The 72089-nt window shown below is 35.2% G+C and overlaps 6 protein-coding genes across 8 annotated transcripts; all 6 read right to left on the bottom strand.

Annotated features, from left to right (window-relative positions):
• Positions 1 to 19637: 19637 nt before the first annotated feature.
• Positions 19638 to 21783, bottom strand: LOC109149110 (protein NUCLEAR FUSION DEFECTIVE 4-like). 2 transcript variants are annotated; one of them, XM_019296767.1, is made up of 2 exons: positions 20710 to 21783; positions 19638 to 20640 (listed from the first exon to the last, which is right to left on the bottom strand). In XM_019296767.1, exons 1-2 carry the CDS (start codon positions 21600 to 21602, stop codon positions 19845 to 19847), a joined length of 1689 nt encoding a protein of 562 aa, XP_019152312.1. In that variant the 5' UTR covers positions 21603 to 21783; the 3' UTR covers positions 19638 to 19844. The 2 variants fall into 2 exon arrangements, with proteins under 2 accessions (XP_019152312.1, XP_019152304.1); XM_019296759.1 differs by having other exon boundaries at positions 19638 to 21783.
• Positions 21784 to 24694: 2911 nt separating this feature from the next.
• On the bottom strand, positions 24695 to 26941 carry LOC109149097. 2 transcript variants are annotated; one of them, XM_019296749.1, is made up of 3 exons: positions 26834 to 26941; positions 24958 to 26697; positions 24695 to 24888 (listed from the first exon to the last, which is right to left on the bottom strand). In XM_019296749.1, exons 2-3 carry the CDS (start codon positions 26677 to 26679, stop codon positions 24871 to 24873), a joined length of 1740 nt encoding a protein of 579 aa, XP_019152294.1. In that variant the 5' UTR covers positions 26680 to 26697; positions 26834 to 26941; the 3' UTR covers positions 24695 to 24870. The 2 variants fall into 2 exon arrangements, with proteins under 2 accessions (XP_019152294.1, XP_019152286.1); XM_019296741.1 differs by having other exon boundaries at positions 24695 to 26697.
• A 7448-nt stretch (positions 26942 to 34389) lies between these two features.
• On the bottom strand, positions 34390 to 36302 carry LOC109149125. The gene has a single exon (XM_019296778.1). The coding sequence runs from the start codon at positions 36161 to 36163 to the stop codon at positions 34481 to 34483; it is 1683 nt and encodes a 560-aa protein (XP_019152323.1). The 5' UTR covers positions 36164 to 36302; the 3' UTR covers positions 34390 to 34480.
• Positions 36303 to 37778: 1476 nt separating this feature from the next.
• Positions 37779 to 39729, bottom strand: LOC109149152. Its single transcript, XM_019296814.1, has 4 exons — positions 39621 to 39729; positions 39463 to 39540; positions 39240 to 39338; positions 37779 to 38083 (listed from the first exon to the last, which is right to left on the bottom strand). The coding sequence occupies exons 1-4, from the start codon at positions 39621 to 39623 to the stop codon at positions 38003 to 38005; spliced, it is 261 nt and encodes an 86-aa protein (XP_019152359.1). The 5' UTR covers positions 39624 to 39729; the 3' UTR covers positions 37779 to 38002.
• A 3712-nt stretch (positions 39730 to 43441) lies between these two features.
• On the bottom strand, positions 43442 to 49018 carry LOC109149143 (dual specificity phosphatase Cdc25). Its single transcript, XM_019296802.1, has 3 exons — positions 48890 to 49018; positions 48646 to 48784; positions 43442 to 43908 (listed from the first exon to the last, which is right to left on the bottom strand). Exons 1-3 carry the CDS (start codon positions 48970 to 48972, stop codon positions 43711 to 43713), a joined length of 420 nt encoding a protein of 139 aa, XP_019152347.1. The 5' UTR covers positions 48973 to 49018; the 3' UTR covers positions 43442 to 43710.
• A 1373-nt stretch (positions 49019 to 50391) lies between these two features.
• LOC109149136 (7-deoxyloganetic acid glucosyltransferase-like) lies at positions 50392 to 54148 on the bottom strand. The gene is made up of 2 exons (XM_019296789.1): positions 53580 to 54148; positions 50392 to 51564 (listed from the first exon to the last, which is right to left on the bottom strand). The coding sequence occupies exons 1-2, from the start codon at positions 54070 to 54072 to the stop codon at positions 50636 to 50638; spliced, it is 1422 nt and encodes a 473-aa protein (XP_019152334.1). The 5' UTR covers positions 54073 to 54148; the 3' UTR covers positions 50392 to 50635.
• Between the last annotated feature and the right edge of the window lie 17941 nt (positions 54149 to 72089).

Raw genomic sequence — 72089 nt, 5'->3', positions numbered from 1 at the left:
TCGCACCCTTTTGCAAAAAGTAACTCTGTTATTCAGTGTCATTTTGTATACACTGCAGTTTCAGTTGAACACAACTACAGTTTCATTTCGATATAACTATAGTTTCATTCGATATTTATAGACTCAAATATGTGAAAATGTTATTTAATTTTATTTTATATACACTATAGTTTCATTAAAACACAACTACATGATCATTTTGATATAATTACAGCTTCATTGTACAATATACACTCAAATATGTGAAATGTTATTCAGTTTCAGTTTATATACACTGCAGTTTCATTTCACTATAACTACAGTATCATTTTAATATAACTGCAGTGTCGGTTTGGATATACTGTAGTGTCAGTTGGTGTTTAATATACCAAACAAACGGACTCCGTTAACTCTAACGACGGGCCGTTTCTTTACTTAAAGAAACGGCGTCGTTTTTGACCGCGGTGCACATGCACCGCGGTCTATAATATAACGACTGCCTCTACGCCCGACCGCGAGTGTGGTTTGAGGTGTGGCGAGTGACTGTTTACTGGGTTTTGTGCTTAGGTGTGCGGCCGGTTGGGGGTGGTTTGGCAAGACATGTGGGTGGTGTAAAATTCTTGGGCACTCTCGTTCACTCATTCTTTGTGATTTTCAGCCTTAGAAATACTATAAATATGGGCAAATTATATCGTGCACCGCGGTGCATAATCGATTATGCACCGCGCATCAAAACGACGTCGTTTTATTTAATGAAAAGAAACGGAATTCGTTTCGCACCGTTCCGTAAAAAAATAACTCTATTCTTCATTTTCATTTTGTATACACTGCAGTTTCAGTTCAACACAACTACAGTTTCATTTTGATATAACTACAGTTTCATTCAATATTTATACACTCAAATATGTGAAAATGTTATTTAAATTTATTTTATATACACTATAGTTTCATTAAAATACAACTACATGATCATTTCATATAATTACAGCTTCATTGTACAAAATACACTCAAATATATGAAATGTTGTTCAGTTTCATTTTATATATACTGCAGTTTCATTTCACCACAACTACAGTATCATTTTGATGTAACTGCAGTTTCATTTGATAATATAAAAATAATACGTGAGGCAGTGTCAGTTTAGATACATTGTAGTGTCACTCCGTTAACACTAACAGAGTGTTGTTTCTTTACTTAAAGAAACGACGCCATTTTGATGCGCGATGCATATTCGATTATGCACCGCGATCCACGATATAACGACTGATAAATATGGGTTTGGGGTTAGTTTTCTTCAAATATGAAACTTAACTTCATTAGTCCATTGTTTTTTTTTTTTTTTTTTTTTTTTTGGGTGGGGTGGGGGGGGGGGGGGGGGGGTGTAATTTACGTAATTTGTCCAAAAGTTGTAATAGTCTCAATTAGCTAGGGTTGGGGTTTGGGCAATTGACTATATTATTTATTGTTTATATTTATTAATTATTTGGAGTTCGATTGTAATGTTCTAAAGTTTCTAGGGTCATATTTGGCAACATAGTTAACTCATCAGTTAATTTTGATTTGTTTGACCACTATTAGCTGTTTAAATTGTTAAACAGCAAATATGAGTGTTTGGTTAATTAATTTTTTTTAAACAATTTATTATTCTAAAATGCTAAAATTCAAAAGGATGTTTAAAACAACTTTTTGAGAAAGTCATTTTTACATATAATCAGCTATCAATTAATAGTTAATTTATCAAAAATCTTTTTACAATCAGCTAATATTATCAACTATCAAACCCATTAATTAACCCAACCAACTAACAACTATTTACCAAACACCTCAAGATCTAATTAATATTATACAGTAATTCCTCCGCATTTAGGGTGGTTCCAATTTATTAAAAAACCATCAAATCAAATCTTGAATCATATATAGTTTGATACACAAGACTCTTAAGCAAATGGTAGCGGACAAGCAAAGTCGCCCACCTTAGCTATCGTTATTGTTAGTGGTTACATGGACCGCAATCATGTGTGGGTTGGACAAGGAGAGTGAGTGACCCTCCAAGAGGAAAATCATACAAAGCCACTAGTGTATAAAAGTAATACTAATGTTTTGGTGTGGAATATATACACCAATAAACAAGGATATTAATTTTTTTAAAACTCACTAATAACAACTTGCATTGGAGTAATTGGTAATCAAATACTAATGTAATTATTAAAAGGTCGATGTTTTAATTTTTTAAATGACATATTATGTTAAAGAGTTTTGGCTTAATTTTTTTTTTTTTTTAAATAAGATTGAATCTGAATTAGTTTCATAGTGGGGTTACGAGATGTTACATGTATAAAGTATATAAAAGAAAAAAAGAGAAAAAAAAAAAAAAGGAAATATTTAGTAGAAGAAAAACGCCTACTACATGAATAATAATACAGTGTAACTTTCATACACATACCATTTTTCTTGTTTGATTTTTCAAAACAAACCAGCATATATATAATGATAAGTAAGAACTAAGAATGACATAATTTAATGATTGAAAAATATATATAAATATCTTTTATGTTCAGTGATTAATGGTGATGAATTCAAGACACAGTCCGTTGAATTTTACAAGATCCAATGGAAGGATATAGCAACATGACCCCAGTTTGGATCTCAATCAAACCAAGGATTCGATTTGGTGATGAGAGAAGGCAAGCTGCCAAGCAGACAACATAAAAAAGTCAAAGTTTTCGCTGTCTTTTACCATCCAATAGTTATTGCGCGTGGTACGTGGTTCACACAACCATATAGATGGACCACGATCTAAAAGCGACGTCATTTTTTTTTTTTTTTTTTACGCGACTCACTGCAATATATATTTTTTTATAACTTATAATATATATTATTTTAAGACCGATCCTGAGCATGTCTAACATGTGCGACCGCACAGAGCCCCCAATTTTTGAGGGCCCCATATTTAAAAAAATATATATGTATATATAGTATATTTGGACAATTTGTTAAGGTAAACTTGAGCCCAATTGACAATTACTTTAAAAACTCAAAAGAAACGTGTGTGTGTGTGTGTGTGTGTGTGTGTGTGTGTGTGTGTGTGTGTGTGTGTGTGTGTGTGTGTGTGTGTGTGTGTGTGTGTGTGTGTGTGTGAGAGATTTGTACTCAATGTGCGTGAGTGTTGTGCTTAATGTGTCTGAGATTTGTACTTAATGTGCGTGAATGTGTAAAATGCAGCAGAAAATATTGATGTCAGCTTATTCTCCATCCCCAGTAGCCATTGCCCCCTCCCTGATGATGATGATGCGGAGGAGGGCTATGTTGGTTAAGAATTATGGGAATAATACAACAGAAATTCAAACTTAGCTGGTTTGCAAATTTTGCTGTGCGTGCGTCATCTATATAAACATTCAACTGCACTGAAGGTAGCTGATAATCCAGAATCCATGGCCAAATTGAAGGAAGAAGTAACAAGAAGCTTTGGCCTTAATGTGCGTGAGTTTTCTGTTCTGCTTCCTTCTGAGCTCGTAATTCTGAACTACTCACGCATATTAAGCACAAATCTCACGCACATTAAACACAATACTCAGGCACATTAAGTACAAAACTCACGCATATTAACATTACGCACATTAGGTACAAATCTCAGGCACATTAAGCACAACACTCACGCACATTAATCCACCGCACAACCGCACGGGAAGCCACAAATGCACCTGAACCCTTCCATATATATATATATATATATATATATATATATATATATATATATATATATATATATATATATATATATATATATATATATATATATATATATATATGATAGTACTAATTCCACGTAATGCGGTCAAAGTAAACAACACGACCAAGTTAAAGCAAGTAAAGTCTTTTATTGATCGTGAAGAAGGACCTAATACAATCTAAAATGGCTATTCCGAGGGCCGACTGACTGCAGTCGGACAGCTCTGTAAATAGCCTATCAATCGTTCAAAAAGTCCCTCACACTGTTGCCACCGTGGGTATTTATAGCCGCTAGGCTGGAAACACCATTCTGGCCGGCCGACATGTAACCCACGTAGCAACCACGTGTCTCCACCCCGCGAGCCCTGCCAGTCAGCGCGTAACGTTACCACGTGCTTCTTCTCAGCTCTCTCATCCAAGGGCCATCGATCGGATGTTGAAGACGTCGGTCGGGAGATACACCGGTCGGGTCCGGCCGGGTTCCTTCAGGAATATCCGACCTGTAAACCTGCATAAACAACGTGACAATAAAACACGTGGCGTACCGGTCGGGGTATTCCCTACCAATATATATATATATATATATATATATATATATATATATATATATATATATATATATATATATATATATATATATATATATATACTAATCTCTTCATTCCCTTCCCTACATTTTGATGGTTTTCAATTCCTAAATCTCAATTGACAAGTATCATTGTTGATTAACAATTAGCATCTTCAATCGAAACCTTCTACTAATTAGCAATTTCCATTATTTTTATTTTTTAATTCAATTTTCAAATCTCAATTAGCAACTCTTAAGAGAGATGAACAATGTGGTGATATTGATGGAAATAAATTGTATATTGAGCTAAAATTGTTTAGAGAGGTTTTATCGTAAGAAAAGTTAGGGGCAATGAATATATTGAATTTATTGAAACATATGGGTTATTTACCAAATGTTACTATTGTACGTCGAATATTATTGACTATCCCAATTACTATTGCCTCTATAAAAAGGAATTTTTCAAATTTGAAATTGTTGAAATCATACTTACGATCAAGTGTGTTGCAAGAGAGACTCAATGGAATAGCTCTAATCTCTATTGAAAATGAGCTTTTGGAAGAAGTCGATATCAAAAGTTTGGTAGATAATTTTGCGTCTAAATGTGCACAGCGCATGTCAATTTTTAAATCAAATTTTAGATGTATTTTTTATACAATATTTATATTTTGATACATCGTTTTGAACAACTATTATTTATATATAGAAATTACTTAAAAAGAGGACTCCAAATTAAGATATTGCACATGACCTCAATTTTTATTGGAACATCCCTGATTATTCTAAAGCATAATGCGCATTATTCTATCTCATAAAGTATATTATCTTACCTCAAAAATTTCATTAATCTAACACATAAAATGCATTAATCTAACATATAAAATACATATATTATTCTAACATATAAAGTACATTATTCTAACATATAAAGTATATTATTCTAACTCATAAAATATAATAACGTCGTTTTAAACCGTGTTCCTGCACCACAATCGCATGCTTGCAACTTGTGGATAATTGCATTGTTTTTCCACTCATTTGGCAGCTTCTAAAGAAGATATGACAGGCTTTAGACAAAAAGATCAAAGATTTAAGGATAACGTTTGACTTTAATGTATTATGATAAGTCATGGAGGATTCGATAAACTCTTTATGGGTTGCTGCTAGATATGTTAGACAGCCCTAATCCCGAAGCTGGTCCAGTTTCAACAATTATTGTAACGAGAACGTAACGTACTTCAATTGGTTGCAATGCATTTTCGATTGAGACTATTTCAGATTTAATTTTAAGTGATATGATTAAAAATTCAATATAATACCGCGTTATTTGTAATCTTATTTTAATCGTTAACAAATTAATAATTAATTGAAAGAGCTTCACTACTCAAACTTATAACAACATGAGACATGAATTGATGTGCCATGTTGACCGAACCAAGTCCCACAACCACAAGGCCCCATCATTAATATAATGTGTGTTGGGTCGACATAGTCCAATTTTTAAAAATAATTGGTTGACCCGATTCCATCCGTTTAATTTATTAAATTTGTAAATTAATAATGAGAAAAATGCATATTTTGTTCTTTAATTTAGTCGTTGAAGAGGAAAATTTTAATGAAGAAGGTTGTCAATTCAAGTAAAATTTTAATAGAATTTAATAATTTTGATTCTTTTTGAAATTAAAATTGTAATATTTTTTTAAGAGTTATGGGTATATTATGACGATAAAAAGTTATAGACTAAAATAGCTAGCAAGAAATAATTGAGGGGTTAAAATGCATTTTTTTTCATTAATAATATTTTGAACTTTGTTTACATATAAATTATAATTAAAGCTATAAATTTTAATCATATATATATATATATATATATATATATATATATATATATATATATATATATATATATAGAGAGAGAGAGAGAGAGAGAGAGAGAGAGAGAGAGAGTTAGGATCATATGAGCAGTGGCGGACCCAGGAATCTACTTCAGTGGGGGCGAAAAATTAAACCTAATGAGATATATTTTTTAAAAATGAAACACTTAGAGACCGAGTCATAAATATTGTTGACTAGAGATAAAAAATCAAAATATATCAAGACAAAAAAATATTTAAAACAAAATATAAAACATAATTAATTACATAAAATAATTTGAATGAAAACACATTATAAATCACTCATCTTACTATTAATATTAAAAAAAAAAAAAAAAGAGAAGAAGTCTCAATAATACAAATAAAAAAAAATTCAATTAGAATTCTCATTATTAATATTAAAAGATGTCAAGAACAAAAGTTCACTCATCAATATTAAAAATGACAAAAATGAAGGCAAACCAAATAAAATGAAAACAAAAATACAACCTGTAGGATTCAAACTCTAGCTATCTAGACTCTTATTACACAATTCAAGGGATTAGAACTGCCATCTAAGCTGAACTAACTGTTGGTTTAATTTTAGTATATATAATATATATAGTATATATATGTGGTGGGTGAGTGGGGGCAGCTGCCCCCACTGCCCCCACACTAGGTCCGCCACTGCATATGAGAACATGTGCTTAGGTGAGAACGTGAGAACACATCATGTACATCCATCTAATATTTTTTAATGGTCTAGATTAGATTAAGTGTGTGCGAACGCGCATTAAATGTGTGCAAACACACTCAATCGCGTTTGCACACATTTAATGCGCGTTCGCACACATTTAATGCGCGTTCGCACACACTTAATCTAATCTAGACCATTAAAAAATATTAGATGTATGCACATGATGTGTTCTCACGTTCTCACCTATGCCCATGTTCTCACTGGAACTCTACCATATATATATATATATATATATATATATATATATATATATATATATATATATATATATATATATATATATATATATTGAAAGGTTCCAGTGCGGTTGAATGCTTCCTGTGCGGTTGATTAATGTGTGTGAGATTTGTACTCAATGTGCGTGAGTCTTGTGCTTAATGTGTCTGAGATTTGTACTTAATGTGCGTGAGTGTGTTAAATGTGCGTGAGTTTTGTACTTGAGGTGTGTGAGTCTTGTGCCTAAGGTGCGTGAGTAGTGTGTTTAATGTGCGTGAGTGTGTTCTTCATCCACTGCTGTCCACTGCTGCATTTTCTTCTTGTTTTTGTTTCGAAGTGGTGGAGGAATGGATGTTGTCTTGTTTTGTTTTGCATACTGAGGGGCCTTTTGAGTTTTCTTACCACCCTCCTCAGTCTCCTTTGTTTCAGCCTCATTCACAATGTCTTTTATGCTCTCGCAGATTGAAACATTTTCGCTCTTATTAGTAGGTTCGCTGCCACTAGGGATGTCAATTTAGCCCGAACCCGATGGGCCAACCCGAAAAAAACTGAAACCGACAGGGCTATGGCCCGAACGGGCTAGCCCGATAAAACACATTAGCCCGAAACCGATTAGCCCGATGCTCGATAGGGCTAGCCCGACAACCCGAACTATTGAAAACTATTCTTTATTATAGAAGTGATGTGAAATCTAACATATATGGAATAATTATTATACTTTTAAATATATATATATATATATATATATATTAAATTAAAACTTAAATTTTTAGTTTTTTAAAATTTAAATCAACATTAATCTAATATTTTAATTAAAAATTGATGAGGACGGAATTCTTCGTCCCCGCCAAATTCTCCGCGGGAACGTAAATAGGGACTATTTTTAATTTTTGGTTGAGGACGGAGATGGGGAGTATACTTCTCGCCCCGCCCCATTCCGTCCCGCCCCGCCTCGTTGTCATCCCTACTCTAAATATGGGTACTCACTTTCAGTTTCTAATTTTAGTTCAGATGGTTCAACCCGCCCGATTAGCCCGACAACCCGAAGTTTAGGGTTAGGACCAAACCGAACCCGAGAATAAAATATTAATAAACCGATTAGCCCAACAGGGCTAGCCCGAAACCGAGTGGGCTGGCCCGATTGACATCCCTAGCTGCCACCACCCTTCTTTCTCAATCTTTTCTCTCTCTCCTGTACAGATAAAACATAAAATCAGAACAACCATATGTGCGTTTACATATGTCCATCCATTCACACACAATCAGAAAAGCTTCACCAACCTTCTCTTTCTGTTCTGCTTACTTCTGAGCTCGTAATTCTGAACTCAACTCACGCACATTAAGCACGAACCTCACGCACATTAAGCACAATACTCATGCACATTAAATACAAAACTCACGCACATTAAGTACAAATCTCAGCCACATTAAACACAAGACTCACGCACATTAAGTATAAAACTCACGCACATTAATCAACCGCACGGGAAGCCACCAAATGCACCTGATCCCTTATATATATATATATATATATATATATATATATATATATATATATATATATATATATATATAGGCGGGTTCAGGTGCGGCGGTGTCTTACGGTGCGGTTATTTCTTACGGTGCGGCAACACTAATAGTTTACCAAATATGCACCATCAACGTTAGGAAATACACCACACAAAACAGAGTAAACAGAGCCCTGCATCACCAAACACACACCATTAGGTGTGAGTAAAAACACCATACACTGTTCGGAAATACACCATTGGGGGTGGTGAGTTATATGGTGTGTTTTTTTGAGTATGTGGTGTATTTTGTGATGTTTTATTACATTTCATTGGGGTGTGTTTTTATTACACTGTTGGTGCATATTGTTAACACTGTTGGTGTATTCTGGAATTTGACCGCACCGCCGCACCGTAAGATCCCGCCGCATATGAGCGCTCTTCTATATATATATATATATTTCTTAGATGACGAGAGAAACTTGCATCCATTACTCAAAAGTGTACACTGCGTAAACCCCACATTATGACCTTTTGCCAGACCACAAGGAGGTAAATCAGTCTAGATTATTATCCGGCAAATTATTCTGTAGACACGGGTTCACCTGAGTCTACCTTGCAAGGTGGACTTGGTCCAAAAATACACAATTTATATACTGAATGTTCACAATTTATATACTGAATGTTCGCAATTTTTATATACTAAATGTTCACAATTTTACATACAGAATGTTCACAATTTACATATTGAATGTTCACAATTTACATACTGAATGTTCAGTATGTAAATTGTGAACATTCAATATATATAAATTGTGTATTTTGACCCGCGCAAAGTGGACCCTGGTCTATGGCATATATAACTGTCGAGATTATCCATAGCTAACCAAGTTAAACCCACTCTGAGTCAAATTTGAAGCATTGTGATTACCAAGCCAATAGTCTGACCAATTTGATTAGAGTTGCCTCCATCGTCATTATAAATTTGTACAATTGTCAAATTATATGTCATTTGACATTTATAAAGTTAAATATTATTCTTTAGAACTCAGAAACTTAAAATTTTGAGAATCACAGCAAGTTTAATTTAGAAATTAAAATTAAATAATTAATATAACTTACAAGTTATAACAAATTAATATAAAGTACTATATTAAGAATATTTAATTTTATTGAGATAAATGTAATACTCTTTATAAGAGGTTTTGGAATTAATTTTTCTTATATGTAAAAAAAAAAAAATCAATCTATTATATTTTAGTACAATATTTCTTATATAGTACAACTTCATCAAAATATATATAATACGCTTACATAATATATCATCAAACTTTTCATATATATCTGCGCACGTAATTGTATAATGTATGAATGTATGTATCATTGAATTATTTCGATCATATTTTTACTGGTTGTGATGAATTCCTACCTACCAAATAGTACGTGTTTATGAAATGTCTCCATCTCCAGCATGCAATTCCATTACTATATATTATTCTCTCAATTCCTATCACTATTTCGTCTAAATTTCGAATATATTCGAGTGTCAATTATAGCGTGTTACTCCCATACCATCAACAACTAAAAGCAGTACATTTGTATTCTTTATGGAGACTCCTCAAATGCCTCCAAACCCAGTAAGAGAAGTTGAACCACAGAAATCCTTGTGCCGTAAAAATTTAAAGTTTGTGTTTACAACTCGCTTTATCTTAGTAAGAAATGTTATTATTGTTCATAAAATAAATAGATTAGATTCCAATCATACAAATCCTTTTGTCCAATTTTATTCTAGCTCCTTTCCACATTTCCTTTTTGGCTTCACCTTTTAGTGTGCAATATAATTTTCACCATACAATTCTGGTAGGTGAGTAATCACATACATATGGTGCTATCATCAATACGTCATTGAGTCATTCTTACATGTTGATGCTGAAGTTCACTTGTGAGATCACCATCAGTCCATTTCATCTTTTTTTTTTTTTTTTTTTGAATAAAAGATGATAAATAAAATTTATGCAGTATAATATATATATTTTTTGAGTACTACTGACTCTATTATATTGTAGTATCTGTTCATTTATACGATCAGTCAACATTGTCTCCACTAAGGCTCGATCTGATGACCTCCCATATGGGAGAGTCACTACATGTCATGAGCAGAAGGTATTTGGCAAATTATAATAGAGTTTAATTAAACAGTTATTATATATATAGTTTGAAATTAGATTTTTATGAGTTTTTTTAATCCTTTGAATGGTGTTCACCTTATTATTATATGTACCAAATTCAACTAGATTTGAATCCATACCACATGTCTCCAACTCAATCTGGGTTACGTTCTCAGATTGATATGATGATGGGCAAGCATTGACAGAAATAGTGTCACACCTACTTGTCCTTGGCATTATGCAATATAATGGAGGGGTCCAAAAGAAAGAAAAAGACACATTTTCAAATAATAATAATAATAATAATAATGATAATAATAATAATAATAACAACAACAACATTCAAAAAACTACTTTTCTGCAAATCATTTGTTAAATTTTAATAAAACTTTATTTGTTTTTTCCTATTGTAAATTAAACATATCTTCGCCTGAACAGATATAATGATATATAGTAAAATTGTGACTTGTGAGAGAGAACAAGAGATACATAGAAAACCATCAATCCTTTATTATTCATCATTCTCTTAACTATAAATATATGTATAAAGGATAAGAGGTATTATCATAATATAAATCCTCTAGTAATGTCCATATATTTTTTTTGAAATCATGTACACATATATTTATTCACAACCCAATTCCCCTTTTTTGACACATTTTCAAAATTCTAAAAATATATTCAGAAATTTCAAAAAGTTATTTTTCCACTAATTTTTTTTTTTTAAAGGTAAAAACGCATTTTTTTTCTCCATTCATTTAAAACTTTTTTTAAAAATGGTCCTGAGATTGATGAGGGGAGAATTGAACATGGCAGAAAAAGTGTCATATGTAGTTGTCCTTTGCAATGCAAATAATGCAAAGGAGGACCCGAAAGAAAGAAAAGGACACAATCATATGTCGGCCTCGCCTCGTATTAATCCTGCGATAACATACATTACATAGCGTTTGGTTGGAAGCAAAGAATTAGGAAAAAAAAATAAATTGTAATTCAGTGAGAAAAGAATAAAGTGAAAATAAAGTAGAAATTTAAATTACGTTATTGCTAGAAAGGAATAGAATTATTGAGAATGAGAAAGAAAGAAATTGTATAAAAATTAAAATGCCCTTGTGCAATAATAATAATACTAATAACAATAGAGAGGGTATAAATTACAATTCAACAAAACAAGAAATCTGTAATTTGATGAAATTGTAATTTCCTCCAACCAAACACCATATTAGTCTTTACACACGCGAACCTTCCCACTAAACAACAATTTAAGGGCTTTGAGTTTTAAATTCCAACTTGGAAGTCATTGGAATTATATATCTGTCTGGAAAAAAGCTTATTTGTATGAGTATTTTAATCTTATTATTTATTTATGACAATTTAATTCTTGTTACGTATATTTTAATGTATATATCAAGATTGACATTATTCTACCTATATATTAAACATATTCACTGATGAAAGATAACTATATAACTTGGTTATATTAAAACTCTGTATCCTTGTTACATCCGAATTCATTCTTTTTCGGTGGCGGCAGTGTGAGAATTATGTCTAAAGTGGGCAGATTGTTTGTGCGCACCGACATTTGGCCATGTCCGCTGAACCATTGAGTCACCATGATTTATATTCTCACAAATGTTTTGTCGGGTCGGAGTGTGGAGACCCTTAGGGTTGGGAATTCAACCTTTTGGGAGAATGAATATTATCATTTACCGTTTCTATGGACTCTTTGTATTCTTATAAATAGTTTGTTCTTATATATATTGTATAATTAAAAATTATTCAATAACAACATATTCTTTTAAAATTATTATTCTTCCTAAATTTATTGTTCTCATCTCGTATTAAAGTTACCTCTTCTAATTATTTATTCTAGCTTGTTCTTATCGATTAGATGAATTTATTATTTTTTTGGTTGATGAGGAAACCGACAATCACTATTTGAATTAAATTAAATAGTGTCCGTGGGTTTCTCTTTTGAATTGTGTAGCAGATAAACTCCACTTCTATGTATAGTTCATAAATTATAAATGAAATATAAATCACACTAGAAAGATGAAGGATTTATGTCACGAGATGAATTATTGATGAGTGAAATGATGGTGACCATCTTTGGAGTGGTAAATTTGAATTGCAGGATGTCTTGTTTGTGCATGTGCTTCCCATTGCATTAATATTATATCGACTAACCGGGGAATGCATGTGCAAGACTTTCCCACCATGAGCCATGCCTTTTCTATATTTTCCAGAAAGATATATAAGGTTATCATTATAGGTCCATATGAACATAAGTTTTGTGATGCAAATTTGTTTTTGACAGTTACGTTACGAAAAAAAAAAAAAAAAAAGTGAGAGAGAAAAAAATTATAAGTGGTAATCTTGAGTTAAGTTGTAGTGGGTTTGAATTCTCTTTGTTGAGAGGATCAATTTTGTATATTTATATACTCAAAATGGATAATGAGTTAATAAGAAATTGATTATCAAAATATATGAAGTTGGAAAATTTGAGCTTTTAAAAGCTTTGAAGTAAGTAGTCTTAGCTTTGTCCTATATTGGAAATAAAGTAACTTTGGACTAATATAAACGTATTTCAACTTTTTAAGGGGTTTAAAATGTATTGCTAAAGGGCTCTCTTGGTGTGTACAAGTGCCTTAATGTTTGTGCACCATGTTTTTTTTTTTTTTTTTTTTTTTTTGTCTCTGTACATTTTAATTTTTAAGGGTTCGAAATGTGTTGTTTAAAGGTTCTCTTTTAAGTGTGCGTCGAAGGCGGGGGTGAGGGTGCAAAATCATGGACCCAAAATGAGCACTGCAAGCTTAGCTTGAACTTGTGTGCACCTTTGTCTTGATGTTTGTCCAAATCAAGGTTGAAAAAATCGCTAGGCGGACCTCTTTTTTTTTTTAAATAAATAAAAATATTTTTTTTAAAAAAAAAAATTATTTAAGACTTTGTAATTATAAACTATTTAATACTTTAATAGTTAGTATTAAAATATTAAATATTAACCTAAAAAATATTTAGAATTGTAAATTGTATAAAGATTTAAAAAATCAACAGCAGAATACAAAGTCACAACTCACAACGTATTAATATTACAGCACGTTTGGTTCACGGAATGAATTTTGAGGTAATAGGAATGCTATTCCATAAGGAATAGAATAGGCAAGGAATAGAATATGAATTGTATTCTATTGTTTGGTTCGCGGAAGGAATAGACTTTAGGAATTATATTACAGTGTTTGGTTGATTTAAGGAATAGAAATGAAATATGTTTTAAAAGACATAAATACCCTTATAAAAATATGTGATGTTGGCGATGGTGGTGGTGGTGGTGGCGGTGGTGGTGATGGTGGTGGTGGCGGTGGTCGTGGTGGTTCTAGGGTGGTAGTGGTGGTGGTGGCGGTGCAGTGGTGGGGGCGACGGTGGTGGTGGTGGTGGCGGCGGTGGTGGTGATGGTGGTGGTGGTGGTGCTGGGGTGGTAGTGGTGCTGGTGGCGGTGGCAGTGGTGGGGGCGACGATAGTGGTGGTGACGGTGGTGGTGGTGGTGGGGGGGGGGGGGTGGTGGTGGGGCGGCGACGGTTGTGGCGGCAGCGGTGGCGGTGGTGGTGCTGGGGTGGTAGTGGTGGTGGGGGCGGCGACGATTGTGGCGATGGTGGTGGTGGTGTCGGCGGCGGCGGTGGTGGTGGGGGCGGCGACGATTGTGGCGATGGTGGTGGCGGTGTCGGTGGCGGCGGTGATGGTGGTGGCGACGACGGTGGTGAAATAGGATAAATTTATATATAGGATAAAAAAAATTAGGTTAAAGAAAAGGGTAAAAAAGAAAATAGATTCTAAAATCTATTACTGAGGGTTCAGTAATAGGCTAATACCAGGGGGGGGCCCTAGTAATAGCTATTACCTTATTTGAGGTAATAGGCTATTACCAGGAATAATATTCCTGGTAATAGAAATGGTTACCAAATAAAGGAATAGGCCTATTACTGGGAATGCTATGCCATTCCCGGCCTATTCTGTGAACCAAACGGGCCATTAGAGTACCTGATTTTAAATAATTTTGTACTCCGTATTACATTTTTTGAGTTTGCGATCGATTTAGACAATTTAGAGTTATTTTACTAAAAACGGTGTTGGTTTGAGCGAAATAAGTCATTAAAAAAATAATAATAACTAACCACAACTTAAACTTCGGCTTAGGCCACCTAGACAATAGCCTAGGCCGCCTAGTCCGCGGCGACCTAGTCGACGCCTAGGTCGCCTAGGCGACCAATCGCCTAGAACGGCGATTCCGTTAAATTTCTAGACAGACGGTCGCCACCTAGACACAATTTTTACAACCTTGTTATTATGTGGTTTGCACATAAGTAGTGGCATGACTAGCTATGTAATGATAAGAAATGAGTTTAAAATAAATGAATGTGACAAGTACGTCCATGCTAAAGGCACGGTATATGGTTGTCTTTCTATATTTAATTTATACATTGACGATATACTTATGGTTAGTAGTAATGATCAAATAATCAAGTTTTTTTTTTTTTTTTTTTTTTTTTTTAAGAAGTGCTAAATTCTATATTTGAAAAGAAAGAAGTTTGTTTGGTAGAATTAACCCTAGGGATTAAAATTATAAGAAAATCAAGTTTTGGGTTTTTTTTTTTTTTTTTTTTTTTTGGAGTACTATTGTTTCTACTTTCTTAACCTATTGAAACACAAAACAAATCAATACCACCTCCAATGAGACTCAATCTCATAACCTCCCATATAGAAGAGTTATTACGTACCATCTAAGCACAAGATGCTTGACAGTCTTGTGTTAGGTTAATCTCATTATATTGATAAAATTAGAGTCTTATGCAAAATCAATGGGCTAGGACGCCATTATATACAATTGTACATTTATCTAAAATTGTGAAAATAATATTTCTCAGATCAAGTAGAATATTGATACATTCAGGTTGTTGTTGTTGTTGTTGTTGTTATTATAGTGGAATCATGGGTAGTTATAATACAATAGTGGATTAGTGGGTGATTTTATGGTCCTGTATATATACCTATTATTATTATTATATTTTTTTTTGGTGAGATTAGCCTATAAAATACGGGGGAAAAAACTACCATACTCTAACCGTACTTGCCCCAAAGGCGTTTGCCTCTAGAAGTTGAATAATGGTGTCTGGAGGCGAATCTAGAATCGACGTCCTCCAACCGTTGTTTCCCCAATATATCAATCGTTATGCCTTGGACCCGTGTCCAGCATGCTTGCTGGACACGGGTAACAGTGCCGTTAGGCACTGTTATCTCCTTTTTTTTTTTTTCTTTTTTTTTTTTTTTAATTTCAGATCACTTTGTTATAGAAGTATATGTTCATAATTTTATTACTATATGTTAATAACTATACATTCATAACTCCATAACTGTACGTTCATAACTCTATAACTGTACATTCATAACTCTATAACTGTACATTCATAACGTCATAACTGTACATTCATAACTCAATAATTGTACATTCATAATTTTCGAAGCTCTATGTTCACAATTTTAGAGCTCTATGTTCATAATTTTATCACTATATGTTCATAATTGTAAGTTCATAATGTTAGAGCTCTTTGTTCATAATTCGATCAATAACTGTACATTCATAATTCCATAACTGTAGATTCATAATCTCATAACTGTATATTCATAACTCCATAACTGTAGATTCATAACTCTATAACTGTACATTCATAATCTTCGAAGCTCTATATTCACAATTTTAAAGCTCCATGGTCATAATTTTATCACTATATATGTTCATAATTGTAAGTTCATAATGTTAGAGCTCTGTGTTCATAATTTCATAATTGCATAACTGTACATTCATAACGGCATAACTGTACATTCATAACGGCATAACTGTACATTCATAATCAAAAAAAAAAAAATAACGCCATTAACGGCAAAACACGCGCGATTTTTTTTTTTTTAACTAAATGACGCGTTTTTTTTTAAAAAACGACGTCGTTTTGGGCCCGTGTCCACAATTCAATGTGGACACGGGTCCAGAGCATAATTTGCCCCAATATATACCTACCTATGTATATTGATAAAATTAGAGTCTTGTGCAAAATCAATGGGCTAGGATGCCATTATATACAATTGTACATTTATCTAAAATTGCGAAAAGAATATTTCTCAGATCAAGTAGAATATTGATACACTCAGGCTGTTGCTGCAGTAGTTATTATTATTATTATTATTATTATTATTATTATTATTATTATTATTAGTTTATAGTAGAATCATGAGTAGTTATAATACAGTAGTGAGTAGTTTTATGATCTTGTATATATACCTATCTTTCTTTTTTTTCTTTTTGGGTGAGATTGGCCCGTAAAACACGGGGAGAAAAACTACCATACTCTAACCATACTTGCCCCAAAGGCGTATGCCTTTAGAAGTGGAATAATGGTGTCTGGAGGTGAATCTAGAATCGATGTCCCCCAACTTGTTGTTTGCCCAATATATACCTACCTATGTATATGAAGAAAGACAGTAAAGGATATTATAAAATTTAGAGTTAATATTTTAAAATCATGTAATTATATATGATACCGTTATCTTATTTATTTATTTTAATTTTTAAATTTATTAAAATATATGAAAATATGTTAAGGATATTATAGTGTGTATAAAAGATAACCCTAAACCAAACATGATTATATTACATACCCTAATTTTAACCAAACACTGGAATCTAACATTCCCAATAATCTAACATTCCCAGCAATCTAACATTCCCTAAGGTAATCTGACATTCCGTGAACCAAACGACCCCTTAGAAATATAGTCATTTAAAATTGGGCTGCTATTCGAAGCACGATTATAAAATTTAATTTTTGATTCAAAAAAGAGCAAACTATACAACCTCAAGGAGCTATGGTAAGTTACCCCCACTTTCGTCCTGAAGATGGAGGCAGCCATAACTGCCCCTCCTTCGTCGAATCCGTTAACGGCCTAGTTTCATATTCCGACAATTGATGGAATGTGTATTATTTCAGCACATGATACTAGTTCGATTTTCTTTCCTTTTTTTAGAAACAAAAAAAAAGATAATAACAAATGCACATATTGGAAAGAGGATCGACAATTTGTCAATTTATTATAGGAAATTCACACTGCCAAACCGAGAAACAAAGTTATCGGTTTTCCCAACATGATTAATCTTATTGAACGTTGGGTCGTGTGGGGTACCCTGACTTGAGGAGGATCTAGATTCTAGAGCACTATTTGTTGCCACCTCCATACGGGTAGTCCAGTGAGGATCATCCACTTGCTGCAACTACCATGTACCAGCTTCACTATAGGACATTAGGACTACCCTTAAGTTTCTACAGTTATGACCTCTTTTTAAGTCACGAGAGAATTCAGAATTAGAATTAATTTCACTTTTGGTCCCATGACTTTTGAGTTCTTATCATTTTTGGTGCACAACTTTAAATTTTTTTAATTTTGGTGCTTAACTTTGTTATTTTTATCAGTTTTGATCCTTTCAGCCAAATTGACGGTAAAATATTTCCGTATTTTATATTTTAGGGGCAAAATTGTCATCCCATGGAAAGATCTTCAATATTTAAATAAAAGAAAAATCATATTAAGAGGAAAAAAAGAGTTTGCCAATGGTTGAAACTATAAATCGCATAGATCTGTCTGATTTCTGCCCGTCTTTCCCATTATTCTCATCATCAAACACCTATAGATATAATTTTACAGTGATTTTGTTTAGATATTAAAGATGTTTCCTTGGGGTGACGATTTTACCCCTAACAATATAAAATACAGCAACATTTCGCTGTCAATTTGGTCGAAAGGACCAAAACTGATAAAAATAACAAAGTTAGGCACCAAAATTAAAAATTTTTAAAGTTGTGCACTAAAAGTGATAGAACATCAAAAGTCGTGTGACCAAAAGTGAAATTAATTCTTCAGAATTATTATTTGAAGGTGTATATAAAATAAATTTTATTTTATGATTTTAATCAACGAAAAAAGATAAATTAACTTAAATTATTTATAATTAATTAATTTAAATTAAAATAATTAATAAATAATTTTAGATTAGAACTCAAAATTTAATTGTGTGATTATCAAGTCAACAACCTAATAAATTTAACGGGAGTATTTCACAGTTATCACTTCTTAGTTCTTATCATCATGATGTGAGAACCCTAGCTGGTATCTGTCTGCTAGCTAGCATCTGCATCTGCAGCCGATTTGTGTGGAGCTTCATCACTCACAGCTGTTCCCTGATTCTGATCTGAGAATCCTCAGAATTTGTTAGTATTAGGCTTTGGACGCTCACCATTACCAAAAAGATACTGCAAACTCCTTTTCTTTATATCTCATTCCATTCCATTCTAATTTTAGATCCTTCAATTCCCCGGGTCTTGAGCATATTAAAATTAAAATTAATTGGACAATTCCAGTTGAGTTAATTTTGACATTAAAACTACAAAATTACAAATTCAATTTCCAGGAATTCCTTATTAGCCTTAATGGTTTGAGCTTGCTAATTATAGGTCATTCTTAATTAACCAGCTTGGTTAGAATGAGTGGCCGTACACTCTTGTCTTTTAAAAGAGGTTGAGAATTCAAACTCCGAAAAAATCAATCTGGCTAGCACTTTATTCTATAATTGGGCTAACTCAGTGTAAACTAGGATTAATCTAAATACGGAATTAAAAGTACCTCTTATAGTTAGGGACGGTTTAGAACACTTCGTGATTTGACAAAAAAAAAATTATAAGCAATTCTTTATCACAATCAGAAAAAGATATACACACACCTTTAAATAGTGACAGTGAATTTTTGTGTTCTTCACTCAACAAAAATAATAATAATTGAACTAGAACCATTCAGCTGTCATATCTAGTTATTTATATTCAAGGTATCCTCCAGCTTGCATGATCAAACTGGTTAATAGAACCAACCTAATTGACGTCTTAATCATAATGTAATTGGGATTTACTATCTAATTAAGCTTAATATACCCGGATGGCCGGAAACAATGTATAACATATTTTCCGACACCTATGTTACTGGTCAGCATGCGCCGGTGGCTTCGTCGACGGATTTGCCGCCGCCGCAGTCTCCACCGCCGCACCACCGCCTTGCTCTCTGAACTTCTTATATATGTCCCCTTTGTAGAACTTTCTTGTTCTAAGCACCAAAATGGCAGAAACAATGACGCTAACAAACGTAGCCCCCGTGATTATCAGAAACGCCAGTTTGTAACACTCCACGCCTATACACGTCAGATCTTCCCCGTCTTTCCTCTCCAGACCCTTAGCTCTAAGCTGCCTCGTCGCCTCCCTGTCGTACAAATGTCCGGCGACTCTCACGTTAAGCAAGTACGCGCCGACGGGGCTGGCCCCGCCGCCGAAGTTGTAGAGCGTGGAGTAGTACTTGAGCCCGAAGATTTCAGATATGATGGCGAAGATTAGCGGCCATTGCGCCCCGAAGCAGAACCCCATTAGCACGGAGGCAACGTAGAGGGAATTAGGGACGCCGAAGGCGATGAGGAGGTGGCCGGCGCAGGAGAGGAGGAGGACGATTGTGAGCATGAGGGGACGCGGGAATTTGTATTTGGCTAAGAAGATTTCCGAGAAAAACCCCGACGCGACTCGGCCCAGATAGTTCCATATACTTACCAGTGACACAAACGTGGTAATACTCTCCGATGGGTACCCCAAGGCTCTGCCGATTTGCCCCAAGTTATCAATGGCCGTCAACGTCCCCCCAACCCCAAACGTCGTCGCGGTAAAAAGAGCGATCATGTCGATACTGAATAGCGCTTGCAATATCGTGTAGTCCTCCCCTCTCGGCGGCGGGTTGAACACATTGCTAAAACATGGAGTTTCCGCCGCCGCCGCCGCAGGCGGCGGCGGCGGCGGCTCTGCGGACGGTGGTGGGTTTTCAATTTTGACTTGAGGGACCTCTTTCACTTTTAGCTCTCTTTGTTTGGCTGCCCAGATATTGAGCTCTTCTTTGATGACAATAAAGAGTGGCGCAAAGAGTAAAGCCACCACAACCGTGGCGCTCCCGGCGTATAACGGCCTAGTGAAGGTGATTCGATTTTGTACGATGATTATGATCATGAGAAAGCCTGCTAAGCCCAGGGACACGAAGAGGAGCTTGTAGAAGATCTTGACCTCGTTTGTTTGCCGGACGACCTTCATGATCCGGACGGTTCTGAGAAAAACGCAGGAAACGACGGCGGGTAACCATCCGATGAGCAAGATGAGAGCTTTCCCATCTTTACCGTAGAAAGCATGGAAAAGTTGGGTGACGATTGCGCCGCTAAGACCCACAAATCCCTTCAACAGCCCCAGAACAATCCCCCTGCTTTCTGGGAAATTCTTAACGCAAGTAACCAAAGCTCCGGTGTTCGCAAATGTCTGGGAATTTGCTCCGATACATATGTATAAACACATCTGCCATAGCTTAGGCTTGGCTATGTGCCCAGTCACGGCCAGCCATATCATGAAGTAGCCGAAGAAGTTCATGATTGCTCCCATGAACAGAACCACCCACGGCGGGGTAACCTCGTTGATCAAACCCGACACAATCCCAACGTTAGCTCCCAGATCTTTGAAGAAGCTGAGCAAGTTTAACGTTGTTTGGCTATACCCTAGAGAGTGTTTGACGTCTCCCGAGTAGAGGCCGAATATGTAGGTCGATCCCGCCATGGCCATGATGAGAAGGGAGGCAAACACCATGAACCACCGGCCGGCGATGACATGTAGGCCGAAGCTCCCCATGCCTCTCCATCCATTCATCTCAGCAACCACCATGATTTTCAATTTTCAAGAAACTTTGAATTGAAGTTGGATAAGTTCTGAGACCACTGGGAAGTGTTTGTATGGATGAATATTGTACAAGTGGTATGTATATATAGGACTGTGGGGTTTATTTTTGCAGGGTGGAATGAAGTGGACTTGACAATTGAGTGATTATATTGACCACACTTTTTAGGAGGGTGGACTTGAGTCCTCAATTATATGCCATTACTTGGAAGGTATAATGAGCTAAATCTTCATATCATATATAAATGCAGATTAAAATGTAAGCTGAACCTAAACAAGTTAGGGTGAGTAATCAATGCATAAGGTAGGGGAAAGTGGGTACTAAGTATCATCACAGGATGTAAAAAGAAATCTGGTTTCCACCGGCCAATCTTGGACGTTGTCGTGCGATATTCTTTCTCAGAATGTTAGGTACAGCAGAACCAAACAAATTAAGTTAAAAGATTGTTGCCCGCAGGGCTAGTTCAAGTGGCATACCACCTGATTTAAAGTCATTATTTCGGCATGACATCTATCTTACGGTTCCTTAGGCTAGAGTTTGGGCATTTGAGCGTTTGGGCTCCAATCTGAACTCTCCAAGTTGGCGGAAATGTGGAGATGGACCTTTAAGCGATTTACCTCTGACTTTTGGGCAGAGGTTAAGTTTGGGCCCTTGGGCTCCCAAGTTGACAGAAGCGTGGAAATGGATCCCTTAGCTACTTGAGCAACTCGTGATTTACCTTCTCCAGCTACTCTTGGACAAGAGTATTGTTGTATTGTGGCAATGCCGTGGAGAACACAATGGCCTAAAGTCATCATTTCGGCAGTACATCTATCTTAGGGCTCCTTAGAGCAACATTATCAGTTGAGAAGAATGTGAGGAGAATGTAAGAGTGATTAGGAAAGAGAATGTGGAAGGGGAGGGGAAAAAAAGAGAGGAAAATTGAATTTAAAATTAAAAAAAAATAATATTTTATGATTGTCCGGCGCGCCCGCTAGGCGCTGTCACCATTGGTGTAAATATTGGTGGGTCCCACCAATTCTGAATTATTCCAACCCCTAGCAGGAGAGTTTTTTTTTCTTTTTTTTAATTATTTTCTTCTCACACTAGCTTTGCTCCTTGTTTTGGAAGAATTCATTCTAAAAAAAAATTGGAATAATCCATTATAATGGATGCTCGTTAGAGTTTGGGTCAATTGATGGAGATGTGGTCCTGTGGAGATGGATCCCTAGGCGATTTATCTCTGACTCTGGGGCAAAGGTAAAGTTTGGGGCCTTGGGCTCTAATCTAGCCATCTGGGCTTCCAAGTTGGTAGAAGTGTGAAAATAGATCACTTAGCTACTTAAGCAACCCGCGATTTACTACCTTGTTGTGTTGTGGGGCAAATTATACCGTGCACCAAGGCGCACAATGCATTGTGCGCCCTGGCCCAAAACGACGTCGTTTTGTACCTTTTTTGTGTGTCTGCTGTTAGGGTGTGTTTGGAAACCTGGAAAATGAGTTCTGGAAATCATTTTCCAAGTTTCCACTGTTTGGATGTGCCTGGAAAATCAAGTCAACGGAAATCATTTTTCGTTGACTTTGGAAAATATGCTTGTTTTGGAGGAAAATGACTTCCCCTTTTTTTTGAGGGGAAGTCATTTTCCAACTTTTACACCAACATCACACCACCACCAACATCATCAACACCATACCACCACCACCTCACTACCACCATCACCACCACTACTGCCGCCGCCACCACCACTATACCGCCGCCACAACACCACCACCACTACCACCACCAACACCATACCACCGCAACGACTACCACCATAAACACCATACCACCGCAACCACCACCACCACGACCATACCACCGCAACCACCACCGCCGCCACCACCACCATACCACCGCAACCACTGTCGCCGCAGCCACCACCATACCACCGCAACCACTGTCGCTGCCGCCACCACCATACCACCGCAACCACTGTCGCCGCCGCCACCACCACCACCACCACCATACCACCACAACCACTGTCGCCGCCGCCACCACCACCACCATACCACCGCCACCACACCATCACCACCACTGCCACCACCGTCATACCACCACCAGTTATTATTATTATTATTATTATTATTATTATTATTATTATTATTATTATATAACAAATAACACCACTACCACTACACCACCACCACCACCATAATATTTTTGATATATTATTAGTTATTTTTTATTATATTTAAAATTATTATTATATTATTATACATGTTGTAATATTCTAAATAAAATAATTAAAATGTTTAATTATATAATTTTACTCATTTTCCAGAAAATGAACCAAACACAGAAAAACAGTTTTCCAGAATGCAACCAAACACGGGAAAGGAAAATGTTTTCTGGAAAATGACTCATTTTCCATAAAACATTTTTCAGAAGTCATTTTCCTGCTTTCCAAACGGACCCTAACTCCTTAAAAAAAATCATGTTTTGAATTTACAGAATTGTATAATAGAAAACACATAATTTTATACTTGAAACACACAAAATTTTATACCTGAAAACACGGAATTTTTATAACTGAAAATCCCCATGTTTCGAATGTACAAAATTATATAATAGAAAACACATAATTTTATACCTGAAAACACAGAATTTTATAACTGAAAATTCCCATGTTTCGAATGTATAGAATTATATAATAAAAAACCCAGAATTTTATACCTGAAAACACATAATTTTATACCTAAAAATACATAATCTTTTTTAAAAGTCTAAAAATCCTTGTTTCGAATGTACAGAATTTTATATCTCAAAACACAGAATTTTATAACTGAAAACACAGAATTTTATAACTGAATATACATACATTTTTGTCGTGTTAATTCTCCACACAACTTAACAAAATGACGTCGTTTTGAGAAATGCGGGGGCATACATTGCTATGTGCCCCTGGTGCACGGTATAACGATTGGTGCTGTGGCAATGCCGTGGAGAAATAGGATGTGGCCATGGCAATGGCCTTTTTCCCATAGTTTGTAATGAATAGTCTTTATCAGACTAGATTCAGCAGTTAGTGCTAAAAACCTGCAGTGGCCGGGCTGGGCAATCTTTGATTATGAATCTATGATCTTGTTTTATTAAGCCAGAAACTAACAGATAGTATACAGTGGATCCAAAGTGGTAATAAATATACTAAAATGAGCAGAAACATCATTGCTTCAAGTCCTACATATTACATAGTATAATTGAATCTAAAGCTCATAAAACATATGTATGACCCTTTTTCAATCTTCTCTTCTACCACCGTTCTTGCAAAACCTATGTGAATAATGAGCTGAAGAAGGAGGCATTGGAGCATTCATGCCCGTGATCGTGGTGGACTCGGGTTCTACTACCGGAGGATCTGCTTGCTCTCTGAATCTCTTGTATATATCACTTCTGTAGAATTTTCTTGTTCTAGCTACCAGAATTAACGAAACGATGCATCCCACGAACGAGGATGCAGCGATTATTAGAAAAGCGAGCTTGAAACACTCCACCCCGGTGCACGATAAGTCCTCCCCGGGCTGTCTGATTATTCCCTGATCTTCCATCTGTTTCGTGCCCTCCTTATCATACAGAACACCAGCCACTCTCACATTGAATATGTAAGCTCCAACCGGGCTCGCTGCCCCACCGAAGTTGAGCAATGTCGAGTAGTGCTTGAGGCCGAATAGTTCTGATATGATTGAAAATATCAACGGCCACAGCGCCCCAAAGCACAGCCCGATCAGCACCGAGGCTGCATAGAGAGAATTGGGAACCCCGAATGCGATTAGAAGGTGGCCACCGCAGGAGAGGAGGAGTACTAATGTGAGCATTAGGGGTCTTGGGAACTTGTACTTGGCCAAGAAAATCTCGGAGGCAAAACCCGAGGCCACTCTCCCAAGATAGCCCCATATGCTCACTAGTGACACAAATGTGGTGATGCTTTTGTCCGGATAGCCCAACGACTTCCCAATCTGGCCTAGGTTGTCTATAGCTGTTAAGGTCCCTCCCGCTCCCGTGATCGTGACAGTGAACAAAATCAACATATCAACACTCAAAACCGCCTGCAAAATCGTGTAATCCTCGCCCCTCTCGGGCGGGCTAAACACGCTCTGATACCACAACACCGTCATCGTTGCCTCTATCGCCTCGTTCTTTCGTGTATCCCTATCCCTATCCCTATCCCCTACTTCTCTAATGCTCAATGTGAGAGGATCACCCAACATTTCCTTCTTTCTCTTCCATACCATCATCTCCTCTCTTATAACCAGAATCATAGGAGAAAACAGGAAAACAACAATAATCGAAACGCAAATCACGTAGTCTAGCCGGTTAAATGTAACCCTATTTTGCACAATAATGATAGCCATAAGAACCCCTGCCAGACCAAACGACACAAACAAAAGATTATAGAACACCTTAAGCTCATTTGCCTGTCCAATATTAACCTTCATGACTCGAACAGTTCTTAGGAACACACCGGAAACCACGGCCGGAAGCCACGCAATAAGCAAGATCAAAGATTTCCCGTCATCTCCATACAAAGCATGGTATATCTGTGAGATAATCGCCCCACTAAGCCCAACATAACCCTTCAAGAGACCGATTACAATCCCCCTAGATTCTGGGAAATTCTTGACACATGTGACTAAGGCTCCAGTGTTAGCAAAAGTCTGAGAATTTGCGCCGACACAAATGCACAAACACATCCACCAAACCTGGGGATTCGCTATGTGGCCGGAAACGGCCAGCCATATAAAAAAGTAGCCGGAAAAATTCATGGCCGCACCTAGGAGCAAGACGACCCATGGTGGGGTTACCTCGTTAATTAGCCCGGAAATTATTCCGATATTCGCTCCCAATTCCTTGAAGAAACTAATCAAGTTTAAGGTTGTCTGGTCGTAGCCTAAGGTTTTCTTAATGTCCTCGGAGTAAAGCCCAAATATGTAGGTTCCACCGGAGACCGACAGGATGAGTAGGCAACTAAACACCATGAACCACCGGCCGGCGATTATGCGACGGCCGAATCTGCCCATGGCCCTCCAACCACCTTCGTCTATACACATGGTCGGTATGTTCCAAATCTGTACAATCCAAAAAACATAAATTATACTAAAACAAGAAACGGGTTTCGAGATTCAGTAATTATAGTAAAAAACAGAAATGGGTTCCAAGATTCAGTAAACAGATTCCATGTCTAGAGGCAAATGAAAAACAGACCTCTAAGCTCTAGCGGGAATCTGGGTGACGATTCTTCACACGAGTTCTTGAGTTGAATGGTAGAGATGTAACTAAGAGTTGAAAAAGGGAACGATCATTTCTAACACGTGTCTTTGACTTATATTAGGTAGATAAAAATTCATTAATTAAAAGGTTCTCTTCAGTTATCAAATTGGATAAAGTATAAGTTGGTGTAAGAAGCTGATTTTTATTTGTTCATATAAAAATAGTACTCCGTATTATGTTTTTTGAGATGATTTATTTAAATAAAATTAAGGCAAAAAATTGTGTTAAAAGATCCGTGAGACGGGTCGGATCAAGATGAAATGTAATATTTAGTATTGCATTTGTTAGTATAAATATCACATTTACATATTGACTCGACCCGTTTCACGAATAAAAATCCGTGAGACGGGATCACATAAAGTGTGATTTTAAAATTAATAGACAAGACACTCTTCATATACATCATAATTTTGTTAGTGGAAAAAGAAAAGAACAAAAAAAAAAGTCTAAATTTTATCAAGATCATATCAACCAGAGAATATCACACTGTAAAGAATGGAAATTGAATATAGAGTAAATACCTAAAATGGTCCCTCGACTATAGCTAAATTTACAAATTGGTTATCGACTTTCAATTTTAACTAATTACGTCCTTAACTTTGCAATTTTGACACGATTTGGTCCTCCATCTATTTGATTATTTGTTGACCGTGATCGACGATCTCCAGAAGAACCTTCAGCTCTCGTCGGAGCACGTGGAGGCCTCCAGGATGATGTTGCACCGGTTCGGAAACACGTCGTCTTCTTCGCTCTGGTACGAACTCAACTACATTGAATCCAAAGGGAGGATGAAGAAAGGCAACCGGATTTGGTAGATTGCTTTCGGCAGTGGATTCAAATGTAACCGTGCGGTCTGGAAATGCAACCGGAACCTTAAAAACCCGACGATGGACCATGAAATTACATATATATCATCAAAAATCACAGTCAACAAACGATCAAACAGACAGAGGACCAAATTGTGTTAAAATTGCAAAGTTAATGACTTAATTGGTTGAAATTGAAAGTTGAGGACCAATTTGTGAATTTAGCTATAGTCGATGGACTATTTTGGGTATTTACTCATGAATATATGTAGTATGCATGCATGTGTAGCTCAACTGGTTATAGAGGTGAAAGTTTGGAAGAATGATCAGGGATTGAGCCTCACCAGCCACAGTGTGGGAGCACTCTCTCAAGCCTCTGTGGTTCATATTCAGTTGAGTTACCATGATTTACATCTTCCCAGATGCTCTATCGGGTTGAGGTTCAACTTTTTGGAAGAATGAATATATGTAGTATTATTCTTTGAAATGGTAAATTTGTACTCTATCAATTCTAAAATATTCTATCCTAATAAGATTGTCCCTTTTTCCTATCATTTATAATTTTATTATGTAAAATACCTTTAAAACCTACTAGATTTATATAAACACAATTAGAAAAATTTTCAAAACATGTATTATGGTTTTTTTTATATATAAAAAAAGATGAAAGAAATACATCACTTGATTATGTATCTTACAAAATGGATAATTTTTTTTGGATGGATAGAATTTATATTTTTTTTAATATTTTACATACCGCATTTGGTAGAATTTATACAATTTTAATAGTAACATTTTTTTGAATACTTTTGACTCTGATACTCAATCAATTAAAGCACAAAAAATCAATGAGTCCACTGGGATTCAAACTTATAACCTTCAATTTGGGAGAAACACAATTATGCTACTTGACCACAAGATCTTTGGCTTATGTTGGACAAATTATATCATGAAATAGGGTTTACCTTGCATTAATGTAAACCATGATCCAAAAATAACATTCAGATTCTGTATCTATAATTGACACATTCTGTACCTGCGGTTGATAGTTTCTATACATATAGTTATCATATTATGTGTCAGCAATTATCAAGTTAGATTCTACATCTATAATTGACACATTTTGTACCTACGGTTGATAATTTCTGTATATGTAGTTATCATATTATGTATCAATAACAATTAAGTTATTTGTTTAAATGTACATAAACTATTAACTGTAAATATATAATGTATTAATTAAAGATACATAATTTTGTATCAAGTTTACAATGCAATATGAATCATATCATGGTATAACAATTACTTATGTTGGGAACAATTATTATTGTGTGGATCATGGTCCACACAAGTTGTGTGGGTCATATTTTATTTACTGTAAAATAATGTACATTCAATACAAAAATAATGTACATTATAATCGGGGGATGTACATTATTTTTATTCTGAGTGTATATTATATTGTATAATGTATATTCTGTACAAAACTAATATACATTTAATATATTAAAAATGTACTTTTTGTTATGATCCACATAACATTATTATATGTATCATGGTTCACCCAATAATTTGCCTGTTGGGGATGTACGACCAGAATTAATTAGGCTTATGTTGGAGAGCGAGCTGAGGGTTGGACAATTGGACCATATTGCATGCCTAAATAAATAAGTAACGGTGGACTCTTACGTGGAGGTTTAATGTGATAAGCTGTCCGAAATATAATGCGCCACACTTATCCACAAGTTCTGCATGTTTTACCTTCAACAAAAGTACTCTTTTTATTTAAATTAATTTATTTTTTTTATGATTCTTCATCGGTTAAGGTTATAAAGTTAGATTTATTTAATTCACAATTCATAATTCACAATTTCTTCATCACTCAAAATATAATATATATATATATATATATATATATATATATATATATATATATATATATATATACACATATAGACTTTCAATCGAACATGTCACACATAATTTTTTCAAAGTGGTTTATAAACTATTACAATAAAGCATGATTTATCTAGTACACACCCTCAAATAATGATTATAAATTTTCATCGTCACAAAAAAAAAATAAAAAAATATTGAGTTAGTCATATTTTTTTAAACACAAATATTAGTATAATATGAAAAAAAAATGTAAAAGTACTTAAATTCTTTTGAAGCTATTTAGATAATGGGTTATTAATTATTAGGTAAACTTTGATTTGTTTGACCAATAAAACTAGTAATGCACAAAGCATTCATGAAGTTTGTGAGGGCTGATAGGAAGGAGAAGATATGAGATCACGCAATCGAAGTGATTTTCATACAAGGATTTACCGCACTCGTGTTGATAACGTGTTGTAAACTTTGATTTTTTTTGTGTGATAATCGATAAAAACATTATTGCATAAAAAGAAGATTAGTTAAAAAAAAAAAAAAAAAAAAAAAAAAAAAAAACTTAACCAAAATTTGTTTTTTTATTTATTATAAAATGCATAAAAATCAAATATTTTTTAAAGTTATTGATTTATAATCTTTGATGCTTAACTTTGAATGTTATGTATTTAGCCGGACTAATTATTTGAACAAAGTTTATGTTAAATTTTATATTATATATTTTTAAAAATATATTTTAACATATTCGTAGTATATGTTTAACAATTATGCCAACTCTTAATAAGTAAGTTAAAAATAATAAATAGTTAACGGAATATTTCGTTATTAAAGTTTATACTAACGGAATTTAGGTTATTTAAGGGAAGAAAATAATATAATAGAGGGTAAATAAGAAAAATTATTAAAAAAATACTAAAATCAAAATAATATGAACCATTCATTTTAAAAAACAATACTCCCAACATTTTTTTGTTTCAGTTAAGGACTTATAATTATTGGCTCTTATTAGAATTGTATGTAGATTGTAGATAGATATGTAATAATTCTTTATAATAGCTTTAAGAAATTAAATAAAATAAACTAATATAAATCAATAGACTTATTATAAATTTTATACGGAGTAATATAAAGCCCTACCTGTATAATATAAATTAATTTATAGAATTAACATTTAACAATCGTTATACCCTACACCATGGCGCACATAGCACTGCGCGCCGCGCGCTTCCCAAAACAACGTCGTTTTGAGAGGCGCGGTAGGAAGTTGCTGGGATTATGTGTATTTGTTCACACAGTTATGTGTATTTGTTCATACAGTTATGTGTATTGGTTCATACAGTTATGTGTATTGGTTCATACAGTTATGTACATTTTTTATACAATTATGTACATTCTTTTTATACAATTATGTACATCCGAATCAGAAAATTTGTGTGTATTATGTTAATAGTTGATGTGTATTATGTTAAAAGTTTATGTTTATTATGTATTATGTTAGATTATGTGTATTATCTTTTAAAAAGAGTATGTATATTTTGTTATATAATTATGTACATTCATGTATACAATTATGTGTATTCTAGTATAACATTATGTACATTCTTGAACAGCGATTTTTTTTTAAAGAAAGAACTACTGCCATTCACTGGGGCGGGAAATTTCAAAAAAAAAAAAAAAAAAAAAAAATTAAAACGACATCGTTTTGCATCTGGGCACATAGTGCAACGCGCGCCGTGGTGTAGGATATAAATTGCCAACATTTAATAATTTAATAAAAATATTATAATGGACTAACTCGACCTATTTACTTATTAATATGGGTCACTGAGTTGGACCAGAACACACATAATAAATTTATTGTAGACACTTAATTTTTTGATCAGGATTAACAATGTCAATTGTTATACCATGGATCAAAGTTCATATTGCATTGTGAACTTTTATATAAAAATTATGTACATTCAGTTAACATATTTTGTACCAACAATTAACAATTTCTGTACATGTAAACAAATAACTTGATCTTTTCAAAAAAAAAAAATAATAACTTGATAATTGTTGACACATAATATGATAGTTATAGGTACAGAAACTATCAACTGCATATACAGAATGTGTCAACTATAGATACAGAATCTGATTTGATAATTGCTGACACATAATATGGTAGCTACAGGTACAAAAACTAGAATCTGACTTGATAATTGCTGGCACATAATATGGTAGCTACATGTACATAAACTATTAAGTGCATGTACATAATGTGTCAACTATAGATATAAAATCTGAAAGTTATTTTTAGACTAGGGTCTACAACGCAAGGTAAGATAGACCTTGGTCCATGGTATAATTTACCTAACAATACATGGTGGACCATGATCCATGATATAACAATTGATTTGCTATATACTACGGCTCTGTTTGGCAAACCTAGCTGAAAAGCTATAAGCTAGGAGCTGAAAGCTGAAAATGAGCTGAAAGTTGAAAAACTATAAGTTCGGAACTGAAAAGTGAAGAGCTGTTAAACTAGTTGTTATGGTTGAAAGTGTTTGGTAAAATTAGCTTTTTGATAAGCTGATAAATGTAAAAAGACTAAAAAGGACATCTTCATAAAATTTAAATTAGTTTGTTTACATATTAAAATTTAACATTTTATCTTTTAAAAAAATTAACATTTTGAAATAAAACTATTAACATAATCATGATCTAGCATCTCATAATGAAGTAACAATATTGTTGCAAATCTCAAAATAATAATAATAATAATAATAATAATAATAATAATAATAATATTTGTGGTGAAAATTGCGGATAAAGGAGAAGAGAAAAGGATTTGAATTGAGAAGGGTAAATTATGTCATTTCTTTAAAATAATAAGGATAAAGATGAAAAAAAAAGTTAGGAAGCTAGGAGCTTATTTTGAAACGCTACCTAAGGTAGGGTTCCAAAATAAGCTCTTACTTTAAGTTAGGAACTTATTTTGGGAACATTACCAAACAGAGCTTATAGCTTATTAGTAGCTTAAAATAAGCTATAAGCTCCTAAATAAGCTCTGCTAAACAGAGCCATTGTAAAAGAGTTAATAGTACTCAAAAAAAGGAGTGAGCAAGATGAGGGGCATACAAAATCATTTATTAAAGGAAAAATCGCACTTTTGGCCTCTCAATTAGTACTCAATTTGCAATGTTATCCTTACTTTTCAATTTGGACAGATTTAGTCCCTTAATTAGTGCGACGGTAATCAATTTAGTCCTTCTGTGATTTAATCACCCTAAACTCCATTTAGACCATGAGTATTATTGGAATTTCACATAGCCGAAATTGTAAAAATAAAAAGTTTATGCTATGCTTTTATTTTTTATTTTTTTTATTAAAGAAAAGACCCCACTCAAAAGTCAACGCTACCCCCTCCCCCCTCCCTTCTCCCTCTTCTCCTTCTTCATCTTAGCTTCACACTCGGAATTCGGAAATCAGTATATCGCCATTTTTTTTAAAGATATGGGCATGTGAGCTTTGGTGGGTTTTGACAGAAATAATCGAAAGTTACTTCATTTCTTTGATTTGTTATTAACCTCGGACTAGGAGGTTTTGTTTTTGTTTTTATAATATGGGGAACGGTGTTGGTAAACTGAGCGTTTGTTTCACAGGCGGCGGTGCCGCCATGGAAGCGCGGCGGCCAAAGGATTTCCAAGTGGTGATATCGGACCCATTGGATTATTTGGATCATTCTTTCTGCTATGCTCCCGAAGTGGCGCGGCTGTCGTCATCTAACGTTCACTCGGAGGAAACGACAACGTTCCGGTCAATATCCGGCGCCTCTGTTAGTGCGAACACCTCAACGCCGCTCTCCACCGCCTTCGTCGACATCTATTCGTACAATAGCATCGATCGCTCTTCTACTTTCGAGAGTTCCACCTCCTTTGCTTCCATCCCTCTGCAACCAATCCCCAGAAACTCAATCCACTCCGGCCCGCTGCCAGGCTCCGGCTTCATACACAGCTCTGGTTCGATAGAGCGTGACTTCATGTCCGGTTAGATTGAGTGGGGATACTTGTCGGGACTCCTCGATCGGGGGATCTTTTCCGGTCCTGAGTCCTCTCAAGAAGGGTTCTTCCTATCAGTTCCAACAGAGCTTCTCGCATGGAGGTTTTGCGCTCCGATCTAGATCACGAAAAGGGAAATTGATTTGAGTTCTCCAACAATCCATCTCTAAAACCATAACTAGGGGCAAAACTCAATAGTAGCTCCGATTAAAGGGTTGGTTTCAATCAAAGAACCCGATTGGGTCGTTGGGTCTAAGAAGCAGAACGAGTTAACAATTAGTAGTGTCAATCTGAGCAGCGAGTGCAGCTTGGAAGATGATGCCTCGCTAAAAAGCCAAAATCTTCAATGGGCTCAGGGAAAAGGATGTTTATGTATGTTGGCGATAGTCGAGCTGTATTGGCTCAGAAGAAGGAGCTTGATCTTTGGAGGAAATGGCAGATCGGGTGGAGGAAGAGAAGAAATGAGGTTGATATAATCAATGCTAAGTGAAATTCCTATAATACCCATGTTGTAAACGGAGTTTAGGATGATTAACTAATAAACAGAAGGACTAAATTGACTAACGTCTGGCACGGTGGAGGTTCCGTAGCGTGTCATGAGCACTGGGCTAAGAGGCGATTGAACAAGACTAATTGAGGGACCAAATCTGTCCAAATTGAAAAATAAGGATAACATTGCAAATAGGACACTAATTGATGAATGAAAAGTGCGATTTTCTCTTTATTAAAATTAAAATCATATATAGAATTTCCAAGGAAGTGTACGTACACTTTGAGTAACACGCATATGAAATATGAATGCTTAGTATTACAATAATATAATCCAGCATTTTATATTTGCCTTAAGTAGCTGCAGACTCATCTTTAGCTTCCTCTTTGAATCTTTTGTATATATCACCTCTGTAAAACTCCCGAGTCCTCATCACCAAAACAAGCGAAACCAAGCACCCAACAAACGTCGCCGCCGTGATGATCAGAAACGCCGGTTTATAACACTCCACGCCCACGCACGTCAAGTCCTCTCCGGCCTTCCTGGTGACCCCCTTCTCCGCCATTTGCCTCACCGCTTCCTTGTCATACAAATGCCCCGCCACTCTAACGTTCAGTATATACAGCCCCACAGGGCTGGCTCCGGCGCCGAGATTATACAGCGTGGAGTAGTACTTGAGCCCGAAGAGCTCAGAAATGATGGCTAAAATCAGCGGCCATTGCGCGCCGAAGCAGAACCCCATTAGCATGGAGGAGAAGTAGAGGGAGTTGGGGACGCCGAAGGCGATGAGGACGTGGCCGAGGCAGGAGAGGAGAAGAACGCCGGCGAGCATGAGAGGGCGGGGACACCCGTGCCTGGCCAAGAAGATCTCCGAGGCGAAGCCGGAGGAGACCCGGCCTAAATAGTTCCATATGCTCACTAGTGACACGAATGTGGCTATGCTGGAAGAAGGATACCCTAAGGCCTTACCGATTTGCCCTAAGTTATCAATGGCGGTCAACGTCCCACCGACCCCAAACGTCGTCGCCGTGAAAAGAACCAACATGTCGACGCTAAAAAGCGCTTGTAGGATCGTATGGTCTTCTCCTCTCTCCGGCGGCCTAAACACATTATTAAACCAAGAATCCGAGTTTTCTTGGTGGGTTTTTGTTTCTGCCTCTCCAGGCTCTGCTAATTCAATCGCCGGAGCCTTTTCTTTGCTTCTCCACACTTTATATTCCCCTCTAACCACAAGAACAATCGGAGAAAACACCAAAAGTAGTACTATAGTAGCACTTATAGCATACCCAAATTTGCTGAAGCTGAGTTTCTGCTGGAGAATGATTATAACCATGAGAAACCCGGCGAGGCCAAGCGACAAAAAGAGGAGATTGTGGAAGAATTTAAGGTGGTTTTCTTGAGGAACCGGGTTCATGATCCTAATATTTCGGAGAAAAACAAAGGTGACAACCACGGGAAGCCAGGCAATGAGGAGAATCAGAGACCGTGGATCATCTCCGCCGTAGAAAGCGTGGTAGAGCTGCGTGATGACGGCGCCGCTCAGCCCAATCGCGCCTTTAAGATGGCCCAATACGATCCCGCGGCCCTCCGGGAAATTCTTGACGCAGGTCACCGTCGCGCCGGTGTTAGCAAACGACTGAGAATTTGCTCCGGCGCATAGGTAGAAACACATTTGCCAGAGCTTGGGCTTAGCGATGCGCCCCGACACGGCCAACCACATCATGAAGTAGCCGAAGAAGTTGAAGATTATGCCGAGGGAGAGGACGAACCAGACGGGGGCGACCTCGTTGATTAGCCCTGAGATGATGGCTAGGTTGCCGCCTAAATCCTTAAAGAAGCTTAGCAGGTTTAAGGTTGTCTGGTCGTAGCCCAGTGAGGATTTGATCTCCCCTGAGTATATTCCGAACAGATAACTCGCACCCGCCATGGATAGGATGAGCAGTGAAGCGAATGCCATGAATAGCCGGGAGCGGAGGACGTGGAGGCTAAAGCTTCCCGTGGCGGCCATCCAACCGCTAGTCTCAGCCACCGCCATTATTTCTTCCGTTCACACTTTTTTTTTCCGAGTAGCTTCATAAAGACAAACAATAGGACAAAGATATATAAGGGATAAAAAACTAATTAAATTGTAAATATGAAAGAATGATATAATTGTTAATAGCATTAGTCTTAAACAATATTGCTAGTTGCATAGATGCGACATCTAGGAATCTGGAGTCCGGCAACAGTTTAATCATGCAATAGCAATTTTAACCTGCATGGGCAGCTCAACTGGTGGTTATAGAGGTGAAAGTTTGGAAGAATGATCGGGGATCGAGTCTCACCAGCAGCAGTGTGGGAGCAATCTCAAAGTAAGGGGAGTTCATTGAGCAGTTCAGTAACCATGATTTACATCTTGCTCATGAACTTCCAAAAATTTTTTTTTTCCCATGTGGGTCATAATACAAGTGTTTACATCAAAATAAAAAATTAGGAGTGAAAAAATGAAGTACATGTAATATTTTATATTTCAGAAAGACTAAAATTGTGCGGACCATGGTCTATACAGTGTTATGTGAACTATAACAAAAAGTACATTTTTAATATATTAAAAGTACATAATTTATATACTGAATGTACATTATACAAAATAATGTATTTTTTCTAAATATAATATACATTTTTAATATATTAAAAGTACATTATTTATGTAATAAATGTACATTATTTGTATGGTCCACATAATAATGATTGCTAAAATTAAGCCTTGCACCAGATCAGACCAAACCCATGTGGTCTGAATGAGAAAAAAAAAAAAAACATATTTCTTTTAAACGAATTCTATAGTTGGAGCCTTGCGAATGGATTAATCAAAACTTAGTGTGGTTATATATTTGAAAACGCCTAGTGCTTTTATCAGTTTTCACCCAACAATCTTCCCTCCGCCGGGTGTTAGACTTGGCCTTGCCGCCTCCGCCCAACAGGTTACTTAGCATAGATAACTCCCTCCCCAAAGAAAAGTGATTTTAGTACGAAAGAGACACCATAGTCAGTATGCAACACTAGTTTATTTTGAAAATCATGGGTACACTACTCATAATTGATCATATATATTCTGGTACAATCAACCTTGGGCAATAATCCAACTTTTTCAGAACATTAGGTACTCGTCAGACTGCTAGTGATGGGTCCTTTGCTGGGGATAATGCTCTTCATTTGCAAAACATCAGTGCCTACTGTATTTGTCTTGAAGAGTTCATCTACTCAGGATAAGCATGATCAAGGTACAGACTAGAGAGTGAGGGTGTTAAGCATCCACGACATACCCACATTATGTTGGATCTCAAAAAGTTGATACTATAAACACCAGTCAAGATAGCTAAAGACATAAACTTGTAACCACAAAGTCACGAGTTCGAATTCTAGGCTGGTTTACCTCCTTGTGATCATTTACCGACTCAGTCACAAGACAGGGTTGGATAGTGATTGTGAATTTTTCCTGGAGTCTTGGATTTCTTGTAAAATGAGGAGGTTGTGAATGCTAAGGCGCAAAAAGGGTATGCCACACACAAAGCCTATTCACTATAATCAAAGTGATAAGTTCTGTAATATAACTCAACTAGTTGACTAATTCAAAGAAAAATTAAGAACACTTTGCAGAATTGGCCTTCTTGTGAGCATATCCCACAATAAGATAGATGAATTCACTCAAGATTGGGGTACAATTCTTATTATAATCAAAGTTATCAGGTAGCTTTTTCAGACTAACAGAGTACACATCATGTTGCACAAATCTTACTTTGTCTTTTTACACCTATTTTTCCCTTGTGTTCAATAGAAAATGAACATACAGAAGAAAATATATCATATAATTTCACATAAAATGGTAAAACTTTCATTCACGCTTGCCATCATCACCTCCAGCCGATATCTGCCTGTGAGGATCTTGGTCTATAGGAGAAGGTCCTTCTGAAACCTATAAAACAAGCAGGAGATCCTTGATTATTTACTGATCTAATTATATTAGCATGACATGGATTTTATTTTATTTTGGTAGAACTTTTAGAGAAGACAAAGAACAAAGCCCGTCCAAAAAATCTCTAAGGCTTGGGGTAAACCCAAGCCATAGAGGGGGTTTGGAAATAGTTTTCAACCAGCAATAGACAAGCCTCAGTTAGAACCTCACTACCTGCATCATTGCCCCAAACGCAAAGATACATGACATGGAATTGATGGATATGGCAAATTATATCGTGCACCAGGGCGCACAATGCATTGTGCACCCTGGCCAAAACGACGTCGTTTCCCGTTTCTGCCGTTAACTTCTAAAAAAAATTCTCTGTTTCGGATGTACAGAATTGTATAGTAGAATACACATAAACTCTTAACAGAATACATATAAAACACAAGTGTTAAAAAAAAAAAAAAAAAAAAAAAAAAAAAAAAACTGTAACGGGATTGACCGGACGAAACGGTGTCCGTCGCGTAACTCCCCACACAACTTATAAAAACGATATCGTTTTGGGCCAGGGCGCACAATGCATTGTGTCCATGCCCTGGTGCACGATATAACGATTGGATGGATATGTAGCCTTAAATTTGGTGTCTGTTCTTTCAAGTGATTACTAGGAGAAGCAGAAAGAAGCAATAACGGCTTTTACCATTATACAGTAATAAGTGCGTCAAAATGGGGGACAAAACAAGCCAAGGAGATCACCAAGTTCAGGAAAAGTGTGAATGTATGAACAAAACCAACTTAAGATTATTGTTGCTAGAAAGATTAAAGGATCTGTGACTGTGAGTTTGTGCATTTGATTCTTCAGTATTAAAGATCTGTATATTATTTTCAACAAACAGGAACCTTGAATCATTCATAAGCCAAACTGATTCCCTGTGCTTGCAGATTTCATCATTATAACTGAGAATTTAAAGACTTAATGCTCTGAAAACATGTTTTCGAATAGAAACCAAAAAGACGGCCGCCAATGGATTCAAAACGAATATCCCTAAGTAAACTAATTTCAATAACTTCACATAAAAACTTTTAGTAAATTTGATCAAAATAAACCTTTTTATTAAGGTCCAACAGCTAATTGAAGACATACATAAACGTGATTGTGTATATTACTTACTGAATTATTGGGTTTGGTGGCCGATGGTTTATACGGACAAGCAGGAGGAACCCTTGCAGGTTTTTGATACTCCTTCCCAAATAATCTGTAAACCTTTGCCTGAAAAAAAAATCACAAAAAAGTAGGATTTAAACAAAAACCCAACAATTCCAAGCCTTGATCTTGAAACCCCAACAATAAATTTTGAAAGCCATATGTAGAAAGATGCGTGTGGAGCTTTTACCATGAAGAAATCGAAGAGAAGGGGCAAAAGGTTGACAATTGGAACAAGGAAGAGCGGTAACAGACATGCCAAGCAGACCTAATTTTCGTGAAATTGAGAATCAGAGTTGAATCAATAAGTTGAATTTGGAGATGAGAGTTCGAAGTTCGAAGAATTACCATTTTCGCTTCAGAAAGAATCCGGATTCTCCGTGGCTTGCCTGGGTGTCTGGGTCGACGACTCTCGCCTATATGCGAAGATGACCGACTTTTGGACTTTGGAGCAAGTTTTACTTTTTTTTTTTTTTTTTTTCCTTTTTTAAATATTTCTCCAATTCTCCCAAGTAAAAAAGGAATAAGAGTTTTTTTTTTTTTTTTTTTTTTTTTTTTTTTTTTAAGTAGATCGTACCATGAACCAATTGCGATATGTTATGTCACATCCTGACCTTTTATAAGTGATGATTCGATGCACAAATTAAAAAAATTTGCTCGCCTAGCCTTTTTTTACAGGTAGCCTTCAAGTTATAAGTAATAACTTGGTGATGTTGAGGTGATTTGGCAGAGACGTGTTTTGTTTTGTAGATGTGGCAGCCATTTTAACAGTTTAATTGAATAACCAAACCAGTCATTCATTCGACGACGAAAGAGGAAGGCCGGAGGAGAGGTCCAGTCGCGCCACTGCCAAGTTTCACTACCGCCAACGCTGGTCAGCCGCCATCGCCGGAAGTTGCCAGCTTGCTCTACTTCCAACTGCCGCTGTCGACGAGGAGAATAAACATGAAGTCGAGCACCCCACCACCGCCTCCGATCTCAATCGCAAACAATAGGCTCATTATTAATATTTTACACTATTAATAATAGTGAAAAGAAAAGCATAAAAAGCATGGTTGAAACCACATAGTGGAAAGAAAAGCAGTAAAAAAAACTACCTTGCCAAGATCTATCACATCGTTTAGTAACAATTATCTATTTCCTTATACTTAATCATGTACAAAAAATATATATATATATAAAGCTTATATATTGGCTGGGGGTGGGGTGAGTGGGGGAAACTGCTCCCACTGTAGCTCCGCCCCTGGTATTCAATGATCTATGCAAACATATACTTGCACGCAATGACATGTACAAGTGCATTCAAACTCTACGACTCTAAAAGTACATCTTAGTAGAACTACACAAGTGCATTCAATGATTAGTAAATTGTATTTGGGTCTATTTGAAAACTCAGAAAATGACTTTCGGAAGTAATTTTCTAAATTTTACCGTGTTTGGGTATTCAAGGAAAATGAAGTCAAAGAAAAATATTCATTTTGGTCAACGGAAAATATGTCTAATTTGGCGAAAAATATCTTCTGAGTTTTCTAGTGAAGACATTTTCTAGATTCTATATTTTTCTATCTCTCTTCACTCTCTTATTTTTTTAAGTTAGTTTCTGAATTATTATTATTTCCAGCACCACAATTAGTACTGGAAATTCGTGTATACGGGTTCGTTAACGGGCCTACACGATAATGACACGAACACGATAAGGCTAAATACGAACACGACACGATAAGGTTAACGGGTTTAAATTTGTAACACGTACATGAACACGATTTGTTAACGGGTTGACACGATAGATACATTTTGTTAATAGGTTTCGGGTCGTGTCGACACGATAGGACACGAAACACATTTAAACCTACTAAACCTATTAATATATTAAAAAAAAAAAATTTAAAGTTAAGTTATATATAAAACAAATAAAATCTACAATTAAATCCATCAAACAAACTAAAAAAATATTCAATTTATAACATTCATAAAATGATAAAATAACATCAAAAAATCATAATTAAAGAAGTCCATGCTAGTTTTAGAATTGATAAGTTATATACCCTGGGTCCGTGTGCGGTCGGGTCGAGGTCTCGCGGTTCGAGTTTTTGACCTACGGGTCAGGGTCAAAGGTGACGGGTCAAACCCGAGATGGGTCAAACACACCACCTTAGGCCTATAAAAGGGCCTAAAGCCCTTTGTGGCAGGGGGGCCATTTGGCCATCTTTCGGCCCTCTCTCTCTTTATAAGCCATTATCCTCCTCCTTCTCTCTAGATTGACATACAAGCACAACATTAATGAAAAGGGAATTTGAGCTATTTTCTTGTGTTCTTCCTCTTGTTCATACATATATTTTATATTTAGTACATACAACCGATATCCGGGTGAATTAGTACTATCAAGAATAAAATTGAACACAATAAAAATTCAAACTTCATATTGTTGAGCATCAATAATTGGTGTAGGATTTTAGCCTAATGTAGTAAATTCATCCTTAGTCATGTACTCATGTTCATGATATCTTTTGTAATCTCATTCATGACAATGGTTCTTAGCGGGTTCTAAATAGGTTTGTGTAAATGGGTTCGTGTAAACGGGTTAACACGATAATATTAACGGGTTAAACGGGTTCTTAATAGGTTTAACAGGTTGACCCGTTAAGAAACGAAACATAACGGGTCCTTAACAGGTCAACCCGTTAACGACCCGGGACATGTTAAGGCTAAACACTAACTCGTTATTTTCGTGTCGTGTTAACGGGTCGTGTCCATAATTGCCAGGTCTAACCACAATCACCACCACAACCACAAATTCACAATCACCACCAACACCGACACCACCACCACCACCATCGCCGTCACCACCATAACTACCACCATCTCCACCACCACACCACTACCAGACCACCAACACCACCACAACTACCACCATCTCTACCACCGCACCATACCACCACTACTACCACCGCATCACCACCATCACCACATATTATTATTATTACAACAAATAATATGTTTATTTTCAGAAAATTAACTAAAAAAATGAGTCATTTTTTAGAAATCATTTTCGTAAAATATTTTTCAAGATTCCAAACGGAACCATAATACAATTGTGTGTGTGTGTGTGTCACAGGATGCACTTTGTAATGTTGGGAAAGTTATACCGTGGACCCAAGTCCACTTTCTTTGAGAGGTGGATCCGGGTTCAAAATATACAAATTTATATACTGAATGTTTACAATTCAAATTGTAAACATTTCAGTAAGTAAATTGTAAATATTTAGTATGTAAAATTATGAACATTCACTATGTAAAATTGTGTATTTTTTACAAGGTGGACTTGGGTCCACAAAATAATTTGCTATAATATTGCAGAGTATGTACACTCAAAATATAAGATAAATACCAAATTATCACTATATTTTTTCCTTGCACCAAAGTTTATAGCTAAAATGAATTCTCAATTTTCATTTGCACTCTATATATTGGAGGATGCTCAAAATATCAAAAAAGATTTTAGATTATTTAAATGGGAAAATGGTCAAATAGGTCCTTAAATTTTGCACCAAAAGTTAGTTAGGCACTTAAACTTTTAAAAAGTGCAATCAAACCCTTAAACATGTCAAATTGAGGCAATGAAGCCCAAGAACCGATAAATAACCTGTTATTACAGGTCATTTCAGTTCAGGAATCACTATGGTATTTTTTAATTTTCAATGTTGAGAACAATTCTCCATTTTAGAAAAAATTAGAGACACTAAAAAACATGTTCTCAAATTTAGAAATCACGGCTAAACAGTAACAAATACTTGCATTGATTCTTATCCGCATTTGCACTTTATAAAAAACAGAGAACGAAAGTAAACAGAATATATTTTCTAAACATTTTTTATTTAAACTTTGTCTATTTTACAAAAAGTTTGATATGAATAAATTCCCAACTACCTTGGCTCACCCTCAATCATATGAAGGACTTTTTAAAAAAACAAAATCTTTTCCTTTTTAACTTAATGAGAAAAATCAGCTGAGGGAATTTTGTTTATGACATAGTAGGATGCAAGATGAGATGAGGAGCTATGTGTTGTTTAAGTCTATCTTTTTTGCAATTACATTGAGGATTTAGTTCTCTGAATCCTTTCAGAACATGTTGCAGATGGGAAGTGATTAAATTCTTTATCACCAAAGTGTGGCATTGAAAACAGAACTTTCACAAACAGGCACTTCAAATCTACTCAGTACTCAGTAGCACAAATTATTAGTTGTCCCCTGGATGTTAAACATGGACATTATGATAAATGCCATTACTATTTACTTGCCCTTTTTGTTTATCTTGTGGTAAACAGATCACAAAGCAGTCTGTAATCACTGTCATTTCCTCATGACTGAGATCCAGAAATAGGGTCTAAATTGGAACTTAGAGAAACAGAAGAACCAGTAAAAGCACCATATTGCCAGGTTAGCTTTGATTTGATTGTTGCCCGTCTTCACTGTTGTGCTTGCAGAACACATCAGTGCAGCGGCAAACAGGTCGACCAGATGCTTCCCAGCCATTATAACCACGCTCCAAGACCATAATGTTTTTTATCCCTGCATCGTCTTGCATTTCATCAGAAAGATATTCTGCTAACCTTCTTGCGCACTTTGGCCCCCGGACCTACAAAGTTTTGAATAATGGATTAATTCTTAATCCAGATTTCAAACACTAGAGATTAATTTGGAAAAGGATAAGGATTCAAAGGAAGCACAAGACTGCAATGCCAAATACCAGCCAATGACGAAAAATAACTGAAGCCAGTGAATATAGAGCACACAATCCACTCAATTTTGTGGAAATTTTAAAATTTTAATCTTCTGACCTACAGTCCTACAGTATATATTCTTGAAACAAATATAAAGGCAAAAGATATATTGAAGTCAATACAATTGGAAATCCAATTTGGTACATAGGTATCTGCCACCAGTGACCATAAAATCATACTCCTGATATCCTCTTTGTATTGTAGCACCAACCAAACACTAGCAAAATCTTCACAAACACAAAGAATTGGTCATAGGATTGGAAAGCTAGTAACATATTCTCTATTTATTATAAGAGAAAATCACTTTTGGTCCTATGACTATTGGGATATTGTTATCCGTGAGTTTAAAAACTGTCAATTTAACTCCACAACTATTCAATTTTTCTCAATTTCAGTCCCTCCAGTCAAATTACTGGCAAGAAGTAGCTGAAAAATTCTATTGGGTAAATGATGAGGGAAATTTAGCCTTACTTCTTCTCTTTTCTATCTTCTCCATTTCTTGCTCTGATTTGAACTGGAAAGCATTCTCGGTGGTGGTGGATGTTAAAGATATTGAGAACTTGAGAAGATTATGATGGGGATTTCTCAGAGACGGTATCTGAGGATCCACAGGTAGGGGTGTTGGTGAACAGAGCTTTCGGCAAACTACTCGTGTTCGGTAAGCGTTCGTTTATGTTCGTTTGTTAAGGTAAACGAACCATTAACAAACAAAAATTAAAGCTCGGTTAATAAACGAACAGAGCTTGAACAATTGTATGCTCGTTTGCTAAGAGATCGTGAACAAGCTCGTTTGTGTTCGTTTAATAATGCTCGTGAACAAGCTCGTTTAGTGTTCGTTTAATAATGTTCACGAACATGAACGTAGATTATTTTTTGTTCACGAACGAATTGTGATCATGAACATGTGCAAGTGTTTGGTTATTAAAGGTTCACGAACGTGCTCATGAACGTAAACCAACATGATCATGAACGTGTTTGTTAACGTTAACGAACACGTTCGTGAACGTGTTCGCGAACGTTAACAAACACTAACAAACACTAATGAACGCTTAACCAGTGTTATCAAGGCGTCGCCTAGGCGTCCGGTCGGTCGAGACCGAACGCCTAATGTGCTCGCCTCGCCTAAGTGCAGATTACAACCCAAAACTCCACAAAACATACATGGGCTGAACCTACACACTAAGGCGAGTTGACCGGTGTAATTTTCAGCCGGAGAAGTCGCCGGAATCTGCCTCACGCGCCGGCGCGTGGTAGCTCTGATGGCGGCGCAGTTAAAGCTCCGGCGTCGTCCTCTTGTTCCGAGCAAAGCCCACTAACTCACTCTGGCATGTTATCAATAAATACTAGACTTCTCACCACTCTAGGAAAAACTATTCATCTTCGCAAGACAACTTGAAGTAAATAGGGCTATAAAAAGGCTACCCAAAACAAGATATTTTCAATATACAATAAATACTTGACTTCTCACTATCCTAGGAAAAACTATTCATCTACTTCAAGTAAATAGGCCAGCAAAAAGGCTGCCCAAGACAAGATATTTTCAATATATATATATACTTTTTATTTATTTAATACTCATCGCCTAGGCGGTCGCCTAGTCGACTAGGCAGTCGGTGGCATCTCGCCTAGAAAGTCCGCCTTAATAACCTTGCGCTTAACAAACGAACACGAACAAGATTTTCAAAAACCTTAACAAACGAACACGAACACCCCAAAATTCTTAACAAACGAACACGAACAACCTTCGTTCGTTTATGTTCGGTTCGTTAACAGCCCTATCCACAGGCGAGTTAAGAAAGTGCAGAGGCACTTCGTGATCAACGGACCTCCCAAGAGATTTGATCTGTTTCACATGATTGTTCACTCGATCTGCCTCAGGAGATTGAATGTTCAAGTTCACGATAGATGAAATTTTGATTATTTCAATTCTCCCATTTTCCATTCTCTGTTTTCTAGTTTCTTTGCCTAGATTTTCATTTCTTCAAAAACAAATTGGAGAATTTCTAGGGTAACTGAAAATGCAATGTTTGTTCAAACTTTTCAACACCGATGCAATCATAGACTTCATCACTGCTACAACTGTATCATAAGAAAATTAAAAAATGCTACGAAATATCATACAAACAATAATCAGAAATGATCTGGAGCTACTTGAACCTTTAGATATGAAAATCATCATCAGGTCTCGAAGGCCAAACTGCGGAAGCTCCCAATAGCAAAGAGCAAGGAAACTTTGGAAAAGCACGAAAAAGTTGCTACATTTTGATAGATTCTTCTATAATTTCCGGGGCGGAGAGGGAAGCGGCGAGGGACAGCAAGCGAAGAAGGTTGCATATCATATTCAGATTGAAAACTAATCCCACCATCATTATTCATACAGGGATGACTAATCAGTGTTTTCGTTGTCCACATTTCTGCATCTCCTTCATCCGCCGCTTCCATCTCGCCACTCTCCTCCATCCGCCACCAATCCGGCTTTGCTATGAGCTCCAACTGCTTCGCCCTCGTCAACAAACCAAGTCCTTCAACATCCACCACCACCGATAACGCATTCCAGTTCAAATCAGAGCAAGAAATGGAGAAGAAAGAAAAGAGAAGAAGCAAAAAACTAAATTGCCCTCATCATTTTACCCATTAAAATTTTCCAGGTACTTCTCGCTGGCAATTTGACCAAAGGGATTGAAATTGAGAAAAATTGAATAGTTATGGAGTCAAATTGACATTTTTTAAACTCGTGGGCCCCAATTAACAATACCCCAATAGTCATAGGACCAAAAGTGAAATTTTCTCTTACTATTATATTTATAAAATTAAAAAAAAAAAAAAAAAAACTTTGAAACTCAAAAGTGCAGGTTCAGTGACATTGATATGTTGTCATGTTTTATGTGCTTCAATTGTTGCTATAAAAGTCCCCATAGAAAAAATTAAAGAATCCTCAACTATTGGTTATTATCCTAAACAAGATCACAATTATGGCATAGATGTCTCACAAGCTCTGTGGTCCTAAGGGGAAAAACTAGAGCAAAAAAGTGTCTTGATTGGGTTGAACCAATATGTTATTCCTGTGTTGTTCTGAATTGATATTTGGGACTAACAGGCCTAGCTTACATGGAGACCAATTCAGAACAAGACATGAATAACAGATTGGTTCAACATGGTGAATACTGAATACATGCAGCCTACCCGGAAGAATTTAAATCCCAAGGAGAAACCATAACCTTGGCTATCAAAGTGATTTGGCCACTGTGAGAATTGTGGGGGTTATGTGATGAGCTTGGTAATCATGCAAGTCAAGTTTGATGAGTTCTTCAGCATGCCTTGAGTTAATGGTATGAAATAAGCTCTTGTTAAATGTTAGTTAGCAAAAATATGTAAAATACTCTATAAATCTTGAAACTTTTATGAGTTGAGGTTTTAAAGTTAACCTTAAGACTTAAAACATCAAGCTTGAAATTTTAAATATTGATATGGAAAATTTTTACGTATTTATTTACCCACATAATTATGTTGACAACATTGATATGTCTCCTACTCTTGATTTTACAAGTATCTTAAATTAAATGTTTGGATTTATTGCAAGGTTTAACAATTACATTTTCTGGTCATATGGAGCCTAGTTGGAAAATCCATTTTTAGGAAGTTTGGGAACAGCATTTCTCAAGAAAAGTGTACTTGAATTATTTAGGAAGTTTTATATTCCTAATAAACAAACTACACTTGGCTAGATGTAAGCGTATGAAGTGAATAAATTAAGTATACCCATAATCCTAATTAAGAGCATTGGAATATTCTAAAGTTTTGCTTACGGTATCTTAAGGGTAACATGTATTAGGAATTACACTTTGTGGGTTTCCTTGGACCTAGCTGAGTAAGAGGCTAAGAAATTGAGAAATTTACTGACAAGTGATGCCTTTGTGGGGGCATACAACTCCATCTACTTTTCTACATTGATACACACTATAAAGTACGGAAGATCTAAGAAGATCTTAGCTAATACGTTAACAAAGGGACTAAGTAAAAGATTAGTTATTGATTTGGCAAGGCTACAAGGGGGGACGAGCATAAAGCCCAATAGGTGGAAAATTCACGGTGGATACCCATCCTTATGGTCAGAACAATGTCATGGTAAGACTCACATTGGTACACCAAAACTGCCCATTCTAATGACATATATACTCATAATGACGAGCTTAGAGCTCTTAAAAAATTCATAACCTTGGGAGTTGGGTGATCGTATTGAGACAAACTTGGTGGGTTCACCATTCGATATTTGAAAGTTTGAACATAAATTGCTCTTAATGATTCCATGCCCTAATTTAGGTGGTCTATACTGAGATAGGGTTTGCTGCCCTTTTTTCCTGCATCAAATGCATAAAATAATGCCTATCCCTATATCTTTGCTATAGCTTATCGGATTTTGATCTCAAAAGTACGCCCAATCACCTTGAATACAAGTGCACATCAAGAACAAAGAAAGCATATTCAAATAAACCAGCATAAAGTTGAAGGATCAATATTGCCAAAAGAGATAGAAAAAAAAGTCAAAATGCTGAAAAATCAGAAGTAGGGTATTAAAGATTAGTAATCTTCACCTGGCTAAGAGCACAGTGGAACACAAGGGTGTCTTTGCCTTTGACAGATTGAACAAGACTGGGCAATTTGTCAAGAAATGTGTCGCTAGCAAAGTGCAGCGACCCAGCTATGTGACCATCGCAACTCCTTTCATCATCCCTGCAAAAGAATCGCAGGGCAGATGCTAAACTCATAGCTAAATTGGTAGAAAAAAGACAGGATTTTTACAGAGATTTAGGCAAATATAGAAGCGATATTGCGTACCTGACATCGACGATGGCAATATTTGGGCGACGTTTGAGAGAGAGGAGCTGAGAAGCTGTGATGTAGCTGATGCTCCGAGTCATCTCCGATTTCTTTCGCCCTTCTCTGTCTGTCAGAGAATTGAATTGTAAAATCTATTTATACCAAAGCCCAATGTCGGGAGAATGGCAAGGCGGACACGGTTCTAAAATATAATAATGAATATATAATTCAAAATTATGAACATATGGTTCTATAATTATGAACATAGAGTTGTGAACATAATTATGAACGTATAATTTTGTAATTATGAATATAGAGATTTAATAATTGTGAGTATGGAGCTAAAAAATTATGAATATATAACTTTATAATTATGAAATATATAATTCTATAATTATGAATATAAAGTTCATGGACCCAATATATTAGGGATGTCAATTTTACCCATACCCAATGGGTTCCCCGCATCCCGGTCTCTACGGGTTTTAAAATATATTATTAAATTTTAGAGTTATGTTTAAACTTATAAAAAAATTCATGTGATAATTAGAATTGTAGTATAAAATTTTTATTAGATTTAAGTGTAATATTAATAATTAGAGTTGTGGGCTAGGTATTACCCGCACTCGCAAAATCCCTGCGGGAGCAGATATGGGGTAGGAATTTTATTACCCGAGCAGATATCGGGTGAGGGGTTGATAAAAATCACTTCGAGATGAAGATGCTTGTTTGACATGAAGTAGGATTACTTGCACCAAGCTAGCAATGAACAAATGAAAATTATGCTCTGCAACACCGGTGATTTGCATTGTCTTATGCAGATACATATAGGCAACAAACATTCCTGTCTGCCCTAAAAGGTCTTAAATATGTAGTTATTGGCCTTCAAACAAATGGAATCTTGGTTTGGCTAATTTCTTTGCAGATTTATATACCCTTGATATTCTCATTGCCAAATTTGTCATATCATTGCAGTGTGCTTTCTTGACTCATGTAAACTTTGTTTATTAATATGTTTCGATGATTGGATCTGCTTTTCGTAAAATTATTATGGATTTTGAGCATTTGTTTTCTCAGCATCTCTTTTCTTTTGCACTCTGCACCTCTGATCTGGCAGAATATACACAGTGCCTGAACTGAACCACATATATAATAATGAATTAATGATGGAAGATATCCATTCATGTGATAGAAGCTCAGATACTTATAAGTCTGCAAAAATGAAATTTTGGTACTTCTTTGCTATCTGTTACTGCTTGTGATAACCTGTGAACTTTTACAAATGTGTTGTATGTTAATGTTGTGAACACATGAGATGATTATCTTACACAGAAGCAGTTCTTTAATTCACTTCTTTCAATCTTTTCAACAATGATAAGTAGCATGGAAACTAAATTGTTTAGGAATTTTAATTCCAATTCTTTATTGAATGGATTATTATTATGTTATTCTTAATAAAACAAAAAGTAAGTGATAATAATAACAACAATTTATAAATGTAAATTATTTTTAAATGTATATTTAAAGCTTAAAACAACATAATGCATCCATGCTCTTAAATGTCATTTTATACATGCAATCAACCAATAATAAACAGCTAATTTACCAAACATTTTTCTATAATCGGTCAATACAATCAGCTAAAACAAACTGCTATTAACTATTAGCTAACCCAAATAGCTAACAGCCATTACCAATGTGGACCACTGAAGCAGGTACAGGTGAGATTGAAAATGCATAGAACAAAATTCTAGCTAGGACATTTTACTGAGGTTTCCTCGTAGCTTCATTCACCTTAATGATATCTTGAATCAGACAATCAAAATTGCAGTAAGATGATCCACCTTCACTGATAGCTTGTTTACCTAACTTAGCCATATTTTCAGCCCTCTCCAAGAATTCACCTTTCCTCTTCTCCATCAATTCTCTGATTAACTTCTCCACACTGCTTCTATCACACACATCTTTCATGTCCAATCCCAGCTTCCAAACCTCTCCGACAAACCGACTATTCGTCTGTTGATCTGCAAATAACGGCCAGCAAATCATAGGCACACCAGCCACTATACTCTCCAGTGTGGAGTTCCATCCAGAATGCGTTAAAAACCCTCCGACGGCTGGATGGTCCAGGACCGCCTCTTGTGGGGCCCAACCTACAATATACCCATTTGCTTTTGTGCCCTCTTCTAGCTCTGAAGGAATTGGGCTTTCCTCATCATCTTTCCCTGCAACCAAATCAGACCTCATAACCCACAAGAATTTCTTCCCACTGTTAACCAGACCATACCAGAACTCCATCAATTGCTGCCTGGTAATCACAGAAATGCTTCCAAAGCTCACGTAGATCACTGATTTTGGTTCTTGTGAGTCTAGCCACGCCATGCAGGTCTCATCTTCTTGCAAAAGGCTGTTTGAGTGGGTGGATTTGGAAGCTAGGGTGGCCTTGAGATGTGCATGGAGTGGTCCGATTGTGTAAACGTTTGGATATTTGGTTCTGATTTGGGATAGTATTGGTCCCTCCAGGTCTTCGAAGGTGTTGAGTATGAGTCCTCGAGCTTGAACGGCAAGCCGGGCTTCAGTATAGTAAAGAACTGCCAGGTCTTCATCTCTGCAAAAAGGAGAAAGATCTCTAACCCTCAGAAAATCTTCCATTCCCTTAACCTTTGTTATTGGTGATGAGTCTATTCCATTCCCTGCATTTCATGGTGGATATATGGTGTCAATGGCGAGAGAAGATATATATTTATGGGTGCAGTGAATAAATGTAGCAATTTTCCGTTTAGTATAATATGCTATATATTATTTGAATATTGAGTCAATAAGTGAATTAATCAAATAAGGTAAATTAGATATTCATGTTGATTTAAATTGGTTATCCGCTTATAATGATGATATGTAAACTTCTATGCAAAATTATCCTCTCATACTCCTTACACAGAATTCAATACACTATCTAATATTCAGAAGAGAAGTAAGTTGTAAACAAAACAAATAATTTTCTTTGCAGGTCCATTATTCCAAAGGCAACACTAAGGAGCTGTTTGGTATGATGTAGTTGCAATTCAATTACAGCATCATTCTTTGGCCACTTGAATTATAGTGCATAAAAATTTTTCAAAACTTTTTCCTTGTGAGGGAAAAATAGTTTATTCTTTCTATGAAACTTAGGAACAAAAAATGAGTTGACAATTACTATTTTGTCCTTGTAATTTATTCTTACGTTTATTATCATTATTATCCGTCGTTATATCGTGGGCTATATGGTCTAAAAACGACGTCATTTCGTTAAGTAAAGAAATGACTGCCGTTACATCTTAATGAAGCATGTATTTTGTATGTGTTAATTACGAAATGAAACTACAGTGTATCTAAAATGAAATTGTCTCACATATTGTTTTTATATTATCAAATGAAATTGTAATTGAATTGAAATGAAACTGTAGTTGTGTTGAAATGAAACTACAATGTATATAAAATGAAAATGAATAACAGTTTCACATATTTGAGTGTATATTGTCTATCTAATGAAACTGTAGTTATATCGAATAATACTGTAGTTGTGTTGTAATGAAACTATAGTGTATATAAAATGAAACTGAATAACAGTTTCACATATTTGAGTGTATAATGTCGAATAAAACTGTTGTTATATCAAAATGAAACTGTAGTTGTGTTAAAATAAAACTGTAGTGTATATAAAATGAAACTGAATAACAGTTTCACATATTTGAGTGCATATTTTCCAATGAAATTGTAGTGTATATAAAATGAAACCGAATAACAGTTTCAATATTTGAGTGCATATTGTCCAATGAAGCTGTAGTTATATTAAAATGATACTATAGTCGTGTTGTAATAAAACTATAGTGTATATAAAATGAAACTGAATAACAGTTTCACATATTTGAATGTATATTATCGAATGAAACTATAGTTATATCAAAATGATACTGTAGTTGTGTTGAAATGAAACTGCAGTGTATATAAAATGAAACTGAATATGTTATACAAACAGAGTTACTTTACGCGGAACGGCGCTGACGGGTGTCATTTCTTTTCATTAAAAGAAACGACGCCGTTTTAGACCATGGTTCACAATGCTTTATGGACCACAGGACCATGGTCCACATATAATGTGCATGTGGACATATATGTGTTTATACTCAGTATTTTTTATAATTTTAAATCCAATCAAACAGATCATTTTAAAGCTTTCGCTACTATTACTTGTGATGAATAGATTCCTAGTGATTTTAAGTTTTAAAATATACTTGGTATACTCCAAATTTTTACTCCTCACACGTTTTTGATATAGACACTTTTATATGAACTCGCATGATAGAAATAATCAATCATTGTTTGCTAGTAAGTAGAACTATTAAGGGTGTGTTTGGTTGGTGGGTTTTGCACATAGGAATGCGTATGAAAGTGATTGTTGTTGTTTGGTTGATGAATTTTTAGAACACTACTATGGGTTTCGAATACCCTATCAATTGAAAAACCCATACCCAAATACAATAAGGGTTTCATTCTCGAGCACTACTAATACTAATCATTCTCATTCCACCCTACTACCAAACATGTTAAATACTTTTATCAAAACCCATTACCATTACCAAATATTTGATACCCATTCCGATTCCGATTCCTATGTGCGAACCAAACACACCCTAAGTTTTATTCAAGATAGAAGATAGGAAGAACAAACCTTTGATGGGTAGCTCGCCGGCTTCAAAGAGATCCGGCAAGGAGAAGTAAGTCCAGAAGGCGCAGGCGCTGATAGGACGAAAATAGTAAACCGGAAGATTGAAACATTCTTCACTAACATCTAAGGCGATGCTAACCAGTAAATCCGAGATGAAGCAGGTGAAGGGCAGGCCGGAATCGCGATTCTGGGCTATATATTGCTTCAAGAATGGCTTCCCTATTCTGCGCAGGGAGTCACAGAGCTCTACAAATACTTCCTTTGAATTGAGAGCGCCGTCATAGATTCCGGGAGGGAAGCTCTGGAGGCGGAAACGGGTGGTGAAACGGCCGGAGTCGACGTCGGTGAGAGCCAGAAGGCGAGCGTGAATGTTGGAGGGGACAAAGAAAGTGATATGGAAGTTGGCAAGATCTAAAAGGTGGGCAAGTTTGAGCATGGAGTTGAGATGGCTTTGTGCAGGGAGAGGGAAAATCAGTATATGACCAATAAACTCCATTTCTTCCTTTTACTCTTCAACCTCTGCCACACATACATAAAGGAGTAAGTGTGGATTATTGGTCATATATCATCCTCTGTGCTTGGGTTAAGTGCGGGGATAAATGACTAAAATGTGTAGAAGGGCCCATGTATTTTCCAAAATGTGAGTGGATTTTTTTTTTGAGTTAATATCCAAAATCGTCCTCGACTATAGTGGTTTTTCTCAATTTCGTTCTAAACGACTTTGGTGACCTAATATCGTCCCAGACTTTTGTGTTTCGCTCAATTTAGTCCCAGACTTTTGTGTTTTTTCTCAATTTAGTCCCTCATTTGTTATTCTATCCATTTGGTGTTAAATAAATAGAAAATTCAGTAATTTTAATATTGGCATCTCTTTACTCATAGACATATGAACTGCGAATTTTTTTTTTTTTTTTTTTTTATGAATTACTCCCAGAATTACTCCTAAAACTGCGAATATAAAATTTGATTTGCAGGTCTGGGAGTAATTCTGGGTGTAATTCATACAAGAAAGAGGAATTTCGCACTTCACAAGTTGAAAGTAAAGAGAGATCAATATTGACATTACTGAATTGTCCCTTTATTTAACATCAATTTGACGGAATAACAAATGGAGGACTAAATTGAGTGAAACACAAAATTCTGGGACGATATTAGGTCACCAAAGTCGTTTAGGACGAAATTGAGAAAAACCACTATAGTCGATGACGATTTTGGGTATTAACTCTTTTTTTTTTTTACAAAAATATGCAGATCGAAACTCCCACTTGCATTTTAGGTTGTGTCCCAACCGTCCACGTCAACTTTTTTTGTTTTTCTCGAATTTTCCTAAAACACAAGACGGACTTGCGGTTTTCGTATCGTATACCTAAAACACATTTCCCAAATGCGTTTTAGGTATACGTACGCTATACAATACTATGTTGTAAAATGCATCTGCCAGTTGCGTTTTACGTATTATACGTTAGACGCAATTGCCAGATGCGTTTATGGTTTTTGTACGCCACCAGACTTCGGCGACATGCGTATACCACAAAACGCATGTGCGTGGCACGTGCGGCCAATTGTGTTTTTGTTTTGTCCCTCCTCCGGTGGTTGTGTCGCCGTGTTTCCGGCCGGTCGGTGGTTCCGGCGACATGAAGATTGGACGCAAATGGAAGTCGCATTTTCCTAATGCGTTCCGTACCCTTATTTTATTCGTTTTAATTTTAAAAAATATTATGTGTGCTTACGTTTTCTACTCTTGCACATAAAAATTTGATATAGACATTTATATTAGAATCTACATGAAAAAGTAGTTTATCAGTGTCTATTTAAATTTTAGGGAATTCTGTAGAACCTTTTAACTTATTCACACATTCTCTATTTTCAACTTATCTACTTATACCAGGACTATGTGGTCTAATGGTACCCGGGTTGGACTTCTATTTGGAAGATTACAAGTTCAAGCCTCAGTGGAGGAGTTATTGGTTCTTTGTGTTTCAGTATAGAGCTAGTAACTTATGTGTGTGGTAGTTATTTCTCAAGCTCTTTCTTTGATATTAAACTCTGATGAGTGATGGGATCTCATGTTTATAGTGGTTAGATCGCGGATTGTATTAGCGTGTTTGACCAACAGATTGTATTAACGGTTTATAAAAAAATATTTGGTAAAATTAGTTGTTTAGATTAGCGATTAACATGTAAAATGACCTATATACCCTTATAATAAATAAATAATAATAATAATAATAATAATAATAATAATTTTTTTTTAAAAAAAAAAAAAAAAGAAAGAAGGGAGCAGCGCAAGCTGCTCCCCTCTTGGCTCTTGTATTCCCACTTTTTCCACCGTCCCACATCGGTGGGAAAAGTGGGAATGGAGCCTTGAGGCTCCTATTTAAGGAGCCTCAAGGCTCCACAAATTCATTCGTTGCCCATCTGGGATGGGCAACATTGAGGAGCCGTTTTGGCTCCTCAAATTGAGGAGCTATTTCGGCTCCTCAAATTGATGAGCCATTTCGGCTCCTCAAAAAAAAGTTTTACAATGGCTCCTCAATTTGAGGAGCCATTTCGGCTCCTCAAAAAAAAGTTTTACAGTTTTGGGAAAAATTTAATTTTTCCCAAAATGCTAACTGCAAATGCTGCACTTTGCAGCGTTTGCAAAAGCAGCGGTTTAGAGCAAACCGCTGCCTGTTTCAAACGGCAAATTATGTCCTGGACCCGTGTCCACAGCGTTTGCAAAAGCAGCGGTTTGGAGCAAACCACTGTCTGTTCCAAACGGCAAATGATGTCCTGGACCCGTGTCCACAATGAATTGTGGACACGGGCCCAAAACGACGTCGTTTTTCAAAAAAAAAAAAAAAACGCGTCATTTAGTTAAAAAAAAAAAAAATTCGCGCATGTTTTGCCGTTAATAGCGTTATTTTTTTTTTTTGGATTATGAATGTACAGTTATGCTGTTATGAATGTACAGTTATGAAATTATGAACACAGAGCTCTAACATTATGAACTTACAATTATGAACATATAGTGATAAAATTATGACCATGTAGCTTTAAAATTGTGAATATAGAGTTTCGAAGATTATGAATGTACAGTTATGGAGTTATAAATGTACAGTTATGGAGTTATGAATCTACACTTATAGAGTTATGAATCTACAGTTATGGAACTATGAATGTATAGTTATTGATCGAATTATGAACAAAGAGCTCTGACATTATGAACTTACAATTATGAACATATAGTGATAAAATTATGAATATAGAGCTCTAAAATTGTGAACATAGAGCTTCAAAAATTATGAATGTACAGTTATGGAGTTATGAATGTACAGTTATAGAGTTATGAACGTACAGTTATGGAGTTATGAATGCACAGTTATTAACATATAGTAATAAAATTATGAACATATACTCCTATAACGAAGCGGTCAGAAATTTAAAAAAAAAAAGGAGATGGCACTGTTTCCCGTGTCCAGCATGCATGCTGGACACGGGTCCATAGCATAACGATTGGCTCCAAACCGCTGCTAACCAAACAGTTTTTTTTGGCGGTTTGACTAGGGGTGACCACGGTTCCGGTTCAGAACCGCCGGTTCTAACCGGAATTATTAAAAACAAATTAAAAAAACACTATAATATTTAATTTTTTTCGGTTTGGAACCGGAACCGTACGGACGGTTCCGTTTCGGTTCCGATTTGCACAGTCATGGTTTTGGTTCGAACAGTAGGTTCGAACCGAAACCGTAGTCATCTCTAGGTTTGACATGGACCGTCAAAAATGATGGATCCATTAAAAAATGGCGGATCCGCCGATAACCAAACAAGGCCGTTGCCTTGAGAATATGAGATGAACAAACGCCATAGGTAAGGCAAATTATGGTTCACATTAACAAAGGGGTTGGCTCTGCAGGATAGGTATCTAATTTGAAAAACAAGCTTTGCTCAATAATTTAATGGCACAGCCTTTTAGGTGAAGAACAGTAATGGCAGGAAATTTGGCATTGGCCATTTGATTTGATAGCTTAGCTGTAACTAAAAAGAATCACATGAGCAAGTAGGTATGCATAGGCTGGCTATATCTGGTACTTCAACAGCTATACCAACGTAATCGGCAACATGGGGAGGAGGCCGATGCAAAACAAAAACGCATGTGGAACTTGCGTTTAACGTATAATACGTAAAACACATCTACCACATGCGTTTTTGTTTATACTCACGTCACCAGAGTCCGGCGACGTACCAGCATACTCAACGCATCTGGTAGTTGCGTTTAACGTATAATACGTTGAATGTATCTGCCAGATGCGTTTTGCAGTATGTCGTTGTATAGTATACATATACGTAAAACGCATTTACGAAATGCGTTTTAGGTATATGATACATAAACCGCAAGTGGTACTTGCGTTTTAAAAAACTAAAAAAATAGTGACATAGCCGTTTGGGACACAGCTAAAATGCGAGTCCCAAACGCACTTTACATATTTTTTTCAAAAAAAAAGTCCACGCACATTTTGAGAAATACATAGGTCATTCTACACATTTTAGTCATTTATCCAAAGTGTGGCATTTTGATATTTTTTGGGATAGTTGGATGAATTCAAATCACAGAAAATTAATAAAATGGAGAAAAGAAAACGGTGGCATTTTGATATTTTTTTACACCAAGTATAAGTATTTGTATGCTGTGGTGCATGATAAGTGCCAAAATGTTCATGTTTTTATCTTGCATTTAAGCTTATTTTCCTGGTTATTTGTTACAGAGTATAATTTTGTTCAAAGTATCCTTCATTTGATTTATTTGTGTGTTCATGTGTAATTCTTGATGATTTAGATGAATTGAATGATTTTAGGGGCATTTTGGATGCATGTAGAGTCAATGGGACCAATGAGAAACTATGAAGATGGGGGAAACACCTCTTAGAGAGACAAATTATAGTGTGTTTAGTAGTCTTGGTCATTTGGACAAACAAAAGCAAAAGTAGAGCAAAAGAGCAAGAAGTTGAAATTCGGGCACAAATCGTCCACTGCTCAGTATTTTGGCCTATCTTTGTGTAGAAATGTCTAAATCAAGTGTTTTTTATATCGTTGAAAATCTAACTTGAAGGGCTACAACTTTGATGAAAACCACAAGCGCTAATTGAAAGGTTTTGAGGATGAAAAATTACCTAGAAGACGAATACAATGCACAGAATCTCAGTCGTGGCAACATGCACTGTGCACTGCCTGTGGCAACATGCAGTGTGCACTGCTTGTGGCCACGGGTATGGCCACGGCCGTGGCCATTGGGCAGTGTGCCCTGCATTTCTGGCCACGGGATCGGCCACACCTGTGGCTAACCTTTTTTGCTTGTATTTATCTAAGTTTTCAGCCATTTTAACATGATTCCGACCCATTTTAGAACCCTAGCTTCTCTCTTTCATTTTCTTTCATATTTTAGGGTTAGATTAGACTTATATTTAGGTTATTAAACATTTTAGAAACTTGTAAACTTGAATTTGAAGCTTGGATTTCATCATTTCACTTCCATTTCTATAGATAAGTTCTACCTCTTTTATTTATATTTCCACTTTGCTATTTGCTTTCTTGCTTTATTGCTTTGATCTTTATCTTGTGTTTGTTATGGAATTTCTTGCTGATTATGAATCTTGTGTTATTTTCATTATGGTTGTGTGATTTTTCTCCTTGGAGGGAGGTAGGGATGTGTAGGTTAGGTGTTTAATGGATGATTTTGAATTGGTTAAGGAAAGTTGAGACTTGACCTTGATGTTATTGATGGACATGATTATGTTTAAGGAGTTGATCAAACATGCTTCACCTTTGTGAAAAGGGGAGTGTGTGATGTTAAGAACACTAAGTGTTTGATGAAATGTCTCTTAGACATTCTTGAGTCATGAGAATGTCCTTGAATATTTTAGGAGTGTGGGATGACCTTGAGAAAGGCTTCCCTATCGTTATATGACATCTATTATCTTTTGACCCCCAATTCGGTTTAGCTATCTTGACCTACCTTTAGTTCCTATCTACCTTCACTTTCTTATCATTTGTTTTCATTATAGTGTGTTGCTTGATATTGTGTTTGTATCCAAATCAACCCTTCGGTTTGACTAGATTTCCATGAGTAACATTAGTATCTTATGCTTAGAACATTAAAGCTCTACTCCTATCGCCAATCTTTGTGAGAATGATATCCGGTGTACTTCATCGGTGCACTAGGAGCTGGATGGGTATATCACCAAATATTGGCATGTGGTGCACACATGAATGCTTGACGGTGCGTTAGACTTAAAGTACCTATTGAGGGCAAATTATGTTCTGCATGCACACGGGTCTAGATTCATAATTTCTACTGTAAATTAATAATTTTTATATTATAGATTTATAAAATTTATACTGTAGATTTATAATTTTCTAAATATATGTTCATAATTATAGAGTTATATGTTCATATTTTCAATTGTTGAACTCTGTATTCACAAATCACATAACTATATGTTCATAATTTGATAACTATACAGTTTAGAAATTATGAATCTATAGTACAGAAATTATGAATATACAGTACATATATTATGAATCTGCAGTATAGAAATTATGAATCTACTGTATAGAAATTATGAATCTATTGCATTTAAATTATGAATCTACGATTTAGAAATTATGAATCTACAGTATAGAAATTATGAATCTAAAATATAAAAATTATGAATCTAGACTCGTGTGCACACGGTTGCACAATATAACTATTGACCCATTGAGCCCAACTTTGGGCTCGTGTGAAGCCCAATATGTACTTGTTCAATCATTATTACATGGACCATGGTCCACACAACTGTGTGAACCACAAATAAAAAGTATATTTTTAATATACTAAAAGTACATTATTTGTGTACGTAAAGTACATTTTTTGAAGGCACATTATTTAAGTACTGAAAGTACATTATTTTATATATATTATAAAATAATGTACCTTCAATACACAAATAATATTATATTTTTAGTATATTAAAACTATACCTGATATTCATGGTTCATACAATAATTTGCTGTACTTGTTTAAAGTGTTTCAGCTACAGGTGAGCGCAAGTGGATTGGAGCGAATTTTGAGATGATTTATTATTTAGAGTAAATACCCAAAATAGTCCCTCGACTATAGCTAAATTCACAAATTGGTCCTCAACTTTCAATTTCACCCAATTAAGTCCTTAACTTTGCAATTTTGACACGATTTGGTCCTCCATCTAATTGACCGTTTGTTGACCGTGATCGACGATCTCCAGAAGAACCTTCAGCTCTCGTCGGAGCACGTGGAGGCCTCCAAGATGACGTTGCACCGATTCGGAAACACGTCGTCTTCTTCGATCTGGTACGAATTCAACTACATTGAATGCAAAGGGAGGATGAAGAAGGTGACCGGGTTTGGTAGATTGCTTTCGACAGTGGATTCAAATGTAACAGTGCGGTCTGGAAATGCAACCGGAACCTTAAAAAATCGACGATGGACTATGAAATTACATATATATCCTCAAAAATCACAGTCAACAAACGGTAAAATAGACAGAGGACCAAATTGTGTTAAAATTACAAAGTTAAGGACTTAATTGGGTGAAATTGAAAGTTGAGGACCAATTTGTGAATTTAGCTATAGTCGAGGGACCATTTTGGGTATTTACTCTATTATTTATTTAGACTATCAATTTTTGATTAAGTATTTAGACTAGCGTTATTATAAAGTTACAAATACTTATTTTAGTGACAATTATAATCAATCTCTCATATATTATCTTGCATTAATATACTTTAAAGTACTTATTTAAAAATAATCATTTGTCATTATCTCATTCGCGTAATGTGCGTAAAAAACTAGTTACACAATACAAAGCACAAGAATAATATTGTTTGTGAATGTACATATTTTGAAATTGTCTCGTGAGACAAATATCAAATATATAGTATTTCTTAATGAAAATGAAATATTTATTAACGAATCAAAAAGATACTACATTTTTGTTAAAAAAGCATCATTTATATCACACAAGACTAATGGTACAAAAATAACAGCGTTAAAAATGAATGGACAGAATTGTAGAGTAAAAAGCATCTGACCTGCTGAATTCGAACCAGCAACCTAAGGATTTCTCTAGAATTCTCCCTACTACAGTCATCCGCTCTATCAACTGAATTAAGGGTTCGTTTGGAAAGCAGGAAAATAACTTCTGGAAAATATTTTCTAGAAAATGAGTCATTTTTCGGAAAATATTTTCCTTTCCAGTGTTTGGTTGCATTCTGGAAAACTGTTTTTGTGTGTTTGGTTCATTTTCTGGAAAATGAGTAGAATTGTATAATTAAACATTTTAATTATTTTATTTCGAATATTACCTCATGTATAATAATATAATAATATAATAATAATTTTAAATATAATAAAAAAACTAATAATATATCAAAAATATTATGGTGGTGGTGGTGGTGTAGTGGTAGTTGTGTTATTTGTTATATAATAATAATAGTAATAATAATAATAATAATAATAATAATAATAATAATAATAATAATAATAATAATAATAATAATAATAACAACTGGTGGTGGTATGACTGCAGTGGCAGTGGTGGTGTGGTGGCGGCGACGGTGGTTGCGGTGGTATGGTGATGGTGGTGGTGGCGGCGACGGTGGTTGCGGTGGTATGGTGGTGGTGGCGGCTGCGGTGGTATGGTCATGGTGGTGGTGGCGGCGGCGGCGGCAATGTGATGGTGGTGGTGTGGTGGTAGCGGTGGTATGGTGGTGGTGGCGGTGGCGGTGGTATGGTGGTGGTGGTGGCGGCAACGGTGGTGGCGGCGATGGTATGGTGGTGGTGGCGGCGGCGGTGGTGGTAGTGGTGGTGTGATGGTGGTGGTGGTGGCGGCGACAGTGGTTGCGATGGTATAGTGGTGGTGGTGGCGGCGGCGGTGGTGGTAGTGGTGGTGGCGGTGGTGGTATGGTGGTGGTGGTGGCGGCGACAATGGTTGCGGTGGTATGGTGCTGATGGTGTTGGTGGTGGTAGTGGTTGCGGTGGTATGCTATTGATGATGTTGGTGGTGGTGTGATGTTGGTGTAAAAGTTGGAAAATGACTTCCCCTCAAAAAAAAAGGAAGTCATTTTCCTCCAAAATGAGCCTATTTTTCAAAGTCAACGGAAAATGATTTCCGTTGACTTGATTTTCCAGGCACATCCAAACAATGGAAACTTGGAAAATGATTTCCAGAACTCATTTTCCAGGTTTCCAAACACACCCTAAGGTCGGGTTGAGGCTTGCAGTGAATAAAACATTTATATAGCATTATTTTTGTGGTAAGCATTTGAAATTGCAAACTTTACTGCTTTATATGGATCGCAGATGCAAATTTACCAGTACTTTATTTTTTATTTAAAAATTAGATGTATTTTATTTTGTAAATATTAAAGTCAAATATAGAAATGGATAGAGATTTAAAGTAGCAAAATCTTGGACTAAGGTTCGGAGGAGTAAACGTATGTGATGAAGTTTGAGTAAGGGGAAAATTTGCAGGAGTAGATTTTCATTCTACTCCTTGCAAATCTCTAGGCATTTATTGTTGTATTAAATGCTTGGACAGAAGTTTGTGAAAGGGGAATTCCTTGGACATAGCCGCATAGGTTTTGCTTGGGGGAAAGTTTGGGCATAAGTTTCTCAAAGGGAAAAGCTTGGGCTAAGGTTTGTGTAAGGGAAAAAGTCTAGGCTAAGTTTTTTTGCTTGCAGGAGAAGAATAACATTAAATGCTTGAAAAGTTCTAGGCACATGGTTTGCTATAAATAGGCAATTCCTTTCCCCGTAAATCATCCCATTAGATTTGTTCATCCCATTTGAATCATTCTTTAGCATAGCAAAAATACAGAGAGTAAAATAAATAGTTATATTTGTAATTCTTATTGTAATATCATTTTGCCAATTAATACAGAAAATTCTTCTTCAATCTGCTTTATTCTGTCTATGATTTATTTTAAATCCTATACTAGAAATATTCTCATTATTTCCATTTCAAGTTGCTATTATATTTTGGTATTGTGAACCGTATCGATCCTAACAAATTTTTATATTGATTAATTTTTTTTAGGAAATAATAAGTGAGAATAGATTGTCTATGGAATTGAAAATTAATCTCGTTCAATCATCACAAAACAGTGAAAATATGAAATTTATACTTAAAATAATAAAAGAAAAACGATGCATCATTTAAAAAATTGTGAGAAAAAAAATATTGTTTTGAAGAAATATAGCATCACTTTGGTGAAGAATGCTATCATATCATTTTAAATAATCTATATTGGCCTGTTTAATAAAATAGTTAGTCTATATGTCAATTTTAGCTTATTTGACCACTATTAGTTGTTTGACTTGGTTTAAAAATCAATATAAGTGTTTGATTAATTAGTTTTTTGTACTCCAAAATGCTAAAATTAAAAAAACTACTCAAAGTAACTTTTTCAATTAACTTTTTGAGAAAAGAAATCATACCAAACAGCTATCAGCTAACACTAATTTACCAAACACATTTCTACAATCAGCTAATGTTATCAACTAGTTATACCCTCTAATTAACTCAATCAGCTAATAGCTAACAACCATTTACTAAACATGACCATTATCTTAATAATAATAAAAAGGTTGCATAATCTAAGAGAAAAATAACTATTTTGAAGAAATATAACATCAATTTGGTGAAAAAACATCATCATCATGTTGATAAAAATAATATGGTTTTGAAAAATTCACAAAAATTTAAATGAAAAAGGTTACTGGTATTTTTGTAAATATACAAATATTTTTATTTAACAGTTTAAGATAAACCTGCATCATTTTGAACACCTTAAATACCCTAGCTGTGTTTTACTATGACGTTTTGGGGAAATATCTTTCTTTCTCCAAAACGCCCCTATGCTATTTTTTTTTTTGAAAAAAAAAAATAAAAAACTTTAACCGAAGAACAATTAAGGCTCCTTAAATGAAGGAGCCTTTTGGCTGTTTAAGGTTTGTCCATCCCCTAGTTAATTTCAAAAGAGAAGCAATGCTTCTCTTATATATACGAGCTCAAAGAGCTCCTCTTCCTGAATTACCAAAGTGTCCCCGTTGTTATAAATAAATAAATAAATATATATATATATATATATATATATATATATATATATATATAGTTTTGTATAATAATAATAATAATAATAATAATTATTATTATTATTATTATTATTTATTCAAAAAATAATAATTACAATAATAATAATAACATGAATGTACTTATAATCGCTAATAGTAAACATCTAATTTTACTAAACATCTCTTTACAAATCACTAATGAAATCCGCTAGTCAAAACCGCTAACACAATCCGCTATCCATTAATTGCTAACATAATCCGCTAATCGTTCACCGTTGATTGCCAAACAAGGCCTATACCTAGAAATTAAGATGGATCAACTTGTTTGTTGTTATGCTCAAGGAGCACATAAATTTAGTCTAGTATTTGATCCCCCATAAGGACATTTGCAACATGAAAGTAATGAAGTGTATGTTCCTTCCCCTCCTTGTAATGATACTCCCCATGTTGATCTTGGTGACATGGATGAGACTCGTGGTGATGATAATTGTTATAATACATGGGATGATGTGTGGACAGAGTCTATACCTACCCCTCAAGATACACAATTTGAGAGAAGTGAAAAAAGTAGAGGTAAGAGAGTTTTAGAGATTAATTCTTTACAAAGTCGTAAGAGTGCGAAGACTGAAATTAACCACTAAAAAATGAGGAGCGGCTGCAACATTGAGTGAGAAACTTAATAGTATGTTGCAAATTATTGGAGAAAGAACTAATGTATCTAAAGAGGTGAATATGTCACTTATGAATGTTTTGACTTCAATGAAAAACCCAAGTCTTAATGAAATTATGGAGGCATTAGTAAAAGTATATGTTTTGCCCGGTTTAGAATTTGACACCTATGATTTTTCTTTGCTTGCATGCTAATTGAAGATCCACAAAAAAGATCTGTTATCTTTGGATTACTTGATGATAAGGTGAGAGTTGACTACATCAAGTTCTTGTATGAGAAAGAAAACAAGCATTAATAGTTATGCATGAACTGTTATGTATTTGGCTTTGGTAGTGTTATATATTTCGCTTAGTAGTGATTATGTATGAACTTTTGTGTAATTTTTTATTATATGAACTCTTATATAATTTCTTATTGTATGAACTATTATGAACTGTTATGTAATTTCTTATTGTATGAACTATTATGAACTGTTATATATGTACTCTAATTTCTTATTTAATGAACTATTATGAACTCTTATTGTATGAAATGTTATGTAATATTTTTATAGTTTTTAACAGTATGAATGGCATTCTATAATAAATATATTAATTTTTGTGTAGGCAAAAATACATGGATAATACTGAGCAAATTAGGAAACTTCTCATAATTTAGGAGTACTTGGACAATATGGATGAATTTTGGGACTTTGTGTCTTGTATGGCCGGGTATATGCGTGTACACTTTTTGAGGCATATTTACAAGAAACCATGCATGACTTCATATTTAACTGGAGAACGGGGAGAACGGGCCGGGTATATGCGTGTACACTTTTTGAGGCATATTTACAAGAAACCATGCATGACTTCATATTTAACTGGAGAAAGATAGATGAATGAATGGTCATGAGAAACGGTGTTTTACCATCTCCACTGAGGCTCGATCTCATGACCTCTCACATTGGAGAGGTTACTACATGCCATCTGAACACAAGGTGGTTGGCGTGACTTTGATATGTTATTCACATAGGTTTTAATAGGATGGGAGGGATAAGCACATGTTGCTTGCATTTATCTTGACACGATTAATAATCCAAGTCTCGAATTCCCTAACCACCACAAGGTAATTTAAAAAGTTTGATTCATTAATTACTATTACGGTTAAATATACTTATAATTTATTAACTTTTATATACATTTAAAGAAGTATTACTTGGTGAATAAAGGCTTCCTAGAAAGAAATGAATATTTGACACCTTAGTCTAAGACTAGATACCATCAATCATAGTTTCGTGGAGCAAACACAAGGGGATCTCAATAAGTATTTAATCGAGCTCATTCATCTTTAAGAAGTTGCATTTAGAGGGTTTTTTGGTGTTCTTAAGGTTCGGTGGAAAATATTGCAAAAAATACCGATATATTCATTAATGGATCAAAACAGACTTATTTGCTCATGTTTTGCATTACACAACTACATAAGAAAAAGCACAACTTGGGACCTGGGTTTTAGATTAATTGATCAAGATCCAAAGTTCATACTTCTAGATATTTTTCAAGATGTTGAAGCTAACTTTGTACCATCTGATGATAATATAAGAGTCCGAGAAATGACAATTATTCGTGATAACATTGTATCTAGTTTGATTGCAGCTATGCGTCATTCCTAGAGTATTATTACTTGCATTAATTGTATTAACTATTATGTTGAATTATTATTACTAACTTATGGTTATTCTAATTTTATTTGAATTGATGTTTTTGATGTTCAAACTATTATTAACTACGAAGTCTTCCTTTACAATTGTAACTTTATTAATAATCAAATAAAAAATTTAATAGTTAAAAAAAATTATTGATAATAATAACAATAATAATTAATAAATAAAAATAAATTGTAAAAGTAATTAAAGAATTAAGAATTAGTACAATGAACTTATAAGTCATTTTACATACTATCAACTAATTTACCAAACACTTTTCTATAACCAGCTAATACAATCAGCTCGTCAAACAAGTTAACAAATCGAGTCAGCTATTAGCTATCAACTAACCCAATCAACTATTACCTATCAGCTAATTGTCAAACACCCCATAGTCTTTTTTTAATGAAAATGTAATATTTGTTAACAAATAAAAACAAATACTACATTTTTGTTAAAAAGAAGAGCAAATTACACTTTTGGTCCTGTGACTATTAGGGGTGTGTTAATTTGGGTACGTGACTTTTAAAACTAACAATTTAGTCCTTTAACTATCATTTTTTAGCAGATTTGGTCCTCCTGGCCAAATTGCCGGTGGAATTTGGCCGGAAAGACATTCGAATTTTTAAATCAAATATTAGTGGGGGTAATTCGGTCTTTTTAATTGTAAAAAAAATAGCGTTTGATTTAAAAATTCGAACCTCTTTCCGGCCAAATTCCACCGGCAATTTGGCCTGGAGGACCAAATCTGCTAAAAAATGATAGTTAAAGGACTAAATTGTTAGTTTTAAAAGTCACGTACTCAAATTAACACACCCTCAATAGTCACAGGATCAAAAGTGTAATTTTCTCTAAAAAGAATCATTTATATCACACAAGACCAACGGTACAAAAATAACACCGTTAAAAATGAATGGACAGAATTGCCCATTTTTAAAATTCATCCGACCTACAGGATTCAAACCAACGACCTAAGGATATCTCTGAAATGCTTCCCACTACAGTCCTCTACTCTACCAACTGAGCTAAGGTTGGATTGAGGTCTACAGCGAATAAAAACATATTATTTTTGTGGTAAGCATTTAGATTTTGCAGACTTTACTGCTTTATATGGATCGCTGATGCAAATTTACCCGTACCCTAGCTATTTATCATTTAAAAATTATATGTATTCTATTTTTATATTGATTAATTTTTTTAAAAAGAAATAATAAGTGAGAATAGATTGTCTATGAGAAATGAAACTTAATCTCGTTCAATCATCACAAAACAGTGAACTTATGAAATTTATACTTAAAAAAAAAACAATGCATCATTTAAAAAAATTGTGGGAAAAAATATTTCATAAGAAATATAGCATCACTTTGGTGAAGAATGCTATCATTTTGAATAATCTATATTATAATAATAATAATAATAATAATAATAATAATAATAATAATAATAATAATAATAATAATAATAATAATAATAATAATAATAATAATAATAATAATAATAATAATAATAAAAGAAGGTTGCATCATCTATGAGAAAAATAACATCAATTTGGTGAAAAAGCATCATCATCATGTTGATAAAAAATAATATGGTATTCACAAAAGTTTAAATGAAAAGGATTAGTGGTATTTCAATAAATATACAAATATTTTTATTTAACGGTTTGAGATAAACCTAAATTATTTTGAGAGAAACCTAACACTATTTTAGTCTACATATATCACCTTAAATACACATCGATATGAAAGTTCAAGAAGGCTATATATGTATTCTTTTTAGAGTTAATACCCAAAATTGTCCTCAACTATAGTGATTTTCTCAATTTTGTCCTAAACGATTTTGGTGTCATAAAGTAGTTTCAGACTTTTGTGTTATTGTTCTGTTATAAATATTTCAATTAGTGGTCATTTATCTCGAGACTTTTCATTTGCCTTCTACTTAATATCTTGTTTATGATAAGTATGTGAAAGGTTGTAATGATCCCTATAAATAGAGGGTGAAGGCTTAATGAAAAGATGATCTTATGAAATTGTGTTCTTCATATCCCTTTTACTTATCTATTCTATATACTCATATACATACAATCACGAAGTAGTATCGTGCAAACATCACGCGAGAACTGAGCGATTTGATAGGACAAATCACAACACGTTATCAGCACGAGTCTCTATTGTAATCTCCGGTGAACGGTACTATTGGTTCATTTTTCCTGTGCATTTTGTTTTGTGAATCATATGTCATTGTCTATATCTAAATATTATATGGCTATGAGTTTGGTTTGGAACCTTCAATTATTGTTTCTATGAAATGAGTGATAATTCTTCATGTTTGTTAACAACTTTTGAGTGATGAACCCATCATCAAGACATGGTTAAGAATTTGGGTAAATACATGAATTTGTAAATACATATTATCTTTATTTATTCTCTCAATTCATGTATATGAGATAGGCCCTATATGAACCATGATGCTTTGAAATGGTAAATACATGTGGTTATATGCCAAATTGTATGTATATGTATCCATGTATGTTCTATGACTATGAATATCGAATGCATAATCGGTCCTTATTATGTTTGCATTGGATTATTGTGTTTGTATTAGAATGTTAAGAAACGGATATGCATAATTATGTAAAAGGTGTTTCTTCATCCATTGCTTGAACATGTATTCTAAATAGCGGTTTTTTCACAAGTTGTCACATTACTTCCTAAAGTTGCATTAAATGATGATTTTATAGATTATGCCTTTCATTGAAAATGTGAATTTATTGAGCGCGCTCATGTCGATAGCAATTATTTCACTTGGGCTTTGGATATTGAAATATATTTGGCATCTAAGAAATCGAGCCAAACTTTTGTTGCTAAGTCACAGAGAACCGATGCTCAGAAGGCACAAGCTCTCATTTTCATACGTCACTACTTGAACCACGATCTCAAAAATGAGTATTTGATTGAAAAAGTCCATGTTGCGTTATGTAAGTCCTTGAAGGACCATTTTGACTAGTAGTCATCTATTGTCCTTCCTCAGACACAATTTGACTAGATTAATCTTAAGTTTTAAGATTATAAGTCAGTAACTGACTATAATTCAACTCTGCACAAAATAGTCTCAGAAGTGAAACTCTAAACAAGAAGTTTTAGAGAAATATTTAATTGAAAAGACATTGCCAACTTTTCGTGTGAGTAATTTGTACTCCAGCAGTAGTACAAGACAACAAATTATGAGAAACATCCTAAGCTGATTTTAGCACTTCTTGTGGCTAAGAAACATAACTAGTTGTTGATGAAGAATCAAAATGCATGTTTGGTTGATTTTGCATAGGTGCCTGAAGCACATTATGTTACATAGTTGAGTAACTTTATAAGGGGTTGCAGTCGAGATTATAACCGGTGTGGTATGAGTTTCGAGCTCAGAATAAGAAACAAAGTGATCAAGATATTCAAGGACGACCAAACTCATCGAGGCAAAATTCTAGCCAGAAGCGGGTTTGCTATCAATGTGGGTGTGAAGGGCATTGATCCTTACGTGCCGCACACCAAAGCATTTGGTCGTCGAAGAATGCGTCTCATCTTGATGATTCTAGCTAATTTGCCTGAAGCAAATACAACGATAAATGATGATAATGAAATGATGATGAGGTATTGATGAAGAAATGATTGGTGTCATGATAATGTTTTGAACAATGTATGAAAATATATTCATGGCTGAAAAAGTTAGTCCATGCCAGAAGCATGAAGCATCCGAGAAGTTAGCTCATGGTTGAAGCATCTGAGAAGTTAGCTCATGCTTGAAGCATCCGAGAAGTTAGTTTATGTCTGAAGCACCCGAAAAGTTAATTCATGGCCGTAGTATTTATTGCGTGGCCGAGAAGTATATATACTCCAAAAGTGTCTTTGAGTGCAAAGTTATTTTTGGATGCAAATTATGATGAATGCAAAATGATTTTACTTTGCTTATTTTCCTTGCTATTTTTATTACTCGAAGTGACTATTTAGAAAGTTTACTTCTCTAAGCTTAACTTTCTAATCTTACTTTTTGAAATTTTAATTTTTGAATGATATTTACTTTCCGGACTTTATTTTCCGGAGGAAGTTTACTTCTTTTAGTTTGTATGCTTATTTATGGAAATTTTTCTCATGCATGCAATCATGACTCTCGCATGCAATTGACTGGATGCTAATTCAAAGTTGAATATTATTTGTTCCATAAATCCCATATCAATCCCGGAAGGATTGCTATTATCAACAAATTATAATAATCATCTTTTGACTAAATTTAAGATGTCAACATGACAAATCTCTCTCCGACTATGACTTAGTTCAATTCTGTGCTGTTTAAGGAGTGGTATAATCCTTTATAAGAATGCTCTTTGACTTATGTCATACATGATATGATTGATTTAGATGTTATTGGTTTGGAAGATAGAAGCGAATTATATCATATCAGTTTGTCCGGAACAAATGAGAAAATGAATTATATCATATCAATTTGCCTGAAGCAAACGAAGGAATAAATTATTTCATATCAGTTTGCCCGAAGCAAATGAGGGAGTGAATTATATCATGTGAATTTGCACGAAGCAATTCCCAAACCAGTGAGTGAACTAATGTAAAGTTGAGGATAAGGATTTTTGGAAGATCTTGAAGATCTATTTTATTTGACAAGTTTCACAGCTTCCCTATGATTGTTGTGTACCCTTATAATATCATTTGATATGTATGCTTTCATATCTGATTATATATGTTACTCTTAGATGATTGCATATATGTTTTGGGTACTTCATATGTTGCGATACATTTTTAAAGGCTTTAAAGACCCATATTATTTTATAGTATGACATGAGCTATAGTGGGTCGCCTTGGGCAAATATATTGTTTGGTGAGCCAGGTTTCTTCAAAGGCATATTATATAAAGCATATTTTGTAAAAGAAAATTCTTAAGCTATGTATTTTCTTGTTGGGGACATCAGTTTTATATGCTATTGTTGTTATCACAATCTGACCTACCACATATCATAATTATTTCCCC

The sequence above is a fragment of the Ipomoea nil genome, unplaced genomic scaffold (assembly GCF_001879475.1).
Source record: "Ipomoea nil cultivar Tokyo-kokei standard unplaced genomic scaffold, Asagao_1.1 scaffold0268, whole genome shotgun sequence".
NCBI classification, from domain to species: domain Eukaryota; kingdom Viridiplantae; phylum Streptophyta; class Magnoliopsida; order Solanales; family Convolvulaceae; genus Ipomoea; species Ipomoea nil.
Note: the sequence above shows the minus strand (reverse complement) of the source record. Positions and strands in the feature narration are given on the sequence as shown.

Excerpts from the sequence above, each read along its gene's own strand:
- LOC109149110 (XM_019296759.1), bottom strand. The coding sequence starts at position 21,602 with ATGGTGGTTGCTGAGATGAATGGATGGAGAGGCATGGGGAGCTTCGGC.
- LOC109149097 (XM_019296741.1), bottom strand. The coding sequence starts at position 26,679 with ATGTGTATAGACGAAGGTGGTTGGAGGGCCATGGGCAGATTCGGCCGT.
- LOC109149125 (XM_019296778.1), bottom strand. The coding sequence starts at position 36,163 with ATGGCGGTGGCTGAGACTAGCGGTTGGATGGCCGCCACGGGAAGCTTT.
- LOC109149152 (XM_019296814.1), bottom strand. Across the intron at positions 39,339-39,462 it reads TTCTCTTCGATTTCTTCATG|GCAAAGGTTTACAGATTATT; the intron begins GTAAAAGCTCCA and ends TTTTTTTTTCAG. Across the intron at positions 38,084-39,239 it reads CCACCAAACCCAATAATTCA|GTTTCAGAAGGACCTTCTCC; the intron begins GTAAGTAATATA and ends CTTGTTTTATAG.
- LOC109149143 (XM_019296802.1), bottom strand. The coding sequence starts at position 48,972 with ATGACTCGGAGCATCAGCTACATCACAGCTTCTCAGCTCCTCTCTCTC. Across the intron at positions 48,785-48,889 it reads ATTGCCATCGTCGATGTCAG|GGATGATGAAAGGAGTTGCG; the intron begins GTACGCAATATC and ends ATTCTTTTGCAG. Across the intron at positions 43,909-48,645 it reads TCCACTGTGCTCTTAGCCAG|GTCCGGGGGCCAAAGTGCGC; the intron begins GTGAAGATTACT and ends AAAACTTTGTAG.
- LOC109149136 (XM_019296789.1), bottom strand. The coding sequence starts at position 54,072 with ATGGAGTTTATTGGTCATATACTGATTTTCCCTCTCCCTGCACAAAGC. Across the intron at positions 51,565-53,579 it reads CGGCGAGCTACCCATCAAAG|GGAATGGAATAGACTCATCA; the intron begins GTTTGTTCTTCC and ends CATGAAATGCAG.